This window comes from Sparus aurata, chromosome 5 (genome assembly GCF_900880675.1).
Source record: "Sparus aurata chromosome 5, fSpaAur1.1, whole genome shotgun sequence".
NCBI classification, from domain to species: Eukaryota; Metazoa; Chordata; class Actinopteri; order Spariformes; family Sparidae; genus Sparus; species Sparus aurata.
The window spans coordinates 14630290-14691237 of record NC_044191.1 but is presented as its reverse complement, the minus strand read 5'-3'; the positions used below and the strand labels follow the sequence as shown (position 1 = coordinate 14691237).

Here is a 60948-nt window from a genome sequence, read left to right as displayed (position 1 = left end):
AGAGATATATCCTGTTACATACAACGATATCAACAGACCCTTGGCGTATTTTGTCAAAAAGAAATGGTCAATGGAGCCTAGACAGCAGCCCACAGAACTCCACCATTTACAAAGCAAATAAACAAATGGAGAATATCAACCCTGGAGCACCCACCCAAACAAAATAGCGCTTCCACAAGGAAGAGGCTACAGGACAGTGTTTACAAAATCCTCATTAAGGAAGTTGTGAGATAACACACGCTCATGTGCATCACACAAAGTTAAAGGCTTGCACGCACGTACACACACACACACAAGCAAGCAAAAAGACCATACGCACTGAGCCCTGCAGAGCCCACCATATCATAGATAAGAGACAGAAAGAAAGAGCTGGAGAGAAGCAAGCAGAGCACAGAGAGAGACTGACACAGGAGAGGACACAACAGAGATGACTCGGACGGACAAAGTAAAGCCTTGGCCACCCTGTCACCGGAACTGCAGCCCTGTCGCAAAGGACATCAAAAGGTGTGCATGAGAATAAATGCTGTGAGATCTGGGAGAGGGCAGCAGGAATACTCACGCCTGCAGGGAGACTCACACTGGTCAGTGCAAGGGTCAACAACAACTGTCTACTGCCGGGAAACCAGAACTGACCACAATTTACAGTGACCTTTGGATTAAGGCGTTCAAGGATCACAATCATTTGTTCTTACTGTTGCATGAGCCCATCCATTGATAACCCCAGAGACTATAAAATAGAAAGCTGCAGATTGTTCTTCATGGCGAGCGTTTGGATCTCTCAACTGGGAACCATCTGTAGCTCCAAGACTTTGCTCGTGGTGTTTTCCATCCTGCTGCTCCAGCAGCCTCTCTGTGGACAGACCAGCCCAATCTCAAACACCCATCAGAGGCATCGCCCCGCTCCGGGGCTGGGAGACGGGCACGGAGGGGTGGTGGATCCATCACTGCTGGAGCAGGACAGCAACATGAGCATGCAGAGCCTGCTGGAGAGCCTGAAGGAACAGTTCCTGCGGACTTTCAACCTGTCTGGCTTGGGTCCCTCTCTGCTGTCTCCTGGAAGCATTCGAGAAGAGCCACCTGAGTACATGATGGAGCTCTACAACCGTTTTGCAAATGACCGCACTGCCATGCCGACAGCCAACATCATCCGAAGTTTCAAAAATGAAGGTAAGAAACCCTCTGTGCATATGGTGATGCCCTGTTGATCATGTAGGTTGATTAAAAATGAGAATGAGAGAAATTAGAAAATTAGAAAAATGAAAAGAATGAGAATCTTTCTTAGTTGCTGCCATGTTTGTTGATAACTTCTAGGACATTTACAATTTAAAATAATAATTATCAATATAATACTTATTTTCCTCATTACTGCAGGGCCAAAGAATGTAAGTAATGCACCTCAGAGAAGGGTCTAATTGTTGATATGTTCTGTTTCAAGTAGACTGCAGCTTCAAGTATGTGTTAACAAGATTTTTGCAATGTTTATATCAAAATGCAATTCTTCCTAAAATGGAACAGCTTGCATTAAAATTGTGATAATAGTTCATATTTTCCAATTAGAGATGAGATTGAAGACAAATTCTCAGTGGGGTTATATTTGCCTAGGATTAGGATATGTTGCTGAACTCAAACTCAAACCTCAAAAAGATTGTACCAAATATACCGAAGTTTAACTTTGACCATTTTTTGTACCCCAGATTCATCTCCCAGTGTTGTTGGTGTTGGAGGAGTGAGGCGTCACCCACTCCTCTTCAATGTGTCGGTCCCCCATCATGAACACATCACAGCAGCCGAGCTTCGCCTCTACACCCTTGTTCAAAATGACCGTCACCTCTATGATGGTGTTGACCGCAAGGTCACTATCTACGAACTGGAATCGCATGACAGAGATGACAACTCAACTGATGAGAACACCATGCGAGGTGACGGATTCAGAGGAGGAGGAGAGTGGACAGAGCTGGTGGAGTTGGCTTCGCGCCAGGTCTACGGCACCGATAACGGCTGGGAGGCCTTTGACCTCACTGCTGCTGTTCAGCGCTGGCGCAAGTCCGACACTAGCACTACACAACGGTTGGAGGTGCGCATCGCCAGCATGGTTAATGACGATACTGTTCAGGGTATGACAGAGGACAACAAAGACAAGGATCCACCTGAAGGAGACATGAAGATTGACACCAGCCCTGAGGAAAAACACAAACCTCTGCTGATTGTTTTCTCTGATGACCAAAGCAGTGATCACCGTGATGACAAGCGTGAGCTGAACGAGATGATTGACCATGAAACCTCAAACATGGTTCCCCAAAACGACTTGGGGACAGGCCTGAATGGGCTGTGGGGGGAGATGGGGCAGGACAGGTATGAGGGTGATGAAGAAGCTGAGCCAGATGAAGAGGACCTCATCCAAATGCGCTCCAATCTGATCTACGATACAGCATCCCGCATTCGTCGCAATGCCAAGGGCAATCACTGCAAGAAACAATCTCTGTATGTAGAGTTCAAAGATATTGGATGGGACAGTTGGATCCTTGCACCCACTGGTTATGATGCCTTTGAGTGTGCTGGCATTTGTTCCTTTCCGTTGACGAAGCATGTCACACCCACCAAGCACGCCATTGTCCAGACATTGGTCAACATCAACAGTCCTCAAAAGGCGGCACGGGCTTGTTGCGTGCCCACCAAGCTGGACCCCATCTCCCTGCTGTACCTGGATGACACAGGTGTGGTCACCTACAAGTATAAGTTTGAAGGCATGGTGGTAGCTGAGTGTGGCTGCAGATAGTCCATGCTTTGAGAGAGTTCAACTCTTTGCAGAGTCTTACAGTATGAGGAAAGACAGAACTGTGATAAGCGAAACTGGAGGTAAACCAAAACTGTCTTCAACAAAAGGACAATTGTTTGAATCTCTGTTACTCAATGAGATTGGAACTGGTTTAAATGAATGAGTGTGGAAATATGTATGTTTTACACTGCAAAACAGAAGCAAGTGCTTCATGTTACTTGGCCAAGGGCATGAATACCAGTTGCCATAAGTTTGTGCCACAGATCTTCAGTCAAATGTTGCCAGCAGTGATGCTGAGGTGTGTCCTCATACTCACAAGAGCACAAAGGCACATGTTTTCCCAAAGGACCAAACCCAGCACATCCCACTGTGTGTGCGGCCTGGTGGGAACTAGTGGGTCAGTTGTCCCCCTCCTTCTCCTTCCCCCTGACATCTGTCTTCCTCTTTACTTATCTCTTGCCTCCCCACTTGATGCAAACACTAATCAGCACTTCATGTGTCCTGGTGCAGTGAAGTGACCTCCCTGAGGCAACCTGACAAGACATGAACTCTCCAGGCTCACCTCCTGCCTCCTGCAGCCTCCTGATACGTAGGCGCTATGCAGAGGTCCTAGTGGCAGGGTTATCTATCCCAACCCTGTTTCCCACTTCACATGCCTCTTTTCCACTCCCTCAAGCTACAGCGATAGCAAGGTGTGGGGGATTGAGAAACATGTATACCACCACTCAGGACGCCATTCTGGGCAACATTTGAGGTGGTCGGATGGGGGAGTGGGACAGTACAAGGGGGCAGGGGTTGTCCACATTCCTAGGCAACAAACAATCTTAACTCAAGGCTCAACTCACTGACCTATCAACATATGCCCCAAACGTATCTCAAAGTTATGCCATGTATTCAATTTGTGAATATGAAAACTTGCCTTTTTAGGCCGAAAACAAGTATGGAAAATGGGACACCTTGTTGCATTCCCTTTATCGATACTTAAAGGAAATACAGTTACAGGAATATGTTTATTTTGTTAAAAGCCTTTTGATACCTCTGCTGCTTGTGTCAAAGTAAAGACTATTTATTGTTCTAATTTATTAATTTTTACAACAGAGTAGATGACTATTATGTACATTTGTAAGTTGCTTAGTGTAGAGAGGGTTTTGTATCCATGACAATGCATTTGCAGCACAAAATTAATTTTGTTGGGGAGAGAAATGGTAACAGGTTTTAAAAATAATAAAGAACAATAACTGAACAAAACATCAATCGGCAGTCTCCTTAACTGTGCATGAATCTGTGATCTTACTGTTTCAGGGATTTTTCACATCATGTTGCTCAAAATGTCATTAGGATTATCTCATATTAAGATGAATGTAAATATTTGGAGCAAAAAATACCAAACCACATTCATAGTTACCACATTTCAAAGCACACTGGCCTCTCAGCTTTACTTTCTATTATTTTTTAGGAAGCAGCTGCCTGACCAATGATATAATGCACTGCTTACATTCAGATCATTCAGTGGAACAGTATCAGCTCACAGGTCATAGTTCATACATGACACGCAAACAAAGAACCCTGGGAAACTGAGTGGAAGGCCCGCTAATGAACAAAATGGATGGCCTGCTGTTCACACTGACAGCCAGCAGATGCAAACAGCTCTAATGGACAACCTGTTCATGAGGAGTATCTCTTTCTGTTCTCACTTAATGTTCTATGAATGTTACACCAGATTGCAAGAATACTTTGTGCTAAAGTATCAACACACACTGAGGATAAATAGGATACAGATCAGATTCATTCTTGCATAACGTTCTACTATTTTTTTGTTGTTAGGAAAATATGGTGTTTATATCAGAGATGAGTGATTGGGTGAGCAAATATTGACAAAGGCTGCATTCAAATGTGTGGACTGGAGATTTTGATGCAGTCTTATGCTAGGCAACTTTACAAACTGTTAAAGGTTACAGTTCAACATATTGCAATATGCACATTTTTGCCAAGAGTTAGATCAGAAAATCAACAACACTCATGTTCTTAAGCAAACCTCCTGGAAATAGTTAGCTGAGCTTGCATAAAGACCAGAAGCAGAAGGAAGCAGCTAGCTTAGCCTAAAAGTAAAACGAAATCTGTTTCCCTGTTTCTCAAAAAAGTTCACTAATTAAAATGCTAATCTTGTGTAATTCATTCGATAGAAAATTAAGTTGGAAACCAACCATTTGTAGTTTTATGAGAGGTCACATCCTGGACAGTTTTTTTCTAGAGATGCTGGTCATTAAGCTGCATTAAGTTGCTAGCCGAGTCCAATGTTTGATAGCTTCCTCAAAAAGTCTTTGGCAACAGCCCACTAATGACAAGTGCACTGAGAGGTTTCAAAAACCAAACAAGTTGGCCTGTCTCATGTAAGATGGGAGCAGGGGTCGTCTAAAAATGGTTACAGACCAGAGGGCAAGAACCCCAGTTACTGTGACAACAGGCGGCCTCAGCTATGTAAAGCTCACTAATTGAATATTTACAGATTGCTGGAAGAAATATGAATCTGGCCTTTGTCACTGAATGGCAAACTTTCAGGAAATATGGTGAAATAGGAAGTTTTTAGTGTTTGCTCTGATGATAAGGACTGGTGGAGAGCGCTCTGCTTTGTCTCTCTCTTGTTTTGACGTAGCTCCATCTGTCGAAAATTGTCTGCTGTTATGCCGGATTTTGTGGAGGACTTAGCCTACGTGATTAACGCAGGAGCACACCTACCAACAAATAAACAACATAAATAGCTCCCAATGTACAGACAGTGCAGAAGTGCCTCAAAATCCTCTAATGCTCATATGCTTGACATCATGACGTCGGCGGTGGAACATCGACTGTGAACGTGTGTTTTGGTGTGTGTCATCCTGAAATGCATGACTCGCCCCAACTCTGACGTGGGGTCTGTAATAGGGCCTGATTATTTCCGTTTGGGTCACATGCTTATCATTCCATCTCTTGGCAACATCACCACCCAGGGCTCATCCCACACTCTCTCCTCAGAGCTCTTTATTTTCCAGGAAAAGTAAATTTTGCTCAGCCATCATCATCACCGCATGCAAAAGTGCCTCCAAATGTGTAAACACCTTTTAAGAATTTTTCATTTGATTCTGATGTTGAGAAATTTCTAAAAGCCCAGTGAAAGCCTAATGACATACAGATGTTTGGTGTAGTTCACATGCTCTTGCAGGCCAAGAAATTTTACCCTCTGACAGATTTCTCAGCAAAATTAGTTCCTTGCAAAACAAACCGTGCAACTGTTATTCTTCATTTTAAGTAATAACATTAGTTATCAGGTAGGGTGCTGTGTGTGATAAAAAGATTTAAATTGTACCTGTTGTCAGAAGTTAAGTAATAATCTATAACGGTGTTCCCTCTCTACAAGATTTACATTTGAGTCATAAAGTGTTGGACCGGACCCTGTGTGTCACTGTGATGAATTGTTGAAGCTTGCACAACCTCAAGTGATTTACTCACCCTATTCCATGGAAAAAGTAACATCATCTGAAATGATCCGAGGTGAAATACATAGAAAATAAAACCCAAGTATTATGTTATTACTTGACTTCAAGAGTGTGGATGATAATGCCTCTGTTGTTAAAAAATTACCAAGGTAACCTTTATAATGACACGCAAATAGTATCTGAAAACCTTCTCATTTGTAAAAACATGTGGCTTTAATGGCTCAGCCAAATCCCTGTGGAACCACTTTACAGAGTTCAAATCACAGGGCGCACAAATCACTAACCACAGGAGCACGAGACAAACCTGAGCCTGCACTGAACAACAACACCAGAAGACTGTGTCCTGCTGTCTCATGTTTTCACGTCACTGTAAAGTGTCATATTTGTAAGTACCTCAGTCTATTCAAAATGCTCAACCAAACAAAAATGGCTCAAATTATGCAACTGACTGCGAGAGGAAAGCTCAGATTAAATATTTACATTACTCTTACACTGCAGAAAATTCCACTAAACTATTGTGGTTTTGCAAAAACAAAAGAGTTACTATCCTGCCAAGCGTCAGATTAGAAGACCGATACCACTCACATGCCTGGATGCTACAGCTAGCAGGCAGTTTATCTTATCGTAGCATAAAGACTGGACACCAATTAACATTAACATGTTACAGAGAGCTGAAGCCATGCCTCTGTGGTGAATGAAGAGAGACAAATATTTTTTTTATCTCGCATGAATCACACATATGATTTTTGTCAATTTAAAAGATCAGATGGTCATAGAATTTATTAAATACAAGACTGTGAAAATATGTCTTGTTAAACACTCACCAAAACCTGTATCTTAAACTTAAACGTATCTTAAACATTGTGGAGCTGCTCCTGTATATTAGCAGCTCACAACACTGACAAACTCTCCTTTCACATACGGTTTTTATAGTGATTTTCCTCTATTTTAGTAGCTTTTCTGCGCCGAATTGGTGGCCACGTTGGTGATGGTAGGAGTCCACCGGAAGGATTACTTTATTCACAGAATAGACAAATAAAAGTAAATTTTTTTTACAGTGATCCCTGAAATGTGGTTTATGAATGCTGGTGACAAAGGTATGTACCTAATGGAGGCAGGATACATCACTTTTAAACAACACTTGATGACATCACTTCATCAAAACTGTAAACTTCACCGGGAAGTTTATAATTATGAATTATCCAAAGTATGTTTTTCTGCATTATGATATGTGAAAATAAAAGTTTTCATATTGGTACAAATCAGAAGAAATATACACCGATATATCTGTGATAGGCCAACATAAACCCATAAAGCAGTTGGCAAAGTAGCCCAACTTCAACTTCAACTTTATTTATTTATATAGCACCTTTCATACATGGATGCAGCCCAAATAAAAGGGCTTCACAGAGCAAAATTAAAAAAAACAAACAATAGACAACAGTCATTCAGTGAGTAAAAAGCATACATATAAATAAATAAAAAGATATAGAAATAACATAATTACAAAAGTGCTAAAAGTGGAAGTATGTACAAGCATGGAGTAAGAAATAAATATGTATACAGCTAAGAGTCAGGACATAAGAACGTAAGTTATGACTATAACTATGGATCTATGAGACCGAACGATGACCGTCACCACGGTCTTCACCTTGAATGATACCATCATCTCCCTATCCTCAAGACCATATAACAGCAAAGTCATGTGACTGACCTTAAGGAGGCTTGACTCGCCGCCTACAAAAGCATCCAGGTGAGCACGCCTCTCCCTCTTGCCTGGAACGCCTCAGCCCGTTCTGAGCGGCAAGAGATGGTGACGGTCATCGTTCGGTCTCATAGATCCATAGTTATAGTCATAACTTACGATCTATTTCGACCTCACTCAGACCGTCACCACGGTCTTCACCTTGGATGACTAGTACCATCAGCGTCGCTAGGGACAGAAGACTCCACCCCTCCTCGTCCAGCAGCCGAGAGCACGGCGGAGCCCAGTGGAGAGGGCGATGCCACGTTGACCCTATAAAATCTGGCAAAGGTACAGGTGGCACTCCAATAAGCTGCTGCGCAGATGTCAGAAAAGGGGACCCCCCGCAGAGCAGCCCAGGAGGTGGCTACACTCCTGGTGGAGTGGGCAACCACGTTTCCCGGGACCGGGAGGCCCTGCATAGAGTACGCCTAAGAGATAGTATTGGCAACCCAGCGGGACAGACATTGTTTCGACACGGGGAGGCCCAGCTTGTCACCACGGAAAAACACAAACAACTGAGAATGCGAGCTCCTCAGAGATTGAGTACGTGCAATGTAAGCGCTGAGTGCCCGCACAGGGCACAAAGTAGGGTCAGGTTGAAAAGCACTGACCTCAATAACCTGATTCACTGTCTGAGCGTTTACAACCTTAGGCAGAAATGCAGGGTTCGGCCAAAGAGACAGGCCCCTTTAATGAACTGAGACACCAAAGGGTGCCTGCCTACGGTAACCCCACCCACTGCCTCATGAAAAAAAGAGACAGCAGCAGTGTATACTTTAATGGTGCTAGCGGCCCTCCCTGAGTCCAAGAGAGAGTGGAGAAAACAGAGGATCAGTTCAATGGGGCACGTAGATGGGTCAACCTGTGCACGTTGACACCATGTCAAGAACACACTCCACTTCTGGCTATAATTGGCACGGGTGGAGGGAGCTCAGGCATGTCCTATAGTCCTCAGAACAGCTTCATCTAATCTCTGAGACCGGGACTGAGGAGGGGCCATGCCCAGAGCTGCAGAAGAGCAGGTCTGGGATGTCAAATCTGGCCCCCTGCCTGTGAGAGGAGGTCCACCCTGCGGTAGGGCCCAGGGTTGACCGTGGACAAGGCGAAGGAGCCTGGGGAACCAGTGCTTCCTCGGCCACCGAGGGGCTATCAGCAGCACCTTGTAACGGCCCGTGGTGACCCTGTGGAGCACCTGGGAAATCAACGGGAGTGGGGTAAAAGCGTATAACAACCCGTCCGGCCACTCATCAGACAGAGCATCCAGACCCAGAGAGCCCCCCCTGCCCATTAGGGAGAACCACATCCTGCAGTGTGTTGTCTCCGCAGAGGCGAACAGGTCGACGCAGGCCATGCCAAACTGAGCCCACAGGAAGGCCACCACCTCTGGGTGAAGCCTCCACTCTCCTGGGAGAGGGCCCGTCCTGGACAGGAGGTCCGCCGCCCGGTTCGCAACGCCGGGAATGTAGACTGCCCTGAGTGAAGCTAGATGTTGAGCCGCCTAGAACAGAAGTGTCTGCGCCACCTGGAGGCAACGCAGTGACCTGGTGCCCCCCTGATGGTTCACATGGAACACCATGGAGGAACTGTCCGTGCGTACCAGGATATGCCTGCCCTGGATGGAAGGAAGGAGAGCCTTCAACGCCAGGAAAACTGCCCTCAGTTCCAAGATGTTGATGTGCTCCTCCCCCCAAGGGGGTTCCCAGACACCACGCACCATCCTGTGTTCCCACACTGCCCCCCAACCCTGTCAGGGAGGCATCCGTGGTCACCACTGTCCTTCTCGAAGGAATATTCCCAAGGGGAACACCCTGGAGAAGGAGCCTCGTGTCCTTCCATGGGTGCGTGTCACCCGAACCTTTGCACGTCTGTGCAATTTCGGGTGGAGGCCGAGAGCATTGAACCATCTCTGCAAAGGCCGAGCCCTGAGGAGACCAAGAGGAACAATGGCCACTGCAGCTGAGATCATGCCCAACAGCCTCTGGAACTGGACCAACTCCAGCCAATTGCTGAGGCGAAAATGGGACAGGAGGGCCAGGATCTTCCCCACCCTCAGAGAGGTGAGTGACACAGACATTGCGACAGAGTCCAGGCGCAGCCCGACAAAGACCGCCTGCTGACCTGGCTCCAGGTTCCTTTTCGTCCAGAACTTGGTCGCGGGACGGGGCACAGATCAGCCAGTCGTCCAAGTACGGGAGGATTTTTATACCCGACAGCTGGAGAGGGAGCAAAGCTGCTCAAATCACCCTGGTAAAGACCCTTGGTGAGAGGGAAAGGCCAAATGGGAGGACCTTGAACTGGTAGGCCTGTCCCTGAAAGGCAAAGCAGAGAAAAGGTCTGTGGTCTGGGCAGATGGGCACGTGGAAATAAGCGTCCCTTAGATCTACTGATGTGAACCAATCCCCCTTTTCCACAGACTCCAAGATCTGACTTGTGGTCAGCATCTTGAAGGGCAAAACCTTTATGAAGGCATTTAAGCGTCTGAGGTCCAAGATGAGGCGTAGGCCTCCATCTTTTTTTGACACGAGGAAATACAGAGAGTAAAAAGCCAGTGAGCTGTTTGCTTGGCTCTACTCTCATAATCGCATCCTTCTGTAGAAGGGTCAAAATTTCCCCTGCTAAAATTTTCTCCTGGACTGGTTCCCTGACCGTGGTCATACGGACCCCAGAGAAAGGGGGGGTTGCCGCCGAAACTGGATCCTGTACCCTGTGGACACTGTCGCCAGCACCCAGGGGTCCAAAACCCTTTCTTCCCAGCTGTCCAGGCAAAGCTGGGAGGAAACTGCGGCGGCCGTCCCCCCACCCCTATGGGGCCCCGGCCTGTCGTCCCGTACCCCTGGGGGGTTGTCTCCTGTGGGACACCTCTTTACCGGGAGGACGGGGCTGAAACCGCTGCTGTCGGCGTGACGGCGGTTGTGTACCACCAGAGGCCGAGAAACCAGCATGCTGCCGCCACGGCTCCTGGTGAGCGCTAGGGGGGTGGTTTGAATGCTGGGGACCCCTAGAACCATACCTGGGAGCCATGGTTCTGCTAAAGGTGCGCCGCACACAGTCTCTAGTGTGGCAAGACTGTTCGGCTTTGTCCAACACGACCTGAGAATCAGGATGAAAAATGCGTGCAGGCACAATTGGCATGTTTGTGAGCTCCTTCCTAATGTTCTCTGGAAGGGATGTCTGTGCCAACCAAATCTGCCTCCTGGACATCATGGCAGATGACATAACTACACCAACATCCCTCGTAAGTTGGGAGTGAGTGACAAGAGCGGAGTCTATCAGGCTCATAGTGTCCTGATCCTCTGGGTTAGCTGTCCTCCTGAGGGCCGCCAACAAGATGGCGAGCGCATTACCAGAGCGGGCAGCCTGGGTGGCAGCATTGTAAGAGCGACACACCAGGCGGTCGGTATTTTCGCATTCCTTTACAGGACAGCGAGAGTTAGCGGTCACCCGTTCTGGGCCTAGAGATGTAAGGGCCGCCATCTCCCTCTCTACCGGGGACATGTCCCCCATGCCAGTGTCAGGAGCATACATGACCTTAGTCAGCCTCCGGCATCCGGCATTGAATTGAGGTGCACCACTTGGGGCATTCCACGATTTTCTGAGCATCTGCAAATAATCTGCTGCCACAGGAACAGATATGGGGTGCTGAGACTGAGAAATACCAGCCCAAACACCATCCATCGGAGCAGGTGCCACAACTGGGATGTTGAGTCCCCCAATCTTCGCCGCACTCATAATTTTAGAAATGATGTCGATGGCAGAAGACTCTCCCCCGCCAGCGGGACTGAGGTTGGACATCCCGTCAACCGCGGACTGAGCTGCTCGTCTAAACCAGCAGTGTCAGACTGTTCGCCGCTCCCAAAAGGTTAGCCCCGTGCATACAGGGAAATAACGTCCGGAATATCACCTCCATCCCCCTGACCAGAAGGCAACTCATCAGGGGAGGGCTCCTTCAAGTGCCCCTCCCCCGGTGTGCCTGTCATGGCGGGCCACTGGGCCTCCACTCTGCCCAATCTCTCTGACAGACCATGTATGGCAGCCAGGATTTGCAATTGGGTGTCTCCATGGGCACCCTGGCCACCCGGAGCATCCACAGGGTCATCAGGGGGCTGGACCGCCTGCTTCTCACCAGAGCCACGCCTTCTCTTACGGTTAGGGGTGCGTTCATGTTTACGCTTCCGAGAGCATGTCTTAGGAGCATGCACACCCTCCTTACCGAACTGGGAAGGGTCAGGTTGCGCAGCCCCTGCACGAACAGACAGTTCCAGTTGTCTGGCCCTGCAAGCCCGTTCTTCCCTTGGCAGCTCGACTGCCGCCGCACAGGGGTGGGCAACATCCTCCAACACATGGGCCATGCCCAAACAGGATGCACACAACCAGTGAACGAAAAACAACCCACCTACTGCAAAAAGCAGGAATTTGGGGCGAATAAAATTCTGCTACTGCAGCTTTAAGTTTATGTACAACAGAAAATGACCCAAAAACAGGAGAAAACTAAACGAGCCCGCCTACTGCGCACAGAGGCAAGGGGACTACCTATTAACTTAATTACCAATAAACCGGTTGGGAAGAAAGCACCCCGGCGACCAACTTAAGCTCACCAGCCCCACTCATTGTGCGTGAACGCACGAGGGGTGGGGGGGCACAAGCTCCCACCCGCTGCGGACAGCGGGTTAAAACAGGGAAATCAACACTAATACAAACAAAGGAGGAAGCGGCTTCTGAGCACACTTAATTAGCTTGATAATTCACACCTATGGAGGAGAAAAAGCTGTGAAAACTAAACCACTTACCACAAGCTGCGGGTCTCTAATGACAATAACCTGAAACAAAGAGAGAGGTTAAAACGCTCTGCTTCACGTGGCGTAACCTCTGTCATGTTTACAATTCATCAAATGCGCAAAGGAAACAATCCACCTACAATCCTCAGGGGCGCAAGGCACCTGCCCCGTAGTGACGGATTGTTAATGGTGGAGTCCAAAAACGCTACTTATCTGCGGTCTCGGATGAGGCGAGTGAGACAAAGAGAGAGGCATGCTCACCTGGATGCTTTTGTAGGCGGCGAGTCAAGCCTCCTTAAGGTCAGTCACATGACTTTGTTGTTATATGGTCTCGAGGATAGGGAGATGATGGTATCATTCAAGGTGAAGACGTTGGTGACGGTCTGCGTGAGGTCGAAATAGATCTAAGTAACATAGAATAAATAACATGACGATATATAGGAAAATTAAAATAAATAAATAAATAAAAGGAGCTAAATGACCAGGTGCCCTAATTAAAAGTCAGGCTAAAAAGATATGTCTTTAGATGTTGTCTAAAAATCTCCACAGAAGTGGAGTCCCTCAGATCCACTGGCAGACTTTTCTAGAGACGAGGGCCATAGTGTCTGAAAGCTGACTCCCCATATGTTTACCCAGAAATCTTGGGGACAACCAAGAGGCCAGCTGCTGAGGTGCATGTCTATGAAGCATCTCAGAGAGATAGGATGGTGCCAGGCCATTTAGTGACTTAAAAACTAGTAAAAGGATCTTAAAATCAATTGTAAGACTAATGGGCAACCAGTGCAGGGACTTTAAAATGTATTATATTATATGTGTTCCCTGTCTGGTCTTCGTCAGAACTCGGGCTGCTGCATTTTGAACTTCTTGTAAGCGGCCAATTGCTTACAATAGTCCAGCCTAGAGGTTATAAAGCATCAGTGTTTCTGTGTTAGCCTGCGAGAGAAATGCTCTGACCTTGGCAATGTTTCTTAAGTGATAAAAAGATATTTTGGTGACAATTCTGATGTGTGTCAAATCTCAGATCGGAGTATAGGATAATACCAAGATTTTTCACCTGGTTCTTGGTGTGAAGGCCTCGTGACTTTAGGTGCACAGATACTTGCTCTCTCCGAGCTTTTGCCCTAAATATTATGGCCTCTGTTTTCTCTTCGTTCAGTTGGAGGAAGTTCTGTGACATCCACGTATTTATGTCAGTTAAGCAGCTTATTAAGTTATCTAGTGGGCTACGGGCATCTGGGGATACAGAAACATATAACTGGGTGTCATCTGCATAGCTGTGGAATTCAACGTTGTGCTTTCTAATGACCAAGTGGCAGCATGTATAAATTAAAAAGGACTGGGCCTAGAATGGGGCCTTGTGGGACCCCACAGGTTATAGCCATTTTTTTTCTGAGGAGGATTCACCCATGGAAACAAAGAACTCCCAGCCAGTCAGATATGACTTGAACCAATCTAAAGCCATTCCTGACAGACCCACCCAGTGTTCAAGTCTATGTATAAGAATTTCATGGTCGACAGTGTCAAAGGCTGCACTGAGGTCAAGGAGAACCAGAACTGAAAGGTTATTTGAGTCAGTATTTGTTCTTAGGTCGTTTACGACTTTGACCAGTGCAGTCTCTGTGCTATGTTTGGCTCTAAAACCGGACTGAAACATCTCAAAGACGTCGTTATTTTTTAAAAAAGTGTGTACTTGATTAAAAACAACTTTTTAAAAAAATCTTAGATAAAAAAAGAAAGGTTTGATATGGGTCTGTAATTATTAAAATCTGACGGATCCAAGTTACTTTTTTTGAGAATGGGTCTAACCATGGCAGTTTTTAAGGCATCAGGGAAAGTGCAGGTGAGTAGGGAGCGGTTAATAATCGTTAATAATTCCTCAGAAAGACAATTAAGAACAGTTTTTAAAAAAGGGGACGGTATGGGATCAAATGAACAGGTAGAGGGTTTTAAGTCAGAGGCCACCTTACTAATTATTTCTGTATCCACCAGAGTAAAGAGTGCAAGGTATTTTTAACGTGCCTAGTGCTTTCTAAGGTGTTTTGGGACACTGTCTGATTTATATTATTTCTGATTATAGTTGACTTATTGTTAAAATGCACTGCAAATTCACTGCACTTTGTTATGGAGAAAAAATCACTGGGGCAGGTAGGGATTGGGTTTATCAGTCTGTCTGTCAGTGCTGGCTGCAGGTGGTGGAGATGGGACTGCAGGTGCATCGCCGGGATGGGCCGGATCCTCAGCCGGCAGGATCATGTACCCGTTTGAGAGGGTTAAGGGAGGTTGGAAAGAAACCCAATTCAAATCGGTCTTGCGTCTGCAGCGCACCACCTCTGTCCTGGACAGCTGACTTATTAGATCAGCTCGATTTGGTGTGGAGCTATGAACCGGGGCCTTGGGCCCGATACTGATGCTCTCCCCTGGTTCATCAGTTGGCGACTTTGTGACGACCAGCGCTGGTGAAGTGTCCAGGTCCAGTGCAGAAGTGATGGAGGTGCCCGCTGTCCCTGTGTCACGGCCATAGGACTGGCCACACTCCTTCGCTGTTTGCCCCTCCGAGCGGGCAGGTAGAGTGGTAATGTGCATCAAGGACAGCCAGAGCAGGGTGACCGCGGAAGCCGAAACCACCGAAGACATCAGGGAGGTGGGCGACTGAGCTGCTGGGGCAGTAAAAGTTGAAGACTGCATGTATGAAATACAATGGGCAATAGCTATGGAGACATAGCCGTCGATCAGCTGATCCCTTTTACGGATTTCTGACTCCAGGCGGTGGAAATCATCCCGCAACTGTGAGTAAGCAAGTGTACAGTTCACACACACAGCCATCGTAGCTCGTTTCAGAAGCAAAAAAAATCAAGTTCAGATTGTCAGTAAGCTGGATCCTCCGTTTAAGTTCAGCACTCAAACGTTTAGTGGTATAAATAACACTATAAATAGCCCAGCATGACTGCAGACATTCACTCAGATTTAAAGTTTAAAATTTGACTACACAACAAAACTTTTGACTACATCAAAAACTGTCACATATCATCGGCCTACAATATCAAAATCCATCCAGAGACATACACATGTCGCAAGGGCACATCAGTTACACATCAGTTCAGGAAACTGTTAATTGTTTCCTTATCCTGATTAAAAATTATCTTGAGGTTATCTTGACCTTTGCTGCTTATCATGTCTGTCTCTAACAGGTCCCCAAACACCCAGGAGCTTCAATACTGAATCACTTGAGTGCACCTTGCAAAACAATGCACATAAAGGTCCACTTTGCCAAATACTGACGCGTTGGGACGGCGACTCAACCTACAGTTGGGAGTGAGACTCAAAAATATATTTTTCTTACAAATAGGACCTTTAAATTTACATTATGTAAGAAAAATAACAACAATTATCAACTGAAGTTTAAGAAACAACAGTTTTGATGTTATGTTACAGCACCGCTCTTTGCCAGCATTCCCTACTAGGACCCGTTGCCCGCCATCCTGGGTCTCAAAACCCTCGCCTCCCAGCGGTCAAAAAGCTCCTGTGCTAGTGGTTTAAACAACACTAACAATGCCCCAGTGATCCACGCTCCCAGTCCGGACCACTAGCTGCAGTTAGCAGAAGTTGACAGTTTCTCTGTTGATTGGCTGCAATGTTGAACTAAGCCATTTGGGGGCCCCTGCATCTACCGGTCTAATGTACCTTATGTCGCATAATGAGATACTCCATACAAGGGATGAATAAAAGTCACTATCCTTCCTTTCTTCTATCACACTCGGCCAGTGTAATTCATGTTAGATTAAACATCCTTTTCTATGGATATTGCAAACTCTCATATTGTCCTAAGGCATGGATGTGTGCAAATAGATTTGAATTTGTATCAACTTCAGTTTTCCTGATCTTCTGCAGCCCCTGACTAATGCATGTTCTGACTGTCTCCTTACTTGCAGTTTATACCTTGCAGACTGATTTATTTGGTGGTTAGAGCTATATACTTTTAAAGCTGTGCTTGAGCAATCCAAATACACCTTCTTCAAGACATCTACCAGCTCACCGGAAGCAAATATTTTCCTTAGCTTTGATGCAACTGTTAATTATTTTATACAGGACCATGCGTGATATGCACTACACAAAGAAATTACCATTATTTACAGTAATGTAATATTTAACTGAATCTGTATGAACATATTTTAAAAACACTGAAAAGAGGTTTTGGAGCCATTTGGATTAATTTGTAAATCATAAGGTGCCGGAACGTAAAGTACATATGACAGCGCAGGGATGACGAGACAGGCACAGGTCCCAGAACGCATACAGAAAACGCTGCTGAAAACAACATGCAAATTCCCACTTACCGGGCTGTCGGTCTTACAAGCCTCAATTTCTAATAATATCCATGCTATAAATGTTATGACAATAATTTACAATGATTCGGCTATACTCAGCACAGCACAGGCCAATGGTTTAACTTGTAAAACATAAAAAACACGGTGCGGCGGCCTATTAATAGACAGCATGCTTACCATTTAGTTGTCCAGAACACCCCACATCACGACCATGTCTGGATTCTCCTCCTCTCTGTTTCGGGTTTTACTGTGTGTGTCTCTGGCAGTTCTGTGTCCTTTGGCCACCCACGACCTCACTATCGGGACTGGATTGAGTTTAGCCAGGGGGGGTCCAACAAGATTTAGGAAGAGTAAAGATGATATAGCGGATGTAAGCAGAGAGGCCAGGTTGGGAGTGCAAATCAAGTTCATTTGAGAAAATCCGCGCTCACATTCAGCACTTATAATAGGAATGCTGTTGACAGGAACAAGTACGTCCATCAGTTCATTGGGATGTCTTTTCCATCTGAGTCTCTGTACTTTCTCTAGGCCCGAATGACTGCGCGGGGTTGGCAACGTTAAAGCGCTGACACAGCGACTCAACCTCAGTCTCTCCATACAGCGCACCTGCGTCTTCGGGCCAGTACTCTGCATAAAGCACCTTCAACTCCTCAATGAACTTGTTATATCCAGTTTTATTTGGTAACCGGCCTCCTTGAGATAACATATGGTCCTCCAAGTTTTTAGCCACATGAAAAACTACTTCGGGTCGAGTGTTTTGGCACCTGATCTTCCCTCATTCAGTGTGATGCCATGGAGAGAGTTTTCCTCAATTCCCCCCTGGCTCAGTTCAGTGTAGCGCCCTGACCGATCCGACATGGCCTCAAGTACCCTGATTTCTGAATATTCCTGCTGTAAAATCAAGCTAGCTGATGCCAGGGTATCCACCTGTTGCTCCTGGCTGATTGCTAGCACTGTAGCTGGCTCCCGCTCCGGCTGGCAGTGAACCTGACCAGCTGCTGCCGCGGTACCCGCCTCCTGCTCCGCCTTGGCAAGCTGTCGGTGAACCTGGCTAGCTGTTGCAGCGCTAGCCTCCTGCTGCAGCCGGTTTTGCTCGCCAACATGACCGCTGCAACTGCTCTTGTCGCCGCTTGTCGAGACTTTTCTCTGACTTGTTTTGAAGCGTCATGCAACTCTTCCTTCTTTTTGAAAAAAGACAGTACATTTAACTGTCTTTTTGACATGTTTGCGTTGAAATAGTAACCTTTTGTTCCTCTCTGCTTGCTCCCCAGATGCGGCAAATTTCAGAAGTTTTTTTCTGTGTCAGAGGCGGGTTTGATGACCCAGTAAGCTGACGTTAAATCTTGATAAACAACACGAAATTCTTGGAATTTGTTCTGTGAATTAATATATGAATATTATTATTTTATTTAATAATTAAAAAAAAAATACTTTTTTTCATTATTGTTATTTTTTCTATACGAGAGGATCTGCCCAAATAAGTCCTGAAACACAGGCAGGCCAAACCCAGCAGGGGTTAATTTCCTGCTGGAACAGGATCTGGCACAAATTAACCCCCGGCTCTTCTCTCTCTCTTACCGCTATTTACTGTTTTGGATTTTACGCTGTAATCATTTCCGCATACGTGATGCATGATGACTGTGATGCGTAACATGGAATAGTCCATGTAGTGCAGACTGAAGGGGGGTGCACGGGTTGGCAGAAAGACCGTCAAAAGGTCAGTAATCTCTCTATAAAAGCAAGGAATCTCTGTCTGCCTGTCTGTGTGTGTTCCTCAAATATCTCTGCAGATCAGGATCAGACTGACCTGAGACTTACAACATGGCTGCTGCGTGGTTTAAGGGTGTGCGACGTCGGATTTGTTTGGACTGCAATGATACCGTTAATAAATTATTTCATAAATGCTTTACCAATTCCGCTAGCATTGTCAACCGTAGCCACCATAGCCACGTGAGCACCAGAGCCAATCACTGCACACCATAGCCACGTGCGCACCAGAGCCAATCACTGCAGAGCTCAAGCCCACGACACACCTTAAGAAACAAGCGGATTTATACCTGCAGCGGCGCAAGCTGGACCGGGATTTTGCCCGCGGTTCGGTCCCGTTCTGTGCATCTAAACTTACTGTTGTGGATTAATGAGACTAAACGAGTCCAGACCAAGTCTGTTCCGGTCTGAGGAGGTCCGGATACGCAAGGACAACAAAGTGGAATAGGAATCTGTGGATGTTCGTGTATAGCTAGCTGCTAGCTGCTAGCCCACCCACACGGCCCACCTCCCGAGTCAATGGACCGGACGCACCGGCACGTCCAAAACCGGACTTAGGGTAAATAATGTCCGCCACGCTTTTTCGTGAACATTGCCGTCACGTTTGCTTTGTGTCTGGTGCAGGAAGAAATGGAAATGGCTTTTGTTTGTTGCTGAGGAACAGGAAAAGTTGTGTGAGGGACGCTGGCTGTGATACTGACAGCGACAGATATGGCGAGTTTTGAGAGTTGAGAGATTTGTGACATATAGCGTGTTTGGAGTGTATAGTTAGTATGTTATATAGTGTTTAGTGTGTAGTGTAGTCGTTTTTTTGTGTTTTGAGTCAAAACAATGAGGAGACTGCTGAATGTGGAGCAGGCAGTGCAGCTCTTCATTGAGCTGGAGGAGCCTGAGGCATTGCCTGCATTTAAATGTAAATAGTTACATATAACTTTGTAAATTTTTAAAATGTATGCACATATTTAGCAAACAACAATTTATATTTGTAATATAAGTAATAAAAAATGGTTTGTTAAACATATTTGTGGTTTTCACAGTAAAAAATTCTAACTTTTTCTACTCGGATTTTATGTTTTTTTGTGATTTTAGGTCCATTGTGTCAATACAGTATGTCAAAATAAAAAAATAACTGTACAGTCACACATGTGAGGTTGTGCTGAAAATAATGACACCAAGTAAATAGCTTTTAAGATGAAATATAATGGCAAAATCAAAAATAGTCAACAACGGCCAATTATACCCTGGAATATCGAATTTCACAACAAACCTAAATATCCCTGACATCCCACCTTCAAACACAGCCTCATTTGACCATCCATGAAAAAGCTACTTAACCTCCCACTTTTGTATAGGAATACATACTTCCTACGGGCACTGCACTAGTTGATCAAATTAGACATCCTGATGCTACTATTGTGAAGAGATTTTTTATGAAAACAATAAATATGGGGACAAAATATAAAGAGGGCATTTTGGTGGCCCCAAAGGGCCTTGTATGGGGCCCGGGGCTCCAGGCAATTGCCTGGTTTGCCTAATAGTATGACCCGCCTCTGATTGGCTGCCTGCTATTTGTTCAATTAGGATTAAGGCCTGAATTCATCAGGTGGGCGATTCTTACATATTGCATCTGTAACTGTGACCTTAAGCACAGCATCTGAAGCAGTCTGTAACAAGTGATCTATAAAGATGAAGGATTATGAAAGTGAATTCTAAAAAAATTTGTTTGCTAGTCTTATCCCATTTAATGTCATTAATCAAAACTGAACAAAGCAAGGTGGAACAGATTTGTTTCAGGACCACACAGATCATCACATCCGCGCATCTGCACTTGATGAACCTGTATTTTAAACATTGAGGAGCTGCTCCTGTATATTAGCAGCTCACAAAACTGAGAAACTCTCCATTCACATACAGTTTTTATTGTTATTTTCATCTTTTTTTAGTACCTTTTCTGTGCAGAATTGGAGGCCACGTTGGTGTTGGTGACGTATGTTGAGCGAGACGAGGTTGTTCACGGAGCGGTATGACACAAAACTAGATGATATTTTACTTTAATAACGATAAACTGTGACTTTCTTGACTTGTAAATTATTTGGTTCTTTATACTCACTACCATACAAAATTTTTCCACAATAAGTTCCTAGGAGTCCATTGGAAGGATTTCTTTTATTCACAGAATAGACAAATAAAAGTAAAATTTTTGCAATGATCCCTGAAATGTGGTTTACAAATACTGGTGACAAAGGTAAGTGCGAATGGAGGCAGGATATGCCACACAACAGGATATGTTAAACAGCACTTGATGACATCACTTCATTAAAACTGTAAACTTCACTGGGAAGTTTATAATTATGTATTATCTAAAGTATGTTTTTCTACATTATGATCTGTAAAAATAAAAGTTTTCATATTGATACAAATCAGACGATATACATACACTGATATATCTGTGATAGGCTAACATCAGCCTATACAGCAGTTGGCAAAGTAGCCAGGCATGACCGCAGACATTCACTCAGATTTAAAGTTTAAAATTTGACTAATCAGCGTAGATCAAAAACTGTCACACATTATCTGCCTGCAGTATCAGAGTGCACATCAGTTACACATTAGTTCAGGGAATTGTTCATTGTTTCACTGTCCTGATTTATTGTGTCCTCCCTGCACTCTCTTCATCTCATGCTGCATTCACTGACTGTAGAACAGCTGCAGACACAGTGCGTAGGTTCAAATGGCACTGATGGCTTTCACATGGTAAGGTGAACATGATGTTAGTAAATTAACTCAGTAAACTCTGAGATCATTCACAGGGAAATAATGGTCCATCGTCTTGTTAAGGACACTATACAGATTTAAATCTTTTTAGAATGACTGGCACAAAGCAGTCACAGCTCTCAAAATAACTTTATACTGTAAGATGTGTGACTGAAGAAGTTGGTTCACAGATGTCATTTATTACGTCTACGTATGAAAAGCTGATCAGGAACAACCAGCATCTGCAGTTAATATCCTTCATTAATCTTGAAAGCTTGGCTGGAACTTGACTAAACCCCAGTTTGCAGCATACAGCAGTTCTGTCAATTAGGACGTGACTTCTGCCCTGATGCACGGTATGTGCCAAAGAGGTGGTCCCAGTGGGTGAAGTAGGGAGCATAGTTCCCACTGTGGAAAATATGGTGGGCTTGGTGGAAGGGAGCTCCTCCCAGACAGGGCAGCAATCTGTGCAGAGCCCAGGGCAGGTCGTAGCCACAGTGGTCCTCCACCGCCAGCCAGCTATTAAAAAGGTGGAAGAAGGCTTCGCTCAGAGGATGGCAGCCCACCAACCAGGCGCTGCTCAGAGCCAGTAACAGCAGAGACAGGAGCTCGGCGGAACTGGCGTCCTGAGCTGCTAGAGCGAAGGGGATCCGGTGCTGGTGGTGGAGCTGGTGGACGTGACGGTAGAGCCAAGGAACCCTGATGAGAAACAGATGAAAAGCTGTCTCTAGTTATGCTGTTACTGTATCCAACAGTATTCCCAGAATGGTGTAATGTCACTGTGTTTGTGGAAGTGGCATGGGATTTGAAAGACAAAAACATTTACCTGGCACAAAGCAGCTTAAAAAAGATACAACTCAGCTGCATTATGGGAAATGTAGGATTCACTATTTTAGACATTGACTTGCAAGGGGATTCAAATCAGGTGTGACCTAAAGCACAGCATCTGATGCAGTCTATAGCAAGCGATCTATAAAGATGAAAGACGATGAAAGTGAATTCTAAAAAAGGTTTAACATAACGTTAACCGTTTAACGTCATTATAGAAACTGTACCAAGCCAGGTGGAACAGATTTGTTTCAGGACCACAAAGCTCATCACACCCACCCATCTGGATACATGGAGATGGATTTAAACTAATTATTTCAGCACGGAAAAGTATTACATATGTAAACGAATATTAGCGATGACGGAATAAGTCAGATCCATTACTTAATTAAAAGTAGCAATACCAACATACAAATACTCCTCTACAAGCAAAGGCAAAAGTAGAAGTAGCAACATTTATTGTGAATATAAAAAGTACTTATTATTTATTATGACTGATCATTAACTTGTAAGTAGCGTTTTAATGTTGCAACTGGAGCTGATACCTTTTTTGGTTTACAGTGATGGAATGAAACAAGTACATTTACTCAAGTGCAATTTCAATTTTCTACTTTATCCACTCCACTACATTTATTTTATTACTTTAGTTATTAGTTTCTTTAAAGATAAAATAATATATCAGAGGCGAAGTAGCACATTTCAAAAGGATTTTAGTTTGTCAGTGATCAGGTTAAAAACACGGATTCTGATAATCATTTGGATTTACTTGTACTTTTGAGTCATTTATGGGACTTTTACTTTTACCAAATTCATACCTCATATCTTAACTTTTACTCAGGCATAAGCCTACTTTTGGATACATTTTACAACACTGTTGGTTTAATGAATTAATGGAAATGTATTTAATAAGCTCATTAATGATTTATAAAATATGTTATGTGAGGCAGCCTAATGACAAGTGTATTACGATATTTCCCTCTTGTGTAGACTACCTCAACATAAAATTAACACTCCAGTGAAGAACAATGATATGATATGATATCATCCAGTGGTGGAAAATAACTAAATAAATGATCTACACTGATAAAAAGGGAAATTAATTATTCTAACCTGTTAAGCCCGAGCGGAACCCAGTTGGAGCTAGTTTGGTACCTGTTTGCATAAAAAGTTTGCAGAGGAAATGTTAAGATGTTTTGCTGGAGATTTGGAGCTGCGCCTGCATCACTCCTCAAGGATATTCATTCTATTTTTTCTTTTTTTCTAAAACCTTTAATTTATGCTTTTGCCAACTTAATTTACTCAGACCCAATGATTTATATACTTACTTATATCTTATACATTTCAAGTGTTCTCTTTATTATGATACCTTGATAATTCAAATAGACCCTGTAGTTGCTGAAATACACTCACTGTTAAAGTGAAACTCTCACCAAAATGCAACGTAAACTTTCTTTGTGAATGTATATGAGTCAAAACTTCATGTAAAAGCATAATTACGATGAAAGAGGCACTTTTCGGATTTACCGTATTTTCTTTTTCGGTTTAAACTCATTTTCAATGGGAGTGTTTGGGGCAAATTACCGATAGCATCAAAATTGCTATTTTTAAAACACTAAGAAGGCTTGACACAACATGAAACTTTGCTCGTAGTATCACCAGGGTCTCTACACATGATCACAAGCACTGAGCACGAGTTTACTAAAAAGAAAGTTTTTGGACAACTCACGTTAGCAGTAGCTTGTTCCACTAGCCGTGGCCATGGCAGCTGAGAAGTATCATCTCAGAATGCAACCTAGAGGAGAGTTAAGGTGGAATGCTACTGTCTTCCGGCAACAACTATCCACGCGATATCTCACGTGACTTTTCCGGCTGTTGATTTCAGTATTGTTTCTTATATGAGGCTCCTTTTTCAACTTCAAGGTCAATATTGTTTTTTTGCTAACGACAAAACAATGAATATTCCTTGCATTTATTTGGAACTAAGCTTTAGGAGCGGTCCACCTTAACTGTCCTCCATGTTACATCGCATTCTGAGATGACACATCTGGGCTGCCTTGACGACTGGGAGCGAAACAAGCAATGGCTAACGTCCAAAAACTCTCTTTTTAGTAAACTCTGCATACACAAACAATGTTCTCAATGCTCGTGTTCATGTGTAGAGACCCTGGTGATACTATGAGCAAAGTTTCATATTTTGTCGAGCCTTCTTAGTGTTTTAAAAATAGTAATTTTGATTCTATCGTAAAAGTGCCCTTTGCACTCCCATTGAAAATGAGTTTGACCCGAAAACGAAAATAGGTAAATCTTTAAAATGCCTCTTTTGTCGTAATTGTACTTTTACAAATCTTTTACTCATATACATTCACAAAAAAAGGCTAGGTTGCATTTTGGCGAGAGTTTCACTTTAATTACGGGCATGTCATTTTTGAGCAGAGACCCAAAACAAAGGTTAGATCTTGAAGGGTTAAGAGTTTTTGTTCGATAAGACTGCTAAAATTTCACTGGAATCTAAATCTGCAGGGGAACCAGTTGGCAAATAGATAAGATACTGGAGAAAGCCAGGTGTTAGGTAGCTTACAGATTGTGTGAAAGTTAAGAAAACTGAAACATTTTAGATGCAAAGCAGGGATGGATTGCGCAATATTAAAATAGAAACATAGAATAAAATACTACTGTAAATAAAAATACAAATAAAGACTGTATACATACAGGCCTATATATTCACTTTTCATATACGAATATGACCAAAGTGGACAATTTGCACAGGTTCATTGCACATGGAATTACTATTCATAACAGAAAAAGATCAGAACAATAATGATGATCAAAAATAACAACTCCAGTTCAGTCGTATCAGAGGTGGATGGATTAGTTCACATCCATCCTCACATAGGTGCACACCGCTCACCTGTGCATGACGAGGTGCCACAAGAAGAAGAGCGTGTCAAAGAGCAGAAAACACGCGACGACCTCCACGAAGAGCCGCCAGCAGGACGGAGCCAGCTCCGGTAACGCGGGGCTCCTCAGCGCCTGGAAGAGCGCGGTGGCGGGGAGCACCGCGCTCAGGTATCTGTACAGCACCCTCCAGAAACAGTCCGACCACTGCTGCAGAGAGGGCGGCGGACCCGAGCCCGCGGAGATCCTCCACAGCTGGACCCGCTGACAGACGCCGGCCAGCGCGTCCAGCGCGAGGAACGGTGCGCAGAGGAGGACGTGCGTCAGGAAAGCGAAGCACACGGGGAGGTAGGGAGACAGCAGGACCACCTCGTGCTCCTCTCTCACGTACTCCCACAGCCACTGGAGGACAGGCGCGTCCGTCCCTCCATGCTCCGTGGAGAGTACGCTCATCACGGCTAGCATCACTTCACCAGGACCGCTTACATCATCAGCTGTCGGAAGAAAAGTGCAGCAGTTTTTCGCTTTAAAGCTGAATTCCTCGTGTTGCATGTGTCCACTCTGAAGGCACCCCAAGTGAATCTGTCCTGGATGAAGACTGCAATAAATGTTACGGAAAAAGGCACTTTCAGTACTTTTCCTATCGCTGCTGGCCCTCTTCTTCGAGGAGACGAATCACACTTCAGGATAAACCCTCTCCCCATGTGGAGGAGGGGCCCCACTGCTACACATAGGAAAATGTATAAAGTTGATTAAAAGTGTCTGACTGTCTCTCCCACTCCACTTACATGGAAGCTGTGTGATAGTGAATAGGTGATGTAATCCTCCAGATGGTAGCTCCAGCCACCTACACCAAGGTGGCCGCTGGAAAAACAGGGGATTTCTAACAGAGGACTGAAAGATTAGATGGCCAATTTGATAGAAAGCCTGATGATGGGACACACGGTCCAACCTGGGCTACCCTCGATTTTGATAATGGAGGGGGTTTCCAGGAAAAAGGAGACATGGTGACAGAACAGGATCAGCTCAAAAACTCACAGGATATGGAAATAATTTGGTTTTTCAGCATCCAGCATGGTAATTTTAAGTGCTGTATGGTATGCAACTGGACTTGTTTCAGTTTCCTGTTTCAAGAAACTGAAACAGTTTCTTATTTCAAGAAGAATGCACTGACGATCTGATGAATGACTCAGGGAAATCAAACTGAAAGCCTTTAAGTTTGAGGTATTTTCCTTTTTCTTCAACAGACTGATGAAGCACGTTAATGGAATCAAATGAACCTTTGAAAAAGGTTGTCAATTATTACTTTATTGCTGTAAAACTAAAATAATAACTAAAAACAATTAGGCTGTATAATAAGGTAAATGAGCAAAGCTTTAAAATGTACATGGGGTACTGAACCAGAAAACCTTTCCTCAAAAGCCACACGTTCCCTTTGAGTCTGTTGTCTATTCATTGCCACTCTTGCTTATTTAAGATGGAATTTGTGCCACCAGAGTAAGATGCCAATTAAGGTGGATTCATTTGAATTGCCTCACATAATTGAGACACTGTAAATCTGGAGCCAGACATCAGTCTGTGGAGACTGAAAGGGTCAAAGGGGCGATGTTTCACTGTACCGGTTCTTCATTTCCAGGAAAATAAAAGTGGGAAACAACAATTTGTTAGTTATTAAAACTAAAATAGAGGGTTTGAAGCTAGAAAGCTGGCAGGGTTCGCCAAATAAAAACAAAGTAAAACAGAAGGAAACTACACTACTCACAATAAGTTAGGGATACTTTTATTTACATGAGTGCTTTTCCTATTTGGTCTGAATTTTAATGAAATAAGTAAAAGTTCCCTTTGATATTACTAATTATGAATGAGAAGAAACACCATTTTCATCAGTTTAATATTCATTACCCCAAAAATTTAGACAATAACAAGGATAGCCCCAAATAACAAAAATTGACAATGTCAGTAGCGGGTGTTTCCACCTTTTGCCGCAATGACAGCGACATCTCATGCCCCTCACTAGCCTCATGATGTTGTTCTGAGGCAATGCGAACAGCGAAGAGAGATGGTTTATTTGTTTCGCTTAGGAATAAAAATAACCAGTCAATGAAGATCTTTCTCTACCGATCCCATCACATTTGTTCCCCCAATCTACATAGTGCACCTTTAATATTGCCTTCTCAGTATGATGCATCACTAAACTCCGTAAGTCACTCCTTTTCTGGTGAGGAGCAATGAGTTTAGGCATTTCTGCGGTGGCTGGTTCTCAGTGAATCAGGAACGCCTCATGAAGCAACAGGCCAGTGTGTCAATTCCCATATCTATTATATGATCTAATAATTAAAACAGTGATTCACCCTTACAGTTATCATCATCATTGGTTTCCTAGAGTAACATGGCTCATAACAAGACAGGAAGGCGACCAGAGATAGTGTTGATGAGGTCCCATTTGGTGACATCCTCAGTTCCCGTCTCTTCACTTATGTTTTACAGTCTACATATATCTGTATTTGATCAACATACACTGGGACTTTTTTGTTGATCTGTTCTGTGCACACAAAATATCTAAGCTCCCTTCTTGGGGGGGGGGGGGGGGTCTTTTCTTCTTTTATCTGTATCGAGAGAATAACACAGAGAGCACAGACTGTAAAACCCCTTGAGGCAAATTGTGATATGTGATAGAAGGCTATATAAATAAACCTGACTTGACTCAACAAGTCCAACTCTTCAGTCTCCAGATCTGAATCACTTCATATTTCTTCTCTACATTCATTAAACAACTCAAACAAAAAGTCCACAGGCTTGTTAAGGCAAGAGAGGGAGACGGGGAACGTGTCATTTCTCACATCACGTCACAATCTGCTCACATATTGGCAATAAAAAAAAGTTATGACGTACAGCCCCTTTAAGGATGAAATGAGGTGTGTTAACTTGAATTGTAATGAGAAATGCAAAATGTAAGGATGCTTTCATTATAGTTCAGTATAATTAATCAGAATTCAGTGCGCATTTATAACTGTTGTTTTAAAAATACTATGGGGACGAGTTTAATCCATCACACTTGACTTGCAACGTAATCTAAGTGCCAGTGATTTCTCAAAGAATAACCAACAACAATTTATTGTCAAACAACATCTTGATCACACATTCACAATTGAAATCAGTGCATGAACATTTGCCTTTCAAGTCACATTAAGTCTCAATCACTCAGAGGAATTCTTATAAAAATGACATCTGGAAGTCATTCTGAGTTCTAACCGGACTGACTTTAGACAACAACAGAGTCAGTGTCTGTAAAGGAGTTGTAAGAGTTGTATTGAGTTACACAGTTCAGGACTACTGAAGCATTTCTCACTGTGGCACCATGTCTGCCCAACAAATACGTTTGAAAAAAATCAATGGTGCCTAAACATGCCTGCATACTTTACTCCTCAACTGCATAACAATGTGAGTAGTTCTTTGGAAAACATTTCATTTGGTCAATAAGTCATACTCATGAATTCTGTCCTGTTGAACTAAAAACCTTCCTCTGTTGAGAAAATCCCTTAAAGAGTTGCCAAATGATGTGACACAAAGTTAGACAAAGACCGCTTTAGTCACCCAAGAGAGAAAAAAGAACGTCACAAATTCAATGGAGTTTGGGTTTTGGTCCTTTTCTCTAAAAACAGACTCTTACAGGGAAATCTGATGTAAACAGGTTGTTGATATTTCTACAGTGAGTCCCTCAGGATCAACCCGTATACTACAGCTCCTAAGACAGCTTCCTTCTGAGGGGGAACGGATCATGTTGCCAAAGGCTCAAAGGCAGTTTATGACAATGAACATCCTGTAGAGAGTCACATCCTATACAGAGTCAGACAGAACATGCATTCAAATAGTTACTTTAAATTATCAAAATGAGCTGAAATGCTCTCCTGATGTCACATGTCTGTAGTTGTGTAATTGAAACGTTGCTGTTTTTGTGTCGTAAAGTGAAATCTTCTCTTCAAATCGGGCACTCCTAATGCAAAACAGATACCAATAGTTACACAAATATAGTCTCTCCACTAAAAGTACAGTGTGAAAGTGCTACATACAAATACAGCAAAATGTGGTGCGTCATAAATTTACAGGAATTAGATTACAGGTCCAGTGTGTCGGATTTAATGGTATCTCATGGTGATTAATGAATATACCTCCACTCATCTTTCCCCATGGTTGCTGATAAAAAAAAAACCCACAAAATGAAAAAGTCTCTCTCTAGAGCCAGTGTTTAGTTTGTCCGTTCTGGGCTACTGTAGAAAGAGAAGAGGACTGGCACCCTCTTTACATATAAAAGGCTCATTCTAAACTAATGAGGACACAGCATTTTTAGTTTCCGGGTGATTAAACACCAATCAAAACATAGTTTGTGAACATTATATTCCATTTAATGCAAATAGATCCCACTAAATCCTACAAACTGGACCTTTAATATTCACCAGGTCCCCTGTGGTCAAGTAATAATTTTGCAAAAACATACAAACTCAAACATATGGAGCGATGCTGTTACATCTGACAGGCAGCAGCTACTGCACAGTACATTCATCATCCCTCCGTTCTGTCTGCAGTCACATATCTGCTCAGGGCCCGCATTTTTCAAACAGTTAGAAATTACAGCTTAACATACTCAGAGTGAAACATATTTGGTCCTTCTTTCAGCAGAGGATTATGGACATTTTATTAACTTTATTAATTCTGTCAAGGTACTCGAAAAATTTTAGGATTTAGCAGAGCTTCCATGCACCGGACAAGTCTGAAAATAACACTCTTGCTTCAAAAAGATTTAATGGGTTAAAAAGGTATTTTTTCCTGGGATTGCTCCATTCACAACAGTTGACCGTGCCCCCCCCCCCCCCAATTTAACAGCCACTGTCCTTGAGAAGTGTGTGTTACACTGTAGAAAGAAAAAAACCTAAAACATTTAAAGGATGCCATTTCTTTTTAAACTGAAAAAGCAAGTGCAAAAAGGCTTTAGGAATGAATAAATCTTTCATGAGTTTAACTGTGTTAAACTTAGCCTACTAATGCCAGGTTTCAGTAATAAACTAGCATTACTTCCAAGACCAGTAGTTAGCATTTTAATTTCAACATTAACATTACAGGTTATGGCTGGGCCCTGATGCCATCAGTGAGTTTTAGGCAAACTTAAGCTCTCTGTACTGGATCTAAGGAATTTAACACTTCAGTACCCTGTTGCCCAAGATAGCTTAATGTTAGCCAAGCAGGATTATTTTAGAATAAAATCAGGGCTGATGGATATGCATAAAGAAAAGATCAAATTGAATTTGCTAGCTAGCTCAAGCTGATAAAATCTGCTAGCGACAGTGTTTAGGCTAACATAATTGGCAATTGTCATCGACATTGTCGCTTCAGAATTAACTTAAAATTTTTATGGTCATCATTGCAAATCGGTAAATGAGCCATGTAAGAGTGGAAAACTTGACCGGCAAGGCATCGGGGGGCTGGGGTTAATGAACGGTCAAGTCATGGGACAAAGACATCGGCGAAAACAACCATTTATGTTGCTGGGATTTAATTAATTGCACCCGAGTACTTTCCAATTTTGCCATGACCCACCTGTTTCAAACGATCAATGAGGAAAATACTTGTAAATTAATAGTATGAATACATAAATCATATGGGTCAGCGATCCTTGTTGCTGTGGCTGAATGGTCTGACGATGTGGTGCGCAGAAAATAAGAGCTGAACAGCAGCAGGGCCGCTTCCTTCAAATGACTGTTTTGGCTGTTTATCTTACTTTACACCCACAGGTGATGCTATTCTATCAAGATATCTTCAATCTAAATTCCAGAGTCTAGATGATCTCAGTCTGGTCTCATGAATAGCACGCATCCTCTGCTGTGAGGTAGGAACATTTTACAGTCAAAAGTACAATGTGATTTCTAGAAGTGATTCAGAGATGTTTGAGAAATACAGGCCCTGGTCAGCAGAGCTTCTCTGGGCCAGAGGGAGAACCTGCCAGTCAGCCACTATGTGGGCCAGGCTCGAACCCTCCAGCAGATAGTCCTCAACCCCTGGATGCTCCTGTGTGTTCCCTTACTTTCCTCGCTAATCCAGGTCCAACATCTGCTCGCCAATAATGTCCATGGCTGCAGAGGCCTTAATAGAGCTCCCTGCAGAGCCAGAGTCCACAAACATCTGGGGTATGTCGTTCCCAAAGTAGATTTTACTGTTGGCTGCGATGGCCTTGTACTTCATTAGCTGCAGGTACTCTGGTGTTAACTTGATCTGCAAAAAGAGGCAACAGAACTCAGATTACAAAAGAAGATGGGCCTTAAGGTGCCTATTCATCCTGGCTATAGTTGGGTGTGTGTGTGATCTCTTTACCTTATTTGCCTCTGCAACTCTCTGTGCTGTATAGAATTCTGCATCTGCCCTGGCTTTCTCCCGGGCCAGGAAAGCACCATCTGTAAATCAGAGAAAAAACACTGTTAAGAGTCCACAGCAGCAGGTCTTTTACAAAAAACCCACTCGAATAGGCTCTGAGCGCTCAGAGAAGAAGGACACTACCCTAAACACTGGAACTGGTGTTCCATGTAAACAGCCACTTGCAGCATTTACACTCTGAAGTCACATACTGACATTTTCACAGGGTTCAGTGAATGTTTTACTCCTTTTTTTTTTCATAAGTCACACATTATGAACGAGCACAGGGGAAAAATCCAACACAGATGATGGCTGTTTCACAACCGTTTGACCTTATCGGTGAGTCAGCATGCACAAGAACAGGATTGAGGAATCGGCACGCCCTCACAGCAGGCAGGGATTATTCAAGCTATAACACGCCTTCATGTCTGCTGCGAAAAGGCCTATTGAGGGACAAAAGTCTCTTTAAGCTTTAGTGTATATATAAATACATAGAGTATAATTGAATCCAAGTCAAAGACTGAGCCTTTCTGGAACAAAAAGGTACATTTACTCATGCACTTTACAAAAGTACTGTATAATTTTGAGACAAATATTTTACTTTTTATTCCTCTACATTTATCCGACTGCTCTAGTGACCTTTTTTTTTTTTCAGATAAAGATTTTACATAAAGCTTATACAATAAAATGCTTTATTAAAGCTGCTGTACACATAGTCGTTTTAGCTACCTTCCTGTCAGTTTGGAAGTTAGCAACCCCCTGCCTCCTCCCTACATCACCACATGAACGTACCATGGGTAATCATAAGACAGCAGCAAACGGGAGGATCCTGCTCTCCCCACGTATTCCTGAGCAGACAGGTCCGCCTCTTGATTGGATAAAGCGGGCAGGGATACCACAACATTTCTCTTTTCTTATACTGCATGAGTAGGAGGTGGTTACTTAGCAAACACTCTGTAGCAGTGATTACAGTTGGAGTACAGAGCTATTTTTAACGCTTACCTCAATACTAATATCTCACTTACAGCAGATCTGGTTGAGATCAAACCAGTGGTTCTCGTCCTTGTTGGTGTGTGATCCCTTACACAAAGCAGCGTCTCCCTTTAACATGTAGCGTTTACATTACTTTGTATTTGTAAATCCTGAATCGCTCTAAAGATGGATTAATATTAGGAAACTATATTATAATGTTACACCAACTTTCTATACTTAGAAAATGTTGTTGACAGCTTCTCTTTACTTTTCTTTAAGTGGGACTTGTATTGTAGTATTTTACTTTGTACTATTGGTGATTGTACTGGATACAAACCTTCGATTTGAGAGATCCTTTTTTCGGTTTCCTTCTCCATGACTTTCTGTCCAAACTTGATCTCTGCCACTTGTGCCACTTTCTCAGCCTCTAAAAAACAAAGAAACATTTCAGAATTTCCAACCTGTAGCAAGTTTAATGTCACCCAATGACAAACTTGAACCACGGTTGTTTTTCTTTGTCCTTTCTCACCTATGACAGCTTTGATCCGCTCGGTCTCTGCCTCCTTCTCCACGACCTTCTGTGTCTGTTGAGAGATCAGCAGCTTCGTCTTCTCGCTCTCCCTGCAGACATAAACCCATGTTTCATTAAAGGCTCTACACAACCACACAGATGTTTGCACCGTTTTCACTGATGAAGACTTCTCATTGGGACTGCGTGTGTGGATGGGTGTGTACGGAGAAGGCCTGATTGACATACTCCTCGTTCTCATATCAACATTGTTTGGGTGGAACATTTTCCGTCCATCCTAAGAAGCCTTGTCACGGATGGAATCTTTTTAAATAATGTGCGGCTGAGATGAGGGGGATTCAGAAAAGGCACCAACAGTGAAAAGGTTTAATGAATTAAAACCTCCTTAGTGGAGGTTTGCGCTCAACTGAGGGACATTCCAGTTATTATCAAAGTAGGGCTGAGGGAGTCTTTTGATCTAAAGTCAGTGCTGCTATTGTGATCTTCAACAAGACAATAATGCTGTGTTCATGGCATGTGGGCTGAAGGGTAGTGATGGAAAAGATGTTTATGGCTTGTGAGTGTTCCTGTCAACAACTCATTCAGTGACTGGAGAGTCACTGAATGAGTTGTTGTGCACACTGTGCACTGACAAAACATTTTATTGAGTTAAAGAACCTTTAATGTCGAACTTGAGGCATCCAGTTTTTTTTGGTCAGGTACTTTGTATAACTTAGCTCTATTTCAGCTTTCAGTAAAATGAGAGTAATCATTTGTAATTATGGCGCCAATTGACAGTATGGGAGGAAATTACTTTTGCCCAAAGCACTAGACCCTCAGAATTTAAGTGACATCACTGGCATGATGTGGACAGAGTTATTTTCTTTAGTGATGTTCAGAACTCAATATAATTAAGAGCTCAACACTGTGTTTACTACTATACACATGTAAACTTGTTCTAGCAGCTTTTTATTTCTTTTCTTCTTTTTTTTCAACAAATTGAAAGTAATTCTCTGAAGAAACTACCCAATTTCAGATTTACGGAAAGTGCACAGAAGGGGCTCAAATGTCAAGAGACAGCCTGCGAGCACTGGCTGGTTTCAAAGTGAGACCGCACTGAGTCCTGGCAAACTCAAAGTCTTAGTCAGTGAGTAGAAACCGCCAGTCCATGGTCTAAAACCGCAAGACTTCAATCCCAAGCTCCAAACTGAGTGTGTGAGTCCTGTTTCATCATGGAAACTTGGATCAAAATACTCTGCCTACGCACTTAATCAGGGATTTGCATTTGGACTCTTTGGAAAACATCCCATTTTGAAATTGACTTTATCAATCGTGGTCCATTCATCTTTCTGGAAATCACTCTAAATCGAAACAATATAAATGCAGATTTAAAAGAAGACTCCATTTCTTTCACAGATGGAATATTATTTCCATTGCAAGGACCACCTTTGATCACATTTTAACCGCTGAGACATGTTTATGTTACTCGCGTTCAGTCGGTTAAGCAACACCAATACCCAGAGTGTCTCACAGGCTGTAAAAACAACAGAGTTTAAACAGATCCTGAACCACACATCAGAAACAGAAACCAAATGTATTCACATCAGAAGTCTAATTGTCCATTTCAAAATTGCATTTATCAAAACTACAGTAAATGCAGTAGGTCCACTATTAATGATTTAAGTTCTGCAAAATCTAAGGTTTTTTTTTTTTTTTTAAAACTACTCATCTTCGAACATGGGAACTGGTAACAACTTCTATAGCCGACTGCTCCTGCTGGCTGGACTTGATTAACTGTAAGTGATGTCACCACCTCCCAAGATCTGTTACAATAACCACAAGAATGTTCATCAAACACAAGACCCAGGATGTAAAAAAGAGAAAACAAAGACACCCCCCCCCCCCCCCCCCCCCCCCCCCCCCGTAGGACAACACACTTAAATGAGTGAGTAACTTGAGGGAAATGAAGAAAGAAACACGTCACAGCCCTGTGACTGCTCTACAGCTGATGCCTCACATTTAAGTGCAAGACATTAGTTGGAAGCCAGCTCCTTTTCCAAAACACACTGAGTAACTCCAGTACAATCAGAGTTGCAAGCATGATAAAAATGTCACTGGACAGATATCATGACTCTGATATGACTCACCATAAGCGGAAATGATCATAATTTTAACTTTCACTGGAAAAACTATAAAAAAAAAAAAAAAAACCTCATGACTCAACATTTATTGAAAAACTCTATCAAATGCACATCTTATCTCCAGCTGGGGTCTCATTTATAAACATTGTGTACAGACAAAAAAAGAGAAAAAATAGAACGCCACTTGACGGGAGAATGTGAGCACCTGTTAGCAAACTCTGACCCATGCTTACAGACATTTTGGAGGCAGGGGGAATTGGCGACACAAATGGTGAGGTGCTGTATCGAAGCAGATTGTAGAAATTAATCGTAAGGGCATTATTCTGTGCATAATGGTACATCTCACAATTGATTTCATCTATTATCAAACGCTAATATATAGAGCCACGCTATCATAAACATTCAAACCAGCGGGGTCATGTGTTCTTGCGCATGCAGTGAAGTGTAAACAATAACAATAAACACTTTTTAAATGTAAAAGATAGGGATGGGCAATGATTTTCGATTATTCGAATAGTCGTTAAATCATAAATATTCGATTAGTAAATCATGTCGCACGGGGGCAGTATAGCATTTGATACGCTGTGTGATGGGCTGACGTTAGATGCCACCATAGAAGAAGAAACAAGCCGGAGCCATGGAGAGAGTGCTGCAGCCGTCAAAAAGTTCTGTGTGGAACTAAAAAAAACAAATGAAACAGAGGTGCAGTGTAATCTCTGCGAGGCAAAGCTTGCATATCACAAGTCTACGTCAACCATGCACAGTCATATGAGAGCGAAGCACCCGATAGAAAGTGGAGGCCCGTCGTCGTCACAGCAACAGTCAATGGCCAGCTATCTCACTACTAGACGAAGAACATGTGATGCCAGATGCGCGGAGCAAACAGCGTCCCTCATTTCAAAGATGATTGCAAAAGACATGTTCCCCATCAGTGTCGTTGAAGGTGAGGGTTTTCGGAGTTTGCTGGCATTTGTTGAGCCAGAGTTCACAACATGGGTCTCTTTCTGTCTACGCTGCGGCGGCGGCGGCGGCGGCGGCAGGGGGATTATTTGAAAAATAATCGATTAGTTCCCTGTGATTATCGAATAGTAGTTTTGCTTGAAATGCCCATCCCTAGTAAAAGATATATAACCCAACTCCAATCTGAAATCATATTTCCTGTCCCACCATCGACAAAAATAATATCACTGGTTCTGGAGGATGGTATTACATCAGATACCATCAAAGAATGAACACTGTACACATATAACATAAGTACAATATTAGTTTTCATGTAGCCTAGTTTTGTAGTTTTGCATTAATTTGCTGCAGTGAACACCGTCGACTGTGCTGTCATACGACGATGTGCGCCACACAGAGCAACACTGGAGACAACACTGATTGTCGCGATCATTTTGGCAAGTGGATCAGTCAGTCAAGCCTAAAAATACTGCAATATCAATCTAAGGCCCTACTGATCAGCCCTGTGACATCCATACAGGGTCAGTAGTATTCAGTTGTTAAAAACAATAATTATACAAAAATCTCAAACAATATCAAAAGTCTGTCCCTTGTCTGACTTTTAGACTTCTATTTTCACAGCCGCTGATGCCTCATGGCGCTTCCATGAGCCTTTCAACAACTTACTCTAAGTCCTCAATTACCTTTTCCTATTACAGTTTTTGTGACTGAGCACAAGCTGACTCAACAAGTCAAAGCTGGAAGTTCCCAGGCTGCCAAGAACCACAGTCTTCCATCCTTTAAAGGACAAGGGAGAGTAGGACCAACATTTGTCCATCCATTTGGTAGCTGGCTCCAGGGATCAGTATACATTCCTTGTTGGTCAAAAAACAAACTTACATGAGCTCATAGTTCCGTCGAATGCTCTCTGGGATGTTGGGTTTAGTGACACGGACCGCCTGCAGACAAACATTGAAAGAGAAAGTAACAATCAACTATGTGAAGAAAGCAGATAAAGACAGGGGAGGATAATAAGAAACATGACTGTAAAAAGAGATTTTCACCACCAGGGGATTCATCTAAGTAAAGCACTTGGAGAGGAGCCCAGGGACAAAGTGTCCCATTGAAAGACCCTCTGAACTGTAAGATTACTGGTTTCTCAGAAAGAGCTACAATTGTTTTTTCAACTGTTTCTAGAGATTTACAGGAAATACACAGCCAGAGCATTGTAGCACAGTGGAGTGTTTCACACTATCGAATGAAATGTGTCCCTGTGGATGTGAAGGGGACTCGAGGGGGGAAACCAACAAAGGCTTCTTGTAAGTCAGCCATATTATCGTCCCTTGTTAAACTGTCGTGAAAAAAAAAGATGCCTTGTCTTATTATGATAAATGCTTCAAGAGAGAGTTTTATAAAGGCTGCGAAAGTCAAATCATGCTGCAAACTGAAGAAAATCTTCTGTTATCAAGGATTCTGTCTACAGCTTTTTATAAGGTTGACATTAACGTTTACTACTTTAATACACTGGTTCTGTGCTGCAATCCAACCTGAGTTCAGATGTCTTATAGAGAGACAAAAGTATTTGCAGGGAGTTGGCTTTCAAACACCATGTCAGATAAGATAAGATGCAGTTCCAAGTTCCAAAATCTACAATGTGGTGTGTAGCCGTCAGCTTCTATTGTGTTGTTACATTTAAGTGTGCTGTGATGGATACATTCATCAAACATCTCTCATTGGACATTTTGCATCCAGCAGTTTTACAAAGGAATAGAAATATGCAGCAAAGGTCACAAAATGGTCCGGGACGTCCTGATTACGATGGCGACCACAAACTGAGCCATCTGAGGAGGGAGTCTGGGACTGACATGCAACAAAGCTCCCTGGCCAACCTCTGCCTCCCCTCATTCCCTTTAATCTCTCTACTGTCAACACTGTAATAAAGGCATACAAAAAAAACACTAAACACAAAGTACTTAGCCAAAAGATAATTCAACAGAGCTGGGTGATTCAAGGTAGGCCCTTCCTTCACTCATCACTGAACTGCACTAACCCATCACTTTGTTGGCTCTGTGGCAGTCTTGATGCCGCCAGCACACAATGCTTCATGACTCAGTTTATCTTGACTGCAGCCTTCCAGCTGGTCTTACGGTACCTGTATGATAAGTCCAGGTGCCATGTTTGTTAAATCCTCTTGAAGTGTCAACTTCAGGTTTTCATCGATTTGGTCTGTGGAGGTAAAGTATGAGAGTTTCAAAGCAGGTGGAGAAGGGTGGGTGAGCTGATAAAGTAAAAACAAAAAAGTACAAGTACATATATACACACACACACACACACACACACACACACACACACACACACACACACACACACACACACACACACACACACACACACACAGAGTTGATCATTACATAAGATACACAGAATAAAACTTCTGGGTTTATTTTAGCTTGTAATGAAGAAAAGACTATTGACTATTCTGACTTATTCTGACACACACACACAAAAGTAGAAATGGGTTTCATTTGGTTTAATGGATTATGTCAGATTTGAGTCAAAAAAACCTTAAACTCCACACATGGGTTGCATGTTTCAGACATGCTGACATGAAAACATTCCATGTCTGATCAGACATCTGATACAAAACAGAGAACAATACTACACTCCTTTCACTATAGGCAAAAAGCCCACTAACACCCACTAACACCCACTAACATCTGGCTTTTGTCTGGCTTTTCTGCAGTTCTGTTTCTTCAGGTTAACCATTAGTAGGTATTGGTGCCACAAACTGATTTTTAAGATGAAACAGACAATTCTAGACAGAGAAAGTCGGATTATTGATTCTCATTTCCAGGTCGCCATGTACTGACGCTTTGAGTGGGCCCTTCGATGCTGGGAAAGGTTGGAAATGAGACTCAATAATCGACTACGTTTCTCTAGAATTGTGTACTTGAACTTTAAATAAATAACAGCTCTTGGTCAGAAATGAAATACAGATGTGTTGCATCAGTAATCGGACATGATTTACTTGAAGTCATGTGAACCAAGCGAGAAGGAACTTTTGATTTGCTGATTCCAAATAAACATGTTGCTCTTCTTATAATGATGATGCATGTATACAATCTAAGTGTCTCACTGTTACGCCATGGTTGTGTTTACGTTCTGTAGACTGTGGTTAGGCTGACAGGTGGAAACACTCACAAGTGTGGGTTCGATTTAGCAAGGGGAATAAAAGTGGTCCATATGCACTGCCGCTGGTGTGTTATGTATAATATATTGGGGTAGTGGAAACCTAATAAGACACGCCATAAATTTAAGTTGTTTTGAACCCTCAGCTGTAGGTTGACTACCTGCTGTTGATGCAGATGGAGAGAGGACATGTTTCAAATTAGTGGTTATTTAGCACCCGGTCCGCAGCCCACTATACTCACCAAACAAGCCGATGTAAACCTCCTGCAGCGAGTGAACGCTGCAGAACTGGTTGAGCTCATGGTGAACCTTGTTGAATATCAAAGCTTTGTCGTAGTCTGCCGTGAAGTTCCTCACAATGTCGAACACTGCAGAGAGAGAAACAAAGGCAGATAAGACAGTGAACATAGAACACACACACACACTTGGCTGAGCTGGAGCAGCTGCAACAAAATTAGGTTAAATGTGTGTGTCAGTGCTGAGTTATCTCCACATGTGGAGAACAATAAACAGGGAGTTTAGGATAAATACAGTCTTTCTTGGCCTGCTGAACACTGGCAAGTTTACCTGCTGATGGAACGAGGTAGTTCACCACTTCTATGCGGTCAAAGTAAATCATCACTCCACCACTGAAAGAAAGACAACACGTGAAATTAGCCGGCTGACAGAGAAAACACAAGAGGAAGTGGACTGTATGTTCAGTTTGTGCTGATGATTCTCTGGCAGTGATGTTGTAATACTCTATCCAGTATGTTGTGTGGGAATGTGTAGGGTAGAAGATGAATGCTTGGTGTTATAAATCAGGAGAGCACATCTGATACTACTTAAACAAACGGCAGACCAACCTTGTGCCGCATGGTACATTCTTCACCTCGTCTGTCTGTATCGTTGTCTGCCAGACAAAAAAAAACAAAGTCATCATGACTCACAGTAGTAGGACTGGGAATAGATCCAATAACACAGTACGAAATCAGATATACAATAGATTCAATTAGAGAAACCTGGCTTTCAGTTGTACATTCAGCATACATGCAGTTCCTGCTCAGTATCATGAAAAGCAGTAAAACACAAATAAGAGCTGAATCAAAATATCTGCGACACAATATGTCATATTATAACCTTCACAGAGTACTTCAGACTGTTGTACTGGATTCTCAGGTTTGTCCTCAAACTTTAATGGGTTGGCTAAGACAGAAAAAAAAACCTATTTGAGGTTCAAGTTTCAAGCTGATTCATTTCCCTTCTTGGAGCAGCAGAGAAGTGCAAACGCATTATGATTAAGGATAAACCAATTACTGGACTCATTGCTCATTTTCCGGTTATCAGTATCAGTGATTTGTGTGTCTGATAGACGATAACATCAATTATTTAAAACAACTTGCTATTTTGGCTCTGATGCAACATCCTCTGTCTATCTGTGGTCACTCAGTGACACACAGGTCCACAGCACTAGCTCATTGGTCACATGTCACAAGGTGTAGCCACCGAACAATCTGAATCTGCAAATAAACTAGTAACTAAAGTTGACAAATACATTTAATGAAGTGGAAGTAGAAAATAGCAGAAAATGGAAATATTGTAGTACAGTTAAGTACCTCAAAACTGTACTGAAGCCCAGGACATGAGTACTGTGTGTTAAGTTAATTTACAATGTAGATCATATATTCTTTATTATTGGGTTTGTGCCCATTTCCTTCCCCGTGATGTTATTTCTTACTGTTGTTGAAGTTTTTTTCTTGGTTTCATGTGTGGATGTAGTCAATACATCTCTGTATATCCCTATTAATGATTTGTGATCGCTTTGGTGATTAATTTTCTAGTGAAAGAACATTACGTTAACCTTACTGTACAGACACCAAGTGTCCTTTTACTCTTGGTATTTCTGTATACACAATGTTTTTTAGAATGTCGGATTTTCCAGGATGGACAACCCCGTTAAGGGCTGTCACTTTTCTGGATTGAGGATTTTAGGACAGATGGTGTCGTATGTGCAGATTATTGGTATTTGGGATTTTGGGCTTTAGGAATAAAAGTGACTTCACTTGACTCACCTGAACAGACTTGTAGGTGGTGATGAATGGAAGCATGAGATGGAAGCCAGGGCTGCTGGTGGTGGTCAGGAGAGCCCCTCCCCTGTGTTACACACACACACACACACACACACACACACACACACACACACACAGTTTATCATTACATAAGATACACAGAATAAAACTTCTGGGTCTATTTTAGCTTGTAATGAAGAAAAGACTATTGACTATTCTGACTTATTGTGGGGAGATCAATGTCAATCAAAGATTTGACTTGAAGACCCAAACTGGGATTATAGGAATGCAACTAATGATTATATTAATTTCTGATTAATCTGTTGATTATTTTCTCAATTAACTGATTGTTGCAGTTGTTTGGTCTTTGAAATGTCAGAAAATTGTCAGCTGTAGATTATCTGTTTTTTTGTCCACAGCCTATACGTATGCAGCTCTTTTGGGGTAGCCTTTATTTCAGAGACAGAAAGGAACAGCCCTGTTGCTTAAGTCAATGTTAGCAGTTAGATTCAGGTGCTTTTGTTTCTTTATTATTAATTTACTGATGACAAGTCCAGACATCCCCTCTTCAGTATCACACGTACTTAGGCAACTCATTCATTGGAGCTAAAGATAAAGATCTTTCCCAGAGAAACATCCTCATAACAATCAGAAAAGATGAAAGAATAAACCTGTGTTTGTAGGTAATACAACCATGACGACACCATTACTCAGAGGAAGAGCCTGGCTGAAGCTGTCAATCGTCGATTTTATCTTGTCTGCTTTCAAGTCTCAGTTTAGTTGTAGTTTAACACTAATGTCTCTGACTGGCACAAGATTGAATAAAACAACAATACGTGCTGCTGTCTCACCTGTAGTAAACTCCAGTGTGTCCCTCGTCGATCTTGTGCACCGAGGCTAAGAGCGCCGCTCCTCCAAGAGCAGCAATTATTGAGAATATGGCACCCCACTGTGCCATCCTGGCAGAGAGACAAGAATTAAGACCATGTGAAAACAGGCAGAGCGGAACTGAGTTACACAATGTCCTACCTTAAATTACAATCAAAGGTTCTCAACTACAAGCACAAAGAAACTCTGTCTATCCATTTAGTCAGCAGCTTGTGTAGTGCTGTAGTAACATGTTGGAGTTGGCTTCTGGCTCACTGGTTTATCTCCTCTCAGCTCAGGCTTAACCAGGCATCAGCTGGGACTCAGTGACCTTGTCAACTTAAAGAGGATTGAGGCTACAGTGTTAAAACGTAGTAACCGATATATCATATAGAAAATAAATCAGCCAGTGGGTTAAATAACATACCTGCAGTCACCTTTTTATGACAAAGTTTATTGTAGCCACTTGAAGTTGACAGAGTTGGATAAGGGGCCGTCTCAGCTTTGGTTAGTAGGATTTACAAAGAACAATCTGGTGACCCTGCTGGCTCAGTGTTAGTCTTGTCTCAGAGTCATGTTTTCTCTTTGTGTGTTAAAACCTTTTCTAATGTACATTTTCCTTTCTTTCATTTTCATTTCACTTTGCTCTCTGCAGACCACTGCAGTGAAACTTCGTGTTTTGAAGATGGCCATGACCAAGGAAGTGATTCTTAATTTCAATGGAAATGAACAAATGTAATATTATACTAAACTGTAACACCTCCAGAACTCCACGTTAGATAGTGTGTAATAAAACTGTGCACTTTATCGACATCCGTCATGGACAGACCGGAAAAAGGTGGGAATCCTCAGATCTTGATAATGTCTCAAGTCTCGTTGCAAAGACAGAAAACTCCTATAACGTTAGAAAGGATCTTCTTGTAATTTCAGCATATAAACTTAAAATTCGACCAACAAAACCTGTCTGAACGAAAAACTTATCGAAAAGTGGCTTCCTCTGCTTCCTCCGCTTCACGGAAACGGCTAATTTAACTAGCACAAAAACAGCAGTTCAATGTTAACTTTTTTGTAGAAATAAACACAATTTCAGGTGGCACATATATGCCGAATAGCAGGGCTTGCTCTAGAGATTTGTATACAGCTAAAAAATAAAATAAATATGACGAGTATGTGTGACTTACAAGAAAGTAAACTTAAAATATCGAAGCATTTGAACTGCATTTGGTCCAGGGGGCTTCGAAGCTAACTGTGATAGCACAAGGTTAAGCCACTGTATCGTTGCTGTATCGAAAAAAGGGAGCCTCTTACAACTATAGATCGGTTAAAGTGTACTATGAGTAATCTAGATGCCTCGATGTAGTCCCATTTTACTGTTCATGTCAAAGCACAAGGCCAAATACTGATGAACCTTTGCTAATGTTGCAAGTTAGCATCACAATCTGAGCACGCTTTAATCTGCTTTTGACACCCTACTCTCATATTAAACAAAACCGGAGAGCCCAGAAGCCTTTAATAAATAGAAAGTAACTTGTGTTCTTATTATTCGGCAGGTCTTACCTGTAATTTCGTCCGAGAGGACAACAACACTAAATAAGAAACAGGCACTTCAGGCACCTGCTGCTACCTTCTTGTTCTTCGTTACAGTTTCACTATTCGGCATCCAACTTGCTGCATTAGCGCCCCCTCGCGGACGGAGTGGGTTGTCCAGGACCTTATTTGCTCGTTGGCAACAGCTTGAGCTGCTTCAGAAATATGGAGGCAAACAAAATACACTTGTTTATCTGAAATGTATTTTAGAATTCACAGTTCTTAAAACACAAGGAAAAAATTTGACATTCAGGTTCACCTAGCCTGTGTGACTCTGGAGTGTGGGAAGATTCAAGATGTTTATTGTCTCTCCAGTTGTACAAGTTCACTCATTTACAAGTCTTATGTGTAGAGACCCCACAACAGAAATGGTTAATAGTAAATTAGCAAATGAAATGTATGTAAAAAATAATCGTAATACAAAAATAAATAAATAGTATATAGAGTATACAGAATAGTACGGAAGAGGATTAGGGCCACATGTGAATTTTTTTTTTAGTTCTGACTTTAAAGTCAGAATTCTGAGAAAAAAGTCAGAATTCTGAGAAAAAAGTCAGAATTCTGAGATTAAAGTCAGAATTCTGAGAAAAAAGTCAGAATTCTGAGATTAAAGTCAGAATTCTGACTTTTTTCTCAGAATTCTGAGATTAAAGTCAGAATTCTGACTTTTTTCTCAGAATTCTGACTTTAATCTCAGAATTCTGACTTTTTTCTCAGAATTCTGAGATTAAAGTCAGAATTCTGACTTTTTTCTCAGAATTCTGTGATTAAAGTCAGAATTCTGAGATTAAAGTCAGAATTCTGACTTTTTTCTCAGAATTCTGAGATTAAAGTCAGAACTCAAAAAAAATTTACATGTGCAGACTTCTGACTTTATTCTCAGAATTCTGACTTTTTTCTCAGAATTCTGACTTTAATCTCAGAATTCTGAGAAAAAAGTCAGAATTCTGACTTTAATCTCAGAATATATATACGTATACATGTATTCTGTATACTCTATATACTATTTATTTATTTTTGTATTATTACATTATTATTTTTGTATTATCATGTTGCTGGGGGGATTATTGATTATATATATATATCAATCAATAACCCCCCCCAGCAACATGATACAAATGTGACAACTGCACACAGAAAGGTACCTCTTGATTTCCATGACAAGGCTCACAGGGACAAGGCCAAAGACTAATCTTAATAAATAAAAGGGGCACTATGTGGTTTTGGAGGAGAAATTCGAACTCAGAATTTTAATATTTACAATATTAATATGGCAATAATATGAACTTTTTATTTTTTATTTTTCACTTTGATCATTTAGTTTATCAGTCATGAAAACAAAGAGTGTGTGTTTATTTAGTTTAGAAAAACAATCAAACAATGAAGCTCTTTCTCTTCTGATTCAAATGTCTTCCACCTTTAAGCACAACATATGAATAAACTGCAAACCAAATTTAATCTGTCCTAAGGCATATGTAAACTGAGGGCTGGAAGCCTACGGAAGCATTCAAAAAGTCTGAAGACTTCCATAAACAGTCTGTCATAAATCAGCTGCTATTGTACTATTTGTACTTCCAATAAAAAGAAAAACAGAATATTCTGTCCACAGGGTCGAGGACACACACTCTGGGGGCTGACCATTGGTCCTTGGTACTGGTCCAGGGGATCTTTTTGCATTTCACTTTCTGTCTCTCCTTCCATTCCTTGTCCCTTTCTCTGCTGCTTCTTTCAATTAAATAAGTAAAATGATCTCCCCCCGAAAAAGGACTCACATTCCTTGACTTGTATTCCTGTTTTTCCATTTTCAGTAGTCTAACTGCGATGGGTGTTTCTGCTGCTTCTAGTCACAAGGTTTCCTTTACTTTACCATCCACTTCATTGCCCTCATACAACTATGAGCTTCGACCAAGTTAGCTGGAAGTCTTGTGTTAATGAGCCTTCATAGCATTTGCATCCCTGGTATTTCACTGATGGGGGTAATTTTACACTTGAGTCAGAGCAATTTATGATAGCATCTTCTGTCGATTATGAGCGCATTACAATTATGTTTTCCTTTCTATTTTATTTTTTATTTCACTTTTATTTACCAATAAATCTTATTAAATTAAGACCTATTTCAGAGAAGAGATGTGACCAAGAAGCTGCGCAGAATCACAAAATGCAACATATAAAACATGATGATATTAAAAAAATTAACAACAAAATCCCAGGAACAGCGATTCAGATATAGTGGCCTCTCCAGAAAATCAACCACATTCCAGCTAAAGTCATCATTAAAATAACCAACAGACATAAATGTGTCTAATTCTGTTGCATGTACTGTTACTCTATTAAATCAATCTTCAACAACAACCTATACTTCAGGTATTTTGAATTCAAAACAAAACTGTGGTTCCAATTTGAACAGCAGATGGCGACAGAGACCAGCGGAGATGCACACCGCTTCACTTTCATGAAAAAACTGCATGACAGGCTCCATTATCCTACTACCTCAGTCTGCCATGATTTTAACTATTCACCATTCTGGAGACTTTCACTGTAGATTTATTCTTATTTTTAAAAATGTAAATCAATTTGCATTGGATTCTACTGGCTGTTGGCAGAAGCCCCCAACAGAAAGTTTGACATTTATTAAAGAAAATGGTGCCGATCTACTAATTTAAAAGGGCAATCACTGACAAACTTTTAGAAATAAGTCAATTTGTTTCGTCTTCAATCGGAAACCAGCCACTGGAAGTGACACACAACTAAGGGTCTTGACACTGAAATGGCTGTGGCGCTTTATTTTTAGACGTTGGCCTCTTGAGAAATTTACAAAGCACCAGAGCTAACCCCTAGGTGCTGCAGTGGCAGCTCTGTGCCGTGCATTTTAAACAGGGGGGGGGGGGGGGGGGCGTGGAGGGGAAAGGGAACAACAGAGCAAGGGAAAAGAAGTTTGTCAGAGTTCATTAAGTATCAAGGGAACATCGCTGGAACTGGCAGCGTAAGCCGCGCCGGGGCCCTAGTGCCATTAATCACGACTGACAAGAAACCAGGGGCCGAGGGAGGAGGTGGTGGGGGTGGAGGGGAGGGGAGGCAGGCCAGCTCTGCCAGAGTCTCTGGTACTGATTATAGAAAGGGGTCCAGGCAGTCCGGGCCAGGGGTGTTGAAGGTAAAACACACCACAGTCAAGGCTATAAAGTTCAGGTACCTTCACACAGATCACACTCACATGATCAGATAGACTGGAGACGCGTAACTCCAGGCTTTGAACACATGACAGGGTAATTGTAGAAAGAGTGAAACATTTAGGTCTGAGAGGAGAAGTGTGTGGTTGGATCTCTCCCTTTGTGTATTCCACCCTCTCCCCCTCTCATTTATGTGAGCTGAGCCTCTGGCTTAATAGCATGCAGGAGGAAGAGAGTGGAAGTGCAGCAGTAACAGAGTGTCGGCCATATATCTCCGTCGGCCTGCCTTATTTTCTCTCCGCACCCCAAGAAATTTCGTGGTAGCTGGCCACACTGCTGCCACCCTGGAAGAAGAAATAAATGGGAGAGAGAAAGAGAGGGGAGAGAAGAAAGAGGAGAGCTCGTGACTCGTGAAGATGGAGGCCTCTGTTAAGTGCTGTGCTTGAAAGCCCGTCCGGCCTCATTAGCTGTCAGTTGTAACAATACTGAGCTGGCAGCGAAGACTGCTCCCAGTCTCGGTGCCATAAATCACAGGCTGACAGGGCCCTGACAGGGCTGGGAACCAACACACATGCAAGACTTGCTCGCTCTCTGTTCCCTTTTCTTTCTCTTCTCTCCCTCTTTTTCCACCGCTCACTCTTTTTTCTGTCTTTATCTTCCATTCCCCCCCCCCCCCCCCCCCCCCTCTCTCTCTCTCTGTCAGTACCAGTCCCCTCCTTTCCCTCTCCCTTTCTCTCCTTTATCTGTCTCTCTCCCTCTCTTTCACACACACTTATTACACATCGCAGCATGTCAGCAGACACATGTGCTCACACACTTGCCTTTTGCAGCATTTTTTGGATTGGGGGGGGGGCGCCCTCTACATAAGTGTGTTTGACAGACCGGGTTTGGAAAAGTCTGTAACTCTTTGATGGATGATATGTGCTCACAGGCTCTCTGTGTGCATGCACGTTTGTAGTTTGTGCTTCCTTCTCATTCTTGGTTTGTCCAACAGTTCCCTCGCATACATGGCCACAGTAACACCCTCTGTATTTATGATCATGGAGGAACAGAAAAGTATTCTGTTGTCAAATGACTAAAGGATGAAAGCCTGATAAAACGCTTGAAATTGTTAAAAACTGGACGGGTAGTAAATATTGTTTCCATATCAGCACCAGTGATACATTGGTGAAACTGATCCTTGCTCTCCCGTTGGAGAAATATTCAAGACTTTGGAAATTCCACTTATTCACTCTTTTGCCAACAGTAAGATATGAAGATTGATACCACGCATATATTTCCAAATAAGCTCATGTGACCCGACCCTGCTGACAGTTAGCTTAGCTTAGCTTGGCCTGGTTTACGTTAGCGTGAAGACTGACGGCTTAATTCTGCCTGAGAAAAAGTCCAACGCAAACCCCCGCATAAAACCAAAACATGTCATTTTTACACTCTTTTGCACGGATGACAAAAATATGACGTAGCACGTGACTCTTTCCTTGGTCAAGAGCAGTCATCGTCTTTTCACGCTGATATGGCAAGTTTATTATTATAACAAACAGTTACAGAGCAACACCACCATTTAATCAGGATCTTTTGTGGGATTTTTATTTTCTTTAACACTGGCCTTAAGATAAAATAAAACCTGTCATCACCTCGTTTCTTCAACACATCCAGCAGTTTGACAGATAAGGAAAAAAATAAGATGTGAGAAACATTTTACACTGTAGTAAAATTGTTCAGTTTTGCATAACCAAACATGTGCATTTGTCCAAAAATGTCAGGTTTTTCCTTTAAGAAGTTTGTTGTAGCTTCACTTTCTTCATCTCAACGAAATCAGTCGACCTCAGGTGCGTACAATTCAAGACTAAGACTGCAAAGTAGCAGAAAAAAAAGTCTCTTTAAGCCCTGTCCAAACCTGGACATCAGAGAGCTGACCCCCACTTCAGGTCACAGGAGGACACCGTTTACTGCTGTCACATTATGGAGCTACTGGCATGCAAACTCTTTCAGCGGTGCTTTAAGTGTAAATGTATGAGCGTATTTGCATGTGGAGGATGTTATGGTCTGTTCGCATCCACGAGGCCGAGCAGGAGCTGCCGCAGCCGCCCTGCCCGCGTCCATTAAGGTGACGCGTGATGATGTGTGTGACACGGCTGGAGAGGAAGGAAGTTGAAGAAAGCAGGGCTGTGGGTCATTAATCATTGTCGCTGACACATGAACACACACGCCCACACGTATATGTTTCCACACACACATGAAGCTATGCGGCTCGGTGCTGAGCTTGCAGCTGGAATAAACCAAACTGAACATGTATACACACATTCACTGGATATATACAGCATGTGTGTGTGCATATACATACACAGAGAATGAGATCACAGCTGGGCTACATACCTCACATTTGTTTGGAGTCCAAGCCCCACACCCCACCACCCCCACCCCAGAGCTGCATGCCAGTACCCAAACCCAACAGGACTGAGCTGGATCTGGCAGACTCAGGGTCAGCTCGGGTTGGATTTTGCTCTTAATTGCTCCGCCCTGAGCAAGGCTTCTTAGGTGCATAAATGTTGGTGACAGTTGTTGGCAATTTCACATCAATTTTGTAAGACATTTTTGGTTTTACTGGTGCTCCAACTAAAGGCTATCTACAGCTTGGCTCCGTTTTCAGCCAAAAGTTGTTGAAACCAGGATTGGGTAAAAATTGCAGAAGCTCTCCTTCCAAGTGACTTCCTCATCTTACAGCCCTCTCTCTGATGTGTCGTTCTTCAAAATGTCTCTTAACCCAGGAATGTGAAAGAACTTTGAACGGCACAAAACATTTTTGTTTCCACCAAAAGGATACTGAGGTCAGATGCTGTTGCGAATCCAGTGCTGATGGGTAGTGCTTATAAATAGAAACTCATGTTTAAACCTGCTTAAGCTCATTTTTACGGCAACACTGACATGTTTTGTCTTTTTTAAGGGCCAGTATGGGGGATTTAGTGGCATCAGTGATTAATGAGTATACCTCCACACATCGTTTCTGACTGCAACCAACTGAACATCCTTCATCCAACACATTTGCACTCCCAGCTTGCAAATATGGCAGTTTGATCTGTAGCCCTATGCTTCAAAGTAAGATGCTTTTCCTGCCCTCAGTTTCAGGTGTGCAGGGTTCCCGGTGAAGTTAGCAATAATAAATAACCAATGTATGGTTAAACTTTCAAAATACAGCTATCTCAAAACAAAGAATGTTGGCGGGGTTGATAGTCGCTAGCATGGAATTTGTCTGGATAGTGATAATGGTCATGTGGGGGTTTATTCACAGGCAAACTGTAACCTGAACTGCAGATTTCATCCCACTTGACAACTTGACCGCTGAAATTTCCCTCTGCTACATCAACAACACTTGCCTGCTCTGTTTTAGTGAGACTACCAGATAGAAGCTGTCAAAGGACGGCAAACTATACTAAGTTCAGCCTTAATACATTGGCCGGCCAAAATTGCCGTGCCTAAGCCTTCCATGGAAATGAAAACACAACGATTCAGCGATTCAGTTTCTGCCAATAGATTCCCCTAAATCCTAAAACACAAAGCCACATCAGCATTCATTTGGAGTCAGTTTTTGGTCCCCTGATGAAATAAATTCCAATATTCAGTGTCATCGTATCGCTGCTCTGGGCTCCACCAACACCTGAGGGAAATGTCTTGCTCTTTAGCTGCTAAATGCTCCACTGTGTTCACCAGCTAGTCGTTAATTCTTCACTGATGGATGTTTTTTTTTTTTTCAATGAGAACAGCTGCCCGCTTTAAATGATCTTAATGTGGAAAACCAAAGCGATGAGGTGACATTTGCTGTAAAACTCCACAGAGCTGAGAGGAGTCGGCTGATACTTCTCTGTGGGTTTGTCACTCGAGCGACCTGTTTCACATTACACATGATAGCTTGCTTTGTTTTTATCATAAAAATACCAATTAAAGCAACATTGAGAAATCAAACCAATCTGCTGCATGCTGTTGGCTCAAGCTGGAGCCAAACATGGATGGCATGACACCAATAAGTCATGATTTAACTTTACTGGCTCTGACGCCGCCTCTCAGTCACCTCTCCTCTCATCCGCTTTTCTCCGTATCATCTGGTACCGCTAACGGTGGAGACTTGAGGTTGTCCTGCTCTTCGCGCCGCTGCAGATTCCCAGAGGAGGTCCAAGCACAAAGTTACACAACTGGCCCCTCTCTGCAGCGCCACATTAATCTTCTCCTGGTTGCAAAAATCTCTCCTTTAATGTCTTCCTCATGGGTGTCCGCCTGCTGTTGCTTCACGCGGACATTTTTCAGAGGATGTGCGTGTGTTTGTGATTATGTGCATGCATGTGTGGGTGGACAGGGAAATTGGTCCAGTGAATGTGCCCGGGTCTGCTCAGGCCAAGCGATGCCGCAGTGTACGTACAGTGCGGTGCTGTGCTGAGCTGTGGGGGTGTGGGAAAGCGATCAGAGTGGACTTCAGAGGGAACTGAGGAAGAATGAGGAAATTGCAGACAGATAGGCCTAATGGTTGTGCTGAGGGAAGAGGTTGAAGGGCCAACAGCTGCTAGCCATCCATCTGGACCAGCATGGAGAGCTGGACTGGACCGCTTCTATGTGACGTGGTCGCTTTCTAGAGAAGAGAGCACTGGGAGTTTCCATCAAAGCGGGGTCAATAACTATCTACGATAAATTCATTTGTTTGTTTTAAAATCCCTTGAAGGGCCAATTTATTCAGATGCAATAAGATGGAACATCAGTTATGGCTGGGGAGATTGTGCACTAAAAACATGATCTGTGTTTGATGGAGTGTGATTTAAATTTTTGGAACAATTTATTCAAAATGCATGCGACACAAATTCCACGCAGATAACAGATTTTCGGTTGTAAGAAGTGAGGAGGAGCTGATAAGATTAATTTGCAGTGATCATTTGTGAAGGGGTACGATCTCGAGGGCGTCTCGTGTTGTTAAGTTCAGACAGTCTGAGGTTCAGTGGTGATCTTCTGCTTGTCTGTGGTTCTGTTTTATTCCAAGAAGGGATGAATTCCCAGATTTCGCTGTGAAAAATTAATCAATTATATGTCAATTTTTTTCTTTTTTTTCTTCTTTTTTTTACCCAGAATATTTTAAAACAAAGTAAGAGTTTGGAAATGCGAATGTTCTGCCAAGGGAACAGTTGTGCATTGGCAGAGATATGTGCTCTACTGAGTGCCATTGCAGTCAGCACTGTACTAATGACAAACAAACACTTTACTCTAACCTCAGCAAAAGTTCCTTCACTTGCCCAAAACTATTTGTTGACCTTTTTTCCCCTGTGAGCCTTTATGCTAAGCTAAGCTAGAAACCTTTACTATCAAACAGCCTTTCTTGCTGCGAGTCCATACCAATGTGAGGTAATGCGCTTGTTTTTTCTTTTCTTTCCTCAGCCACTTTCAAACCTCAGCCCTGTGCAGAAATCACAACGACATCACTTCAGGGTCATTCAGTTCACCAACTAAAAACACAACTTGCAACTAGCATTCTGTGTGTAGGCTGCGCATTTTCACATTCGATGAATGTAAGAATTTCTCAGGGCCTTTAGCGGTGTGTATATAAATAACCATCATCATTCATTTTCATGTCAGTTTTTGTCAAAGTCACAGGGAGCAGCAGCATCTAGCTCCAGAGCCGCAGGATGCTGAGGCTGATGCTAAGGGTGCTATCCATCCATAGGGGTGCCACAAGTGAGGGAAGAAAGAAGAACATCAAAATTATTCACTTTTACAATTTTGTTTACGAATAATACAAAACTTGCCTAAAAAGCCTCAACCCTACTTAACCATTTAGATAGTCTTAATTAGACTTACCCAGCGCCGTCAACACACCAGAGTTACCTGTGACCGACACGTGACATGAACAACAGCTGATCAGGAATTACGTCAGAGAACAGAAGAGACCAGATCCCTCTGGTGCCCCGGGAAGAGGAGGAAAAATGAGAAAGAAGGAGGTGATGTGGTGAACTACATGTAGTTACTGTTGGAGCAGAGTGTTACCAACTTACTTGTTAGATAGTAACGTTTGTGAATTTAATAAACAGTCCACATCTTATATTCACCTTATCTAGCCCTGCTAAGTTAGTCAATTAAAACGTCTGGTACTGTACTAAAGTACACTTCAGAAATACTTTACTTGATTATTTCCTTTTTGCACTCCTATATGCTTCCTCTTCACAACATTTCAGAGAGAAATATTGTACTTTCTGCTCCACTACATTTAGTGACTAGTTTCTCGAAAAGAAATACCATTTTACACAATAGATAATGTAAAAAGCTTTTTAAATGTGTGCACCAAATCAAGTTTTTGTTTACCTTCAAAACCATCTACATAGTTTAATTTAGTAAATGTTTAAACGATCCAATATCTCACACAAAAGGCAAAAGTCCGCGAAACATAAAAAAAAACGTCCCCATGACCCCTCAGACTCATCTGGTGTCCCTGTAAGTAGTACTATGTGTAAAGTACTCCAAACTAGCTCCACCTCCAGCGGCGACAACGATCACATGCTGCTTACATATTAATTCTTCATTATCAATAAACTTATTATGTCATATATAATAATATATGATAACAATAATGGTGCTATTATTGGCTGTGTTTCACCATCAGCAGCTTTATTCATTAACATAATAACACCCGGTTGTTACAGTTACTCCTCTCTTCAGATTTGTTTTGAAACATTGTGTTCCCACACCTGCAGATCCTCGGCCACCTGCTGACGCCTCCGCCTCAGCACCTAGTTTAAGATGCAATGGGCACTGGCTAAAATCTTGCCCAGGGCACCAAGTTGTACTTACATTACTGAGTATGAGAGAATATTCTGAAACCATAAAAGTCCAACAAACAAACAAAACTCTCTCTCTATCTGTCTCTCTTCTACCTCTTGGCTAGAAAGCAAATACGTGTATTTCTCAAAATACCAAACCGTTCATCTAAAACCTGTCACAAAGCGATGCTGTTTACACAATTCCTTTCTTAAAATGTATTTATATTTTCAAGCTTTTGCATTTTATTTATAGTAACGGCTGAAAAATGGCAGGAAAAGGGGGCGAGATAAGGATGACATTTAGCAATTGGCCCGTGCTGCTGCATTAAAGACTGGAGACATGCCTTACTACACTGTACCAAGTGAGCCACCAGGGTGTTTGTGTAATAAATTCTAGCGGACACATGGCTTAAAAAAGTGTTTAGGAAACATTATCTGGCCCACAGGTCACATAAACATCAGTTACAGTTGAGCAATGGGAGAAATATTGTTCATTCTGTTGCAGTCTCATCTGTGAGGAGGGATACTGGCAAGTGACAGATGAAAGCCAAAGCACCTCTGGACAGCTGTTTGATTCATTCTGGATGGAACATCGATCCTGCTGTTGATGTTCAATCATGGAGTCGTAAAATAAAAAAAAAAAAAGGGCTCAGCTCACCTTCTCTGGTTTGTGTAGCTGATTTGTCGGAGTGGAGGGTTTAAAGCCGATGAGGAAAATTCACTCTCCTCTGTTGCCAGATGCCTCCTCAACTCCTCTGGTCATGTGGACCAACATGCTCCCCCCCCCTCCCCGAGCGTGTGCACACAGACCCCCTCGGTTTAGCATGAACACACACATATACTCGCACAAGAAGGCGTCCACACACATTCATACAATTAGCATGAATGAGGGCACACACAAACTCGCACACACCCCTAGGTACACACACACACACACACACAAACTCTCTCTCACACACACATACACCCTCTAACCTCACTATGGTCTCACACAGCAGGCCTGCCATAAATCAATGGGCAGGATCGTGTCTGCCAGTTAGACTAAACAAGAGCATTTGTGAGGATTTGCTCTCACCCATTAATCATCTTGACAGCTTGAAAAACACATTTCCCCTTTAATGACTGTATTTGGATAATCAGCTCTGTTTCCCTTCCCGCCCTCTCCCTGGCTCTCCGGCTTGTCCCCTCCCCATTTTCTTTTTTTTTTTTCATTTTCGCCCCGAGCGCCATCACAGGCATGCGAGCAACTCACTGCAAGGTGGAGGAGGGACTGTGGAGGTGAGGGAGGGGTCTGTCAACATCAGAAAAAAAAAGAAAAAAAAAAGAAAATAATCACGCCGCCTGTGGAAAAAAGTCTTTTTTCACTCTCGCTCAACAAACCGCAAGGCCTCTGCTAATATAAACTGGTGTATGTGAGCGCACACTCACACTGACAGCCCTGCTAAATTCAACACAGAGAGCTCATGGATGCTGTAGAACCGCTAACATGAACCATGAAGGTCTTAATGTGTAAGGTATGTCAGGAGCATAGAAACACAAACCGGCCCTGCGATGTGAAAATGGGATGCAAAATACGCGTGGTGAGGTTCGTTGATTTGAGCTCATACATGTTGCAATATACAGAAAGTAAAAGCAAAAACAAAAAGTGAGTTTATTCTTTATAAATATCAAAATAGATTATAACAACTCTAAACCCGTATAAACATTGTATTTTGCAGAATGGTTTTGGTCTAATTTGTTGTTGTCTGTCTGTTCATCTGGAGGACAGACAGCTCATTACATTCACTGCGAAGGAATCAGGCCACTGTGTCACACTGGACCAACAGTGTCCAGGGACTCTGGGACTGTCAACGCAGCACCTCAGGGAGACAAGGGGAGTAGAGCAGAAAGAGAAGGAGAAAGTCTCCTCGCTTTAAAGAGCTTTTCTTTGAGTTCCGGCTTAGCAAATGGAAAGGATGAGAAAAGAATGAGAAAAATATTTTGGTATTGTGCACATGTGTCGGTTTATCTGTGTGGTATTTTTTCTTGCTAAAAACATCATCTGTGTCCCGGCCACAAAATTGCACTTTGAACACATCGCTACATAAAAAAAAGACTATCCAGAAATTATGGATACTAAAACCACAGGCTCAAGGTGATTTCTGTTCCTTTTTCTGTTTCTCCCCTCGTGCACCTGATAAGCTGTACAGCCAATCACAGTGATTTCTTTCACTGACAGGCTCTGCCCCCACTTCAAGATCAGCAGTCTGTCGAAAAGCCGCAACAAGGGCTGACTATTTCCAGTGGTGCGGGTGTCAGGGCCCTAGGACGCAAGCAAATCAATAATACAGTGAGCTGAAAGACTCTAAAACTCTTCTACAGAGCCGAGAGGAGCTACAGAGTTGGGTGATAATTCTCTGTGGGTTCATCAAAGCCTCATTATAGCTTCTGTTAAGTAAGAAATTGAGTGTTATCTAACGCAGATATGATGAATTGTAAAGCTGGTATAGTAATTACAACATATTTACTGTCAAACTGATCAATTTTAATCTCAGAATGCAACCTAACCTGGAGGACCGCTATTGTCTTCTGGCAACAACTATCCACACAATATCTCACGTGACTTTTATGGCTTTTTATTTTAGTATTGTTTCTTATATGAGGCTCCTTTTTCAACTTCAAGGTCAATATTGTTTTTCGCTAATGACAAAACAACAAATTATCTGTGCATTTATATGGAACTAAGCTTTAGGAGCGGTCCACCGTAACTGTCCTCCGTGTTACGTCACATTCTGAGATCGACACTTCTCTGCTGCCATGACGACAGGGAGCGGAACAAGCTACTGCTAACGTGAGTTGTCCATAAACTTTATTTTTTAGCAAACTCTGTGTACACAAACAATGTTCTCAATGCTCGTGTTCATGTGTAGAGACCCTGGTGAAACTACGAGCAAAGTTTCATGTTGTGTCGAGCCTTCTTAGTGTTTTAAAAACAGTGATTTTGATTCTACCAAAGTGCCCTTTGCATTCCCATTGAAAATGAGTTTGACCCGAAAACGAAAATAGGTAAATCTTTAAAGTACCTCTTTCATCGCAATTATACTTTTACACGAAGGTTTGACTCATATACATTCACAAAAAAAGCCTAGGTTGCATTTTGGCGAGAGTTTCGCTTTAAACAGCCATTGTTTTGGACACATCCAGTCATTCATGGCACTAATGCTCCGTTACACAGGCTGAGAAACACAGCCCACATGTACTAATGAGTGAATGTGTAACGTATACAGATTTGTAATGTATACAGGAAGCATGCGTATGGGCCGGGCTGCTAGAATGTGTTGACAAGTGCAATAATGTATCTGCTTAAACAGTCGTGAGACGGTGATGTCTGAATAGCACGCGGCTGAGTGATGGTGGCTCGCTGACACTCTGAGCTCTGTTTGGTCGCGGCAGCTGAAGTCACACTCAGCTGTCACTCAGCTACCAAACATCTCGTGTGTGTTCAGTGACCGAAGTGAGACACCAATTTCTTAATGCTTGGTGAGGAGGACTTACATACACATTACTACATTAGTCACTACATGGCCAGTTTTTGGGGTAATTTATTCCAGTTCACCTAATTGGCGTCTTAGCTCATTTCTAACTTGGGACCTTTGTTGTTTTTAATCCTCCTCCTCATGTATTTTCCTTGTTTCTCGTCATTGTTTATAATCCAGAAGATGCCTATGAGTGTATTTTCAAAAAGGTGCAATCTGCCTTAATGTGGCTGCAACAACCCTGCTGGAAAAGTAAAGCATCTAATGTAGGTATAAACTGTGTATCCTGGCCTGCAGTGCAGTGGATACGATGAGTATAATCATCATAATGGCAGCCTCTGAGTTTGGATGCACTTACAGAGGAGACATAAAACAGACATAAGGCCTGTGACGCTTTAAGTGAGCACATTATGACCGCATGCCGTCCCAAAGTCGAAGAGGGAACCAAGTTGTCAATCAGAGCGTGAATCAGGACCGTCAGAGCTGCCCCTCACTCCGCGCCAAGGCACGTTCACAGCCGAACGCTCGTGACATCTCCTCCGATCTCCCAGCACGGCAGCAAATAGAATCCAGCTGGACACGCGGTCCAAGTGCTATTAGCAGTGCACCATACTGTAATTGAAACGTTCATTTCTCCACTGGTGGTTATGGAGGGTATGTCTATTAACGGTGCTCACTCACACCACTGGAACTCTGAGGAGACCGCAGCAGCTCCGGGCAGCTTTCCACGTCCAGGCCAAGTGAGGTTTGCCAAGGTCAGGGCTGGCTGGAAATTAAATCAAAAGCACTATTTCTCTGTCTGAGACTTCAGCAGAGCTGACAGCCACTCTTACTAATCAATAAATGAATCAACCCGAAATCAGGAATTATACAACCAGTAGTTTTAGCTAGACTGAATTTAAGTTATACTTAAACAAATATTATTCAGCCTTTTATAACTGCTGAATGTGTGAGTTAGTTTCACTGATTCACAGCACAAAATGGAGGATCAGTACCAATGAGTTTTCAAGAACTTTTGTTATGAACACACTCAAGGTCTGATGAAAAAAAAAAGAGCAACTTAAAGGTCCAGTGTGCAGGATTTAGAAGGCGTATAAGGCAGAAATGGGATATAATAAACACAGTTATGTTTCCATCAGTGTATAATCACCTCAAAACAAGAGCTGTTGTGTTTGTCACCTTAGAAGTAACCTTTAATGTCTAAAGACGAAGTGGGTCCTTTTCAACCAAGTCTGTCATGTTGCATCGCCATGTTCCTACAGAAGCCCAGCGCAGACAAACCAGACACTGACTCTAGAGTTGGCCTTTGGCCGTTTCTTTAAGTCGTCTCCCCTTACTTCCAGTCTTTATGCTAAGCTAAGGTGAACAGCTAATTACAGAAAATAGACAATTGATAGCGGGAAGTGCAAATGTGGAGTCTAACCCTTCTTTAATTGACTGTTATGATGCGTTTGGGAAATGGTAGGAAATTGTAAACCTTGTATGTCTAATAATAGGACACTCGAACCAAAAGGCACAAAAACACAACCTATGCTTCAGAGTTGCATAAAAAAAATGTAATCTAATATCTTCTTGTTTGCTTGATTTGACCTTAATTCCACATTGTATAAGACAATAAAATGAGCTCATCATATTTATGTATCTGACATTTTGTTGTGCATAAATAAATTAACCTCAAACTTTATCTGAATGTCTATATTGTAAACACAGAGTCACCAATGAGTTAATCTTACTCGCCCTGACCCCCTACAGAAAGCAGTAAACGGCATTTTGAAGTCGTGTTTTCATGTTTTTTGAAAATCAAGAGAACAGTACTGTATTTTGCACTGTGGGAGGAAGTTGTTCCGACTGGCACACAACCTGCTGAACAACCTGGAAGTGTTTAATGCGGCTGTTATTGTTTTCACAGCGAGCATTACAGCAGATGTGAATGAGAGGGGAGTCGAAGCAGGCATGTAAAACAGTCAGTCACAGGGTTTATGTGGAGAAATAAAGCAGAGATTGTGTGACAGGCCCTGATGAGGGATGTGTTCACGCCATCTGGGTTGCTTTAACACTGCGGTCACTGTTGGATGCCGAAGGCTCTGTATTGTGTCCTGATGTTAAACACAGAGGTGGTAGTCATGGAGTTGAGGTTAATGTTTTGTTCTGGAGACACAGAGAGCGAGAGAGGAAGACTGAGTACCCTCCTCTCTCTCTCTGTCCTAGCTGTCAGCGGGGATGGTGAGCTGGGGTAGAGCTGGCGTCTAATTGAAGAGCAGCTCCACACCCTGTCGTCATTAATCACCAGGCCTGTCAGCCGGCTGCTCAGGACCTCACAGTGGCACTCTGCACCGTCTCAGCACTGACGCACAGAGGGGAAAATATTAGTCCCCTCCATCACCATCACTATCTCTGCTGATACTACCACCACCATTCTTGTACCGTTGCTGCTGCTACCTCCGTTACTGAACACAAACCGCCATCCATACTCGTGCTACTACTAAGGAATAGTCCAGCATTTTGAGGAGAATCTTTCATTTTGACATGGGGTTGTTTTTACGTATAAATTCTTGTACGGGTTAAACAAGTTATATTTAACATATCGATTAACGAGCTTTAAAGGGGCACTATGTAGTTTTTGAGAAGAAATTCCAACTCAGATGTTTTATATATTTATCAATATTAATGAGGTAATAATACAAACATATAAACAAATATTGCAAAAGGGAATAAACAAGCTGTTGTCAGAGGAAAGTAAGGTCCCAGAACGTGGTTTGAAGCTAGAAAAGGTGGCAGCGTCCGCCACATATAAACAAAGTCAACAGTATGAAATCGTGTTGTCCTTTAAGGTCAGTTTATTTAGTCAATAAAGAGAGTTTGTTTATTTAGTTAGTTAAGTCAATGACGATCTTTATCTGCTGATTAAAATTTCTTCCCCAAGACTAAATAGTGCACCTTTAAAGAGGCTGGAAGGCAATTCTAGAGAATGAAATGGTTGATTCTCATTCCTCAGTGTCAGTACTTGACAATCTGGGAACGTGACTTAACGATGGTTGGTGCCTACAACAACCAAAAGCATCTATATTTGATGACCTAGGAATGAGACTAAACCATTTTCCTCCAGAATCACCTACTGCATCTTTAAATTAGCTGGTATGGAGCCAGGCTAGCTGTTTCACCATTTCCCCAGCCTTTATGCTAGATTATGCTAAGCTAATTATTTTTATTTCTTATTAGCAGGTTAGCATATCTTTTTATTCTTCCCCTTTAATAAATTCAGTCATTGAACAAAATAAATATTTATGTTTTGTTTGATTGCCTCATTAATATTGTAAATATTAAAACTGAGTCTGAGTTTCTCCAAAACTACATAGTGCCCCTGTAAGTTTAATGTCCGCTTTTGCCGTGATTTTAGATAATGTCATATATTTCAAGAGACTGAAAAAAAACGCATCACAAAATCAGAATAATTTAGTATGAATGGAATAGTTTTCTGTTTGTGT

General features: G+C 42.5%; 2 protein-coding genes across 4 annotated transcripts; one reads left to right on the top strand and one right to left on the bottom strand.

The window, feature by feature from the left end:
• The first annotated feature begins 394 nt into the window (after window positions 1-394).
• On the top strand, window positions 395-4030 carry bmp10 (bone morphogenetic protein 10). Its single transcript, XM_030416111.1, has 2 exons — window positions 395-1167; window positions 1695-4030. The coding sequence occupies exons 1-2, from the start codon at window positions 699-701 to the stop codon at window positions 2774-2776; spliced, it is 1551 nt and encodes a 516-aa protein (XP_030271971.1). The 5' UTR covers window positions 395-698; the 3' UTR covers window positions 2777-4030.
• A 16970-nt stretch (window positions 4031-21000) lies between these two features.
• On the bottom strand, window positions 21001-44084 carry erlin2 (ER lipid raft associated 2). Of its 3 annotated transcripts, XM_030417275.1 has the most exons (13): window positions 43964-44084; window positions 42391-42498; window positions 41543-41624; window positions 40337-40383; window positions 40059-40120; window positions 39734-39859; window positions 38455-38528; window positions 37203-37261; window positions 33244-33335; window positions 33052-33141; window positions 31704-31783; window positions 31451-31604; window positions 22119-22316 (listed from the first exon to the last, which is right to left on the bottom strand). In XM_030417275.1, the coding sequence occupies exons 2-13, from the start codon at window positions 42495-42497 to the stop codon at window positions 22252-22254; spliced, it is 1038 nt and encodes a 345-aa protein (XP_030273135.1). In that variant the 5' UTR covers window position 42498; window positions 43964-44084; the 3' UTR covers window positions 22119-22251. The 3 variants fall into 3 exon arrangements, with proteins under 3 accessions (XP_030273134.1, XP_030273135.1, XP_030273132.1); XM_030417272.1 differs by lacking the exon at window positions 22119-22316 and having other exon boundaries at window positions 28439-31604; XM_030417274.1 differs by lacking the exons at window positions 31451-31604; window positions 31704-31783; window positions 33052-33141; ... (7 more) ...; window positions 42391-42498; window positions 43964-44084 and adding an exon at window positions 25354-26205 and having other exon boundaries at window positions 21001-22316.
• Window positions 44085-60948: the final 16864 nt, after the last annotated feature.

Bases quoted from the DNA above. Each gene is read 5' to 3' on its own strand.
- bmp10 (XM_030416111.1), top strand. From the start codon at position 699: ATGAGCCCATCCATTGATAACCCCAGAGACTATAAAATAGAAAGCTGC. The intron at 1,168-1,694 runs GTAAGAAACCCT...TTTGTACCCCAG, and splicing joins CCGAAGTTTCAAAAATGAAG to ATTCATCTCCCAGTGTTGTT.
- erlin2 (XM_030417275.1), bottom strand. From the start codon at position 42,497: ATGGCACAGTGGGGTGCCATATTCTCAATAATTGCTGCTCTTGGAGGA. The intron at 40,384-41,542 runs GTGAGTCAAGTG...TTTGTCTGGCAG, and splicing joins CCACCTACAAGTCTGTTCAG to ACAACGATACAGACAGACGA. The intron at 22,317-31,450 runs GCGAGCAGATGT...GTTTCTCATCAG, and splicing joins TGCAGCCATGGACATTATTG to GGTTCCTTGGCTCTACCGTC.